The 60948-nt window shown below is 54.3% G+C and overlaps 5 protein-coding genes across 5 annotated transcripts; all 5 read right to left on the bottom strand.

Moving 5' to 3' along the window:
- Positions 1–625: 625 nt before the first annotated feature.
- On the bottom strand, positions 626–2461 carry HOXB2 (homeobox B2). Its single transcript, XM_056126664.1, has 2 exons — positions 2074–2461; positions 626–1319 (listed from the first exon to the last, which is right to left on the bottom strand). Exons 1-2 carry the CDS (start codon positions 2459–2461, stop codon positions 655–657), a joined length of 1053 nt encoding a protein of 350 aa, XP_055982639.1. The 3' UTR covers positions 626–654.
- A 5407-nt stretch (positions 2462–7868) lies between these two features.
- Positions 7869–10107, bottom strand: HOXB3 (homeobox B3). The gene is made up of 2 exons (XM_056126662.1): positions 9568–10107; positions 7869–8737 (listed from the first exon to the last, which is right to left on the bottom strand). The coding sequence occupies exons 1-2, from the start codon at positions 10013–10015 to the stop codon at positions 7869–7871; spliced, it is 1317 nt and encodes a 438-aa protein (XP_055982637.1). The 5' UTR covers positions 10016–10107.
- Positions 10108–33760: 23653 nt separating this feature from the next.
- Positions 33761–35367, bottom strand: HOXB4 (homeobox B4). The gene is made up of 2 exons (XM_056126669.1): positions 34920–35367; positions 33761–34059 (listed from the first exon to the last, which is right to left on the bottom strand). The coding sequence occupies exons 1-2, from the start codon at positions 35365–35367 to the stop codon at positions 33761–33763; spliced, it is 747 nt and encodes a 248-aa protein (XP_055982644.1).
- Positions 35368–48929: 13562 nt separating this feature from the next.
- On the bottom strand, positions 48930–50473 carry HOXB5 (homeobox B5). The gene is made up of 2 exons (XM_056126667.1): positions 49912–50473; positions 48930–49177 (listed from the first exon to the last, which is right to left on the bottom strand). Exons 1-2 carry the CDS (start codon positions 50471–50473, stop codon positions 48930–48932), a joined length of 810 nt encoding a protein of 269 aa, XP_055982642.1.
- Positions 50474–53144: 2671 nt separating this feature from the next.
- On the bottom strand, positions 53145–54899 carry HOXB6 (homeobox B6). Its single transcript, XM_056126672.1, has 2 exons — positions 54485–54899; positions 53145–53404 (listed from the first exon to the last, which is right to left on the bottom strand). Exons 1-2 carry the CDS (start codon positions 54897–54899, stop codon positions 53145–53147), a joined length of 675 nt encoding a protein of 224 aa, XP_055982647.1.
- Positions 54900–60948: the final 6049 nt, after the last annotated feature.

Raw genomic sequence — 60948 nt, 5'->3', positions numbered from 1 at the left:
ACGCCCACCTGATTTCTAAGCCCAGGCCCAGGAATCCCCGCGCGGGCCCAGAGGCCGTCTATTTCGGGGTGCGGAGGTGACCCTGCTTAGCAAACCTCGGCTGCAGGGTTCACTTTGTACCACCCGGGCCTCCCGCTCCAAATTTCCTGGACGCACACTGCCGGTGCAATGGACAAGCCTGGGGGTGGGGGGGCTTGCTGCCCAGGGGCGCGGCCGCTTCGGGGAGAGGGACTGGATGCCCACAAGAACACTCGTTTCCGTAGTATAAAGACATTTATTCAATCTATGAAAATAATGTACAATAAATACTCTCCCCCTTTTCCTATTAGAGAATTTTAATAAATAACCTACGGTCTAAAACTTAAAAAAAAAAAAAAAAAGGAAAATAGGTTCCTCTTATTCTTTTTAAGAAAGCAACCCCTGCCCCCGCAGTTTCTTATTCCTGAGATTTCGTTGGAAGAAGTCTATCAAACGGAATTTTTCTGTGTGATTTTTAAAAGGAGATGCCCGAGTGTCCAATATTTTAGACAAAGGTGGATTCCACGCTAACTCAATAGTACCTGAATTTTAGCAAAACACATAAAACAGTCTATGGGAACTGGGGCGGGGGGTCAGGGGCCGAGGGTCTACAAGACCAGCGCGGGAGGAAACGGGTTAGGGGAACTGCAGGTCGATGGCACAGAGGGTGCTGGTGAAGAAGTCCAGCTCTTCCTCCGAGAAGGGAACCGGGCTATCGAGCGAGCCCTGAAGGCTGGGGGAGAGGCCCCCGGACAGCTGGAGACAGGAGTCGGCCGCGAAGAAGTTGAGGTCGGGCAGGAACGGGGAATCGTGCCGCTCAGGGAAGGCGTCTTCCTGCACCGGCTCAGGCTCCAGCCCGCCTGCCCCGCGCGGGGCGCAGCCCGGGCTCGGCGCGCCCGCAGCCTCCACGCACGCGGCCGAAAGCCGGGCCCCGGGTGCCACCTGGGCCTCCAGAGAACAGGCTTCCCGCGGCGCGCGCGGCGGGGAGGGCCGGCCGGGGCTGGCCACCGGCTCCGGGGCGGGCTCGCCGCTGTCCTCCAAGACGCTGGCGCACGCGGGCTCTCCGTCGGGCGGCTCGCGGTGCTGCGTCTGGCGCTTGTGCTTCATGCGCCGGTTCTGGAACCAGACTTTGACCTGCCTCTCGGTGAGGTCCAGCAGGGCCGCGATCTCGACCCGGCGCGGCCGGCACAGGTACTTGTTGAAGTGGAACTCCTTCTCCAGTTCCAGCAGCTGCGTGTTGGTGTACGCCGTGCGCAGCCTGCGCGCCCCGCCGCCCGCCGCCTCCGCCAGCGCCGGGCCATCTGCGGAGAAAGCGGGCTAGGCGTGAATGCGGGCCGCGTGCTGAGCGCAGCCTCCTCTGGGCCCCCGGGATAAAGCCGAGCCCCACCGCCCTCCACATTCTCGGCATCCCTCCTCCCCCGCATCCGAGCCGCTGGCTCCCACGATTTTTTCACGCTCTCTCCTCCTCCTGTCGCCCGCAGACCCGGCACGGGTCGGGGCAAAGCATTCACAGAAACGCCCACGGGCCACGCAGGGGGTACGGAGGGAGCGGCTTCTCCTTGTCCCTAGAATCTCAGAGCCCCCTTCCCACGTCCTCCGAGTGCACCCCTTCATTCGGCAATTCCCAGCTCAACCCGGGGAGAACATTCCTGAAGGAAGATGGTTTCTCACCCTCCTTTCTTCCCTGGCGCTTAAATTCCCACTCTTGTCTTAGGGCTGGGGAGATGGGACCGAATCTTTTCTGGCCTCAAACTCAACCCCCGTAACTAGTCATCCCCCCCACACAGTTAATGGTGAAAACCTCCATCAAATAGGGGGAAAGACCTTCCCGGATCAGCTCCCAAAATCTGCTGCAGCAGCGGGGGGTGGGGGGAGGGCGGAGTGGGGGCAGCGGCCAGGCCTGAACCCCAGTGGTATATTCTGCTTCCTCTCGCCTGGAATCCTGCGGGCAAGGAACCCCAACAGGCTCACCGCCACCTTTCCGACCTCCCCCATCGCTCCTTCTCCCTCTCGATCCGAGCTGCCCCGCACCCCACCCCTACCTCGCTTACCCACCTGCGGGCGATCCGACCCCGGAGGCCGGAACCGAGGAGGCTGTCGGCGGAGACGCGGCGGATTGGCTGGGTTTCTTGGCGGATTTCTTCTCCTTCATCCAGGGGAACTCGGGGGCCAGGGGGGCGGCGGGGAGCGGCGGCGGCGGCGGCGGCGGCAGAGCGGGCCCATCTTCGGCTGGCTTTTGGCTCCCGGGTCTCTGAAGGGTGGAGGCGCTGGGCTGGAGGCTGGGGAAGGTTTGCTCGAAAGGAGGAGGAGGAGGAATTAATGTCGACTCCTTGATTGATGAAGTTTGAAATGTCTCCAAGACAGCGGGGAAGGAAGTCAGACACTCTGCAAGCGTTGGCTGGCTGTTTATAAACCCAATCTCCCTCTCAAATTCAAAATTCATGGCTTTCAATGGTGGGGGAGGGGGCCTGCTGGGGGGGGCCTCGGGAGGGAGGATCGGAAGGGACCCCCCCTCCTGCCCCCCCCAGGTTTATGTGATGGAGCGATTTTGGGAGGGGGTTTCCGTTGTCTCTCTCTCCCCCCACACTTTTTTAAAAAAAATTGGGGCCTTTATAATTGTATATTGCTGATAAATACAAGCGTATGGGGACTCTCTCTATTAAACCCAGGACTCCGGCGAAATTGCAGGGAATTCATGGTCACGGGACCGGCCTTGGCCAATCACTGGTCTGGGCCTGGTGGGAAACAGAGAGCATTATTTGCTTTAATTGATTCAAAAACTACAGAGAACCACGACCTGGACACTGTGAACCCCTAAGTCCTACACTCACTCTCCCCACACCTCTCTTCCTCCAAAGAAGCTAAAGGAACCTTTCTCTCACCTCCTTCAGAGAACTGGAGATTCTGTAAGCCTCAGGTGTATGAAACACTAAAAGAGATATCCCTCTCTTCTAGATCTTTAATAAATTCGTGCTTTCTTTATTTTTTCCAGACAGCTTTTTTTTTCTTCCCCTACCTCCCAAAGAGTGACGTTGAAGACTTAGTAGAAAGGGACTTCCACCCTTTGGGAAAGGTCAGTGCTGAGTTGCAATAAGGAAGAGAAGAGATTTACAATCATCAGCATCACTATTTCCATCCCTCTCATCCACCCCCCTCCAAAGCAAGAGATAAATCTTAGAAAATCGACTGGACTCCCAAGAAGATGAGGAGCCAGCTAGCTAGTGAGGGATCCTTTGAGGCCTCATGCCCGTAGTAGTAGGTTGCTGCCCTCATATCCCTTCTCTGTCTAATGTTTGCCACACTGCCTCTGCTCCTCTTCCTTGCTCCTGGAAGTATTTGTTCTCTTCTCTGCCCGGGTAGACAGAATCTGATGCATCCACCTAGCTTCCAGTCTCTATCTGCCTCTTTATCCAGGGATCTGAACAAAAAAAAGAACCAACGTGACTACTGATTTTCCTAATATCACTCTCAAAGCTCAGACCAATGCATGTGTGTGGTGGGAGGACTTTACCCTCGCGGACAAAGAGACTCTCCCTTCCATTTGTGCCATTGTGTTGCTAAAAAAAAAAAAAATCCCTAGTTCAAGAAAGAATTCCTTGAACCAGGAGAGAATGGGAATAATGACCACTGAAATGATATTCCATTTCTGGCCCCTGGGGGAAATGATTTTTTTGTTTGTTTGTTTTTTAAATTTATTTAGAGGAGATGTATAGTCTGAACTTTAATAAGTGCTGTAATTTACCAGAGGGAGGGGGTGCAAGATTCGGGGACCCCAAGCAATTGGTGGGAAACTAGATCTCAAAGCAGAAAATGAAAAGTCGATCTGGGGGAAGATTTTTAAATAACTGGGTCAGAGGGACGGAGAGGAGATGAGGCGATCAATCTTAGCCCCCTGACAGCTCCCTCCCATGGCATCAAAGAATTTGGCTCTTTGGGAAAGCTGAGGGAACAGCCTAAATTCCACATCCCTTTAAAAGGCCTGGGGGTTGGGGGGGGCAGCAAAGGAGAAAGGTGATTCTGGGAGAGCGAGGGAAACAGATGGGAAATGGGGACAGAAGGAAGGGCGCTAAGTTGGGTGGAAAGTTTGTCTGGAGAACTCCCACGGCTCTGGCCTTCCCCTCCCCCTCCTTGCTCACTGCAGCCCAGCCAAGAGCAGAAGACTGGTTAGCAGAGAAATGGCAACTCAGCCGGGAGCTGGAACTAGAAACTTTCTGTCAGTGTAACAGCTGCGTGGGTGGCGGTGAGTATTCATCCGCGTGGGTGATGGTGAGTATTTAGAAAGAAGAACCGAGAAGTCTGGGAAGGGTGGGGGCAGAGGAGAAACAGCATGGAAGGGGAATTGTAGGTGGGGGCTGCGCGGCTAGTGGGTAGCAGGTTGCGGGGAGGGGGTGGGGAGCCCAAGACCCAGAGCTCTGCTCCCCCAGCTGTGCGACTTAGCCCGAGGCGGTTGAGTTCAACTCGGCTTCCCCAAAAGCAAATATTGCCCTTTCGAGGTGGCGGCTGGCACAGAAGAACCCAAATGGTAGTTCGCTGAAAGTCATGCAGGGGATCTGGGAAAGCATTTCTCCCTCCGCTCCCCTACCCTGAAAGACTCCCTGAAAGTTTCTTTCCCAGCCCTTCCAGCTGGTTGCAGGGTCCCGCCTTCTCCCTTCTCCCTGCAACAACTGGGCTGAAGCTGATCCTGCAGAAAATATGGCCCTCTCTAACCCTGCTGACAGATTTTACGGCCAGATTAGAGAACAGCAGAAATCTTGGGTGTTAAAAGGGGCCAAGAGAGTCCTCCTTCCCGGAGACTCCGCTTCCCCGCCCCTCTGTTGTGTAGTATGAATCTTACAGCGCAGAAATTCTTTCCCCATAACTTTGGCTGCCTCACTAGCGCCTGGAAACTCTGGAAACTCACTCGTGGAGAGGAGAGTAGCGGACCCCAAGCCAAGGGGGGCCTCATTCTTCTTGTTTGGCATTCATGATTCAAGCCAAAGCCCTGTTTCTCAAATTGGAGCTAAACTCTCCATCTGACCCTTTCTTCATAGATAAATAATCCATTCCACCCCTAATGCCGAACATGGCGCTTCATCTACTTACACCATTCAAAGCCTGTTATTCAGGGAAAGGAAGAGAGGAGGATAGAAAGAGAAACCCTTGAGCGTTATTTGATCCCAATCAAACTTTGCACGCTCTTATGCCTTTAAATTATAGTCTGACCCAATGCGAAATTGCGTGCTGCTTGGATGAGCCCAGTCCAGTTAAAATCCTGCATGGTGGAGGTTGGGGGCTGGAGAATTCAGGTTGCTTTTTTATTGTTATTTATTGTTGCATAAAGACCGTAATTACTAACCTTGGACTGCCAGGATGCAACATAAAAATGAAAATCAGTCCTCGCTTTAAGGCTGAGGGCCCGGAACGATTCTCACAGATATTCCCCCACCCCAACTCTACCACCAAATATATGCTCCTAATTAAGCAATGCGGGTGCATCGCTTACAATTAGAATTATGCAACTCTTCAGCAAGCAGCCAGCGCTTCTCTTTCAACGAATTAGCTCCATATTTCAGCCGCCCTGTCTCCTCGCTCTTATCGGCTCCAGCGACGCGGCGGTGACATTTCATCTTTGACAGACCCTCTCTATCCTCGCTCCAATGTGATAAAACTTTTATGGAACCACGACTAAGAAATGAAGTTTTCCCAAGGATCGTGGAAAAAGAGCCGCGCTTTAGCCTGGGGACCATTTTATTTACGCCTGGATCCAACACACACACTCCTCCGCGTTCCCTGGCAGGGGAATCACACGCGCCTCCTCTCCCTCCTCCCTCGGTTTTTATTTAGTGATTTAATTTTACTCTAGTTATAAGGTGTGACCTGAGACGTCTAGGCCTTGAGTTTTCTTTCCATTTTATTTTTTTTTTTAAGATTAATCATTTTCCTTTGTTTTCATTTTAGACCCAATGGTGGTTGGGCTTCAGGTCACGTGACAACTTCTTTGTAGCTCCGGAAGAGAACTGTGAAGTTTAGGTTGCTTGGAAGAAGCAGGAATGGGCTAGATTTTTACTTTTTTCTTGCTTTTTCTTTGCTTCTGATTATGGTTGTGGGGAGAGGGCAAAGTGGAGGGAAGACAAAAAGGTCAATGAGTGAGCAAAACTGGGCTGACAAAGAAGTCAGGGACAGAGCATCCAAGAATCTTCCCTCCTCACCCTCCCCCTACCACCACCACCAACTTGTGACTTAAGCCTTTGCTAAAGAAGTTGGCAGAATGTTCCAGGCCTCGGTGAGGAAAACTCTGAACCTGAGCTAAAGCAAGGGGAAGGTGGGGGGGAACCAGGATAGGGTCTTCAGATGTCCTTCCTTGAGGGGGGGGGGGACATTTGGCTTGGCAGTCAGCAGGCCGGCTCTATCTAAATTGGACCACCAGGACAAGATAAAATTGATAACAGAAAGTTTATTCAAGAATTGTTTGACAGACAACCCTTTTAAGTAAGGAAAAAAGTAACTACGAAGAACAAAGAAAGTTCCAAGAGGGAATTAACTCTAACTCTACAAATTCAGACTATACAGTGACAATTAGGAGCTGAGTTCATGCCTTTTAGCACTAATTACAATTCCTCATAAGTACGAGTTTAACATAAATCTACAGCTCTTTTCTAGAGTACAATAATAACTAAAATAGCTGGTTTTACATGACAGGAAACACAACGTCCTTTATAACAATACTAAAAAAAAGTACAATTTTTTTCCTTTTTTTCCCTCATATAAATACATAAATGTAGGGGATAAATAATACCAAAAAAAGAAAATATTTTAACAGGCTATAACCAATAAATATATATGAAAATGTTCACTAGAACACACGCTTTTTGAGCGATGCTGGGCTCCTGCAGGCCCAGGCACCTCTCACAGTTGTTTTTATATCCATTAAAATGTAAACTCTAAGTGCAACAAAAGTGCCCTGTCAGAGGGTTGAGCAAGGCCCGCAGGCCCAGCCTTTGCCTCTGTCTGGGACAGACAGTTTGTTAAAATATACCCTGTTTTCACGTTAAGTCAAGAGAGCAACAGAAGAAAAGAAAAGTGTAGAACCTCGTGTCACCGATTGCTCTGCTCGCTGGGGAGAGAGGGGGGTGGCCCTGGAGCCAAGATGGGCGACAGCAGAAAGGGGGAACTTGCAGTCCTGACACCTTGCCTGTCCTGTCTCCCAGCTTTGCCATGAAAGAAAAATATATATATTTATAATATAGACAGCTCTCCCTTTCAGGATATCTCACCATCCCTGAGCCCTCTGGAAACTGTCATTGGCGGAGGTGGTTTTAGATATGTCCTAGAGCAGAAAAATATGGGTTGAGACATGGAGGGGTGCCCAATAGGCAGGCCTCAAATAGATGGAGGCAAGACTGAGGCTTCAGGGAGGTGGGAGGGGAGCCATGCTTTGTGCCCTTGGTTGTGAAATGCTTTCTTATTTTTCTTTTCAAGGGGGGAGGGAATCGAGATTTGAGGAAATCGCCCACAGAAATGGAAGGTAAGACAGTTGTGGGGTAGTGAGCAACGAGGGTTTCTAAATGTGCTTGTCTGCCTGGTCCTCCACCTCCAACCCCCTCTGTCGTGTGGGATTCCAGCTGGGAGCTGCTGGAGGCCTAGCTTGGACGAGGTCATCTCCAGTCTGCCGGGCATTCCTTTCCCAAGGGTTGGCAGGCAGATGGGACCAAGGGCTGGAGGACGGAACTGAAATAAGCAAACTCTTGGACCAGGGGGAGGGGAAGGAGGGCCAGGCCGGTTCATCCCAGGAAACCTGGCTACCACCCCCTTCCAGCTTCCTTTCAGACCTCCAGCCAGCCCCCCACCCCAGGATTTCACTTCCTCTCCCATCACAGGTGTGTTAATTTGGGCGCTTCTTGGATTCTACCCTGAGGAGGAGGCGCGTGGTGAGAGGAGAGGTCTGTGTAGGTGGGGTGGGGGTCGCAGGGTCCGTGGTGCTGGCTGGGGGCCATAGGGGGCGCCCCGTTGTAGTCCAGGTTCCCAGAGGGGTGGTGGGAAAGGTGGTTGAGGCCGTAGAGGGAGGGGCCGGCAGGGGGCGGCAGCGGATCCGCGTAGCCGCCCCCGCCCACGTACACGGGGCTGCCCTGCATGGTGGGCGTCCCATAGGCGCCCCCGTTGGCTTGCAGGACGTGAGGCTCGTACTCGGGCGCCGGGGTCGGGGCGTACTTCTGCGGGGCGCCGCAGCCTTTGAGAGGAGGCTGGTAGTTGGAGGGCAGCGCGTAGGCATTCTGGTGGGCTTTGCCGAAGGCGGGCGGGGATGGGCTCTCGTAGCTGGGGGTCATGGAGTGTAAGGCGTTCATGAAGCCGGCGGTGGACTGCATGGGCTGCGGGGGGCTGCCGGCGGGGGAGGGGCCCCCGGACGACGAGGCCAGCCCCTTGGCCTTCTGGTCCTTCTTGTACTTCATGCGCCGGTTCTGGAACCAGATCTTGATCTGCCGCTCGCTGAGGTTCAGCAGGTTGGCCATCTCCACGCGGCGCGGCCGGCACAGGTAGCGGTTGAAGTGGAACTCCTTCTCCAGCTCCACCAGCTGCGCGCTCGTGTACGCCGTCCGCGCCCGCTTGGACGCCGCCGATCCCGGGGGGCTCTTGTCCCCTCCCCCTCCGCCGCCGCCCCCACTGCCGCCGCCGCCTCCTCCTCCTCCACCTCCTCCTCCTCCTCCTCCACCTCCTCCTCCGCCGCCGCCGCCGCAGCCCTCCGCTGGATCCGAGGGGGGAGGGGTGGGATGGGGAGAAAATGAAATAAAAGATAATTACTGAACACGCCGAAATTGAATGCATCGTTTCTTAATAAATCCAGGCCTGGACTCGGAGCCCCCGCCGCCCTCCCCTTCCCGTCCCCGCCTCCTCCTCACCCCCCCCCCCGCCCGTCGTATTAGCGGACACTCTATAATAGTGGCATTTATTAAGAGACCTGCTCTCCTCTCACTGCCCCAGCTTATGAAAATTTGATCATGTCACGCAGACAGCCGCATGGCCATTTATTTAGGGCTGGATTTTCTCACGCACGCTTTCTCCCCCTTCTCCCCAATTCCAGGTCTGGGAAGACCCGACCTCCACCCCACCCTGCTCCCGTCCCGTGGACAGGGTAGATAGCCGAGGAGGACGCTTCGGGGAATATGGACAATCGTGGGCAGGGCCGAGAAGTGTAGAGCGAAGAGAAAGCCGTGCCTGGAGGCCGGGACAACGGGGCGCCCGAGCGATTGTGATTAATACCCACAGTAATCATACTTAATAATAATCAATCCACCGGCCGCGGCTCCTGGCGCGGAGGCCTTGCAAAAGGGCCGAGGCCCAACGCTGGTGCCTTTGGGAGCTCTCAGCAGCTCAGGTGGAGGGAGGGTGGCTGGAGGGAGAGGGTGTTGCGGGGTCAGAGGGCATCAGGTGGTGGGGGTCCAGGCAAATGCGCCACGGCCCGCCACCTGGTATTGTTCCCCGCCCGCCGCCTGGGCGCCTACAGGCTGGGTGCTAGAAAAACAGTGACATTCCTGCCCGGACAAAAGCTGACGACGACGAAGGCAGAGCTGGTACCTGTGCCGGGGGAGCTGTTTTTCAGCTTGGACGTTTGCCTCGACTCTTTCATCCAGGGGAATATCTGTTTGGTGAGGGTGGAGTTGGAGCCGGGACCGCACTTGGGGGGGCCGCTTTTGCTGGGCCCGCCCCCATTACTGCTGTTGCTAGTGGTACTGGTAGGTGCGGCGCTGGGCGGGGGTGAGCCGGGTGGGGCGGGCAGGGGCTCGGGGGCCAGGCCGGGCCTCATGCAGCTGCCGTTGAGCTCCTTGCTCTTGGCATGCGGGGCGGCGTTGCCCAGGGACTGCAGCGAGCACGCTGAGCGCTGGTAGTCGCCCTCCAGGTGCGTGGCGGCCTGGAAGGGGGGTTGGGAGGGCACGTCGTATCCGAAGCCATTGCTGCCCGGGTAAGAGGAGTAGCCTCCGAAGAGTGCAGCCGCGGCGTTGTCGTAGTAGGTGGCTTTCTGCATCGCTGGGCGAGGCCCGGGCAGTGGGTGGCAACGTGCAAGGGCCTGAGACCCTCACGACCGTACATTGGCACCCCTGGGGGTCACGTGGCACACCGGACCCCCCTCCCTGCTCTGCCCCCCTCCTCCCCGGGTCTGTTCGCAGAGGCTGACCTGCGGGGTGAGAGAAGAGACAAGGGGGAGAAGAGGACTAGGGCGCAAATCCATCTTCGGAACTGAAAAGGGAACTGACATCAATAGGGTTTTCTTCTTCTCCCCCACCCCAACATCTCCACAGCAGATGCCCAGGCCAGGTCCCAGACCTGAAAGGAATTTTTCCCCCCTAATTTCATCACTTTAATTTCAAAGAAAAAGAGCAGTATTTACTTCCTCTTTAAAAATAAGATCTGTACTTCTTTGCGGACAGCCTGGATAGGGAATCTTAGTGGGGTGGGAGTGGGTCATTGCATGTCTCCCACCTCCCAAGCTCGCCCCTGACCTTTCCTCCTCCCTCTCCCATCCTATTCCCTCCCCCCAACTCTGGGATAGGGTGACTCAAGGAAGGGTGGGGGGAAGACTAGGAGACACCAAAATAAATATGTCATCTACACCTCCCGCCAGCCTTTGCCTCCCTCCTCAGCCACCTGAGCTCTCACCCAGCCTAACCTGGAGCAGAAACAGGGTCCCGGGAGAAAGACTGGAGGTAGAAGCAAGAGGACCTGGGAGTGCTATGGAAATGAACCTCTCCCTACCTTCCCACCGCACTAAGACAGTGGCATGCCGACCTAGAAACTTTCAGAAGATTTTCTAATCTCCAGACCCAGACCCAGCAGACGGACATGAACCTTTTGCAGGTACCACCACCTCCAGCCCAAGACTCCACTCAGCCTAACCTGAACCCTGGCAGCCAGCAGTCCCCTTGGGAGCCCCAAATGGTGCAAGATTGTTTCCACTTTCCTGACCCGGCTGGTTGGTGCTCTGACCATTTGGCCCAGGTGCCTCCCCAAACCCCCATTTATTTTAAAAATCAGACCTAAGATTTCCCCACTTCCTTATATTTTTCACTGTTTCCTTTGATTTCTCCAGAAGAAGAAAAGAGGAAAGAAATTGGGTGGAATTTTCTATCAAGAAATGGGAGAGTGCTTTCTAAAAGAGAAAAGTATTTCCTACAAAAAAACAAAGTTAACAAAGCAGCATGAACAGTATTATTCGCTGGGCTGGCAGCACAGGCTACACCCCCCCCCCCCCCCCGCTTGCCAAAGTTCTCCGAGCACACAGGGGAAAAAAATCATTATTTTTAACTCAGCCTTTTTTTTTAATGTGTCCAAAAAAATAAAGGTTCAAACTATCATAGGATCGTGTATATTTCTTCTGAAACTTCAAACTGCACCCCCCTCCCTACCCCCTCATCATCACTTTTCATAACACCTCCAGAGTGACCCGCTGTCTGACATGAGTTTGAAATACTTCAATCTCATTCATACCGCTGGTCAACTCCAAAACTCCAAAGAAAACTCAAAAATAATAATAAAAGAGTGCAGGTGAAGGAAGTCCCTCCCACACATAAATCGCCTTCTTAATGGCATAGATTTATACTCAAAAGGGGGCTGGGGTAGCCCTGACTTCCGATTGGTTTCTGGGAAGAATTTGTTTCTGGGAAATCCACATGGGTCTGCAAAGCAGCAGGTCCTTCCAGGGAGGAGAACTGGAGTTCAATTGACCAGGCTGACCCAATCCCTTTATTATTATTACCATTAGCCTCTGATGATTTAACCAAAATTAACTTCGGAGCAGCCCTGGCTGAAGGGGGAATTAATTAACAGTCATCAGTGGAGTTTGTTATTAATAGATAGGAGAATGAAATAAAAACGTTGAAGGGGGTTGGCTGGCTGGGCCCTGGCTTTATTTAGTCTGAATGATTGTTACGGCAGTAATGATGATGAGGAGGAGGAGGATAATAATAATAAAACAATAATTTGACTAGACGCCTGGGGCCGAAATTCCTGTCGCTCCCCCTGCCATAAACCGGCAAACAGTCGCAGGACCCAGGCCAGGCGAGTGTGGGAAATGCAGAAGCCAGAGACGTGCTAGGAAAGAATGGAGACAGTGCCGGCGGCGGCGGCGAGCCGGGGCGCGGAGGGGTTGTGGCCGGGCGGGGTGCGCCCCCGGCCGCCGCCGCCGCCGCCGGCTGTCTCGGCCGCTGCCGCCGCCGCCGCCGCCGCCGCCGTAGCTGGCGACGGGCTCCGCGGGCCCGGGCACGCGAAGAGAAAGCGCTCCGGACGCCGGAACGGTTCGCGGCGGCAGGGTCCGAGCAGATCGGGCCAAGGGCTTGAGCCCCACCGGCGGCAGCAAGTTTGGGCGCTGGAGGTAACTGAATTAAAAGGCGCCCTGGCAACTCTGCTCCGGGACTTCGCGGCGCGGCCGGGCTGGAGGGCGCCCAGGCCTGGCTGATGGGGCGGTGGGAAGAAGGGCTGCAGAAGGGATCCGAGATCTGGGGATCCAGGCGAAGAGGGGGTGGGGAGCAGCTCTCCCAAGCCAAACATGTCTATTTCCCTTGCCTCCATGTTGGAAAAATCCAAGCTCCATATGGCTTCTCGGGAGAGAGGGAGGGAGATGGTGTCTCCAGGCTTCCCCCCAGGGTCTCGCTGGAGAAGGGCAGCGAGCCACCCCGGAGAACCCCACCTTGCCAGGCACACCCGGGAGAGGAGCCCGGAGAGTAACAATAGCTGGGACAGCCCCGGGAGAGGGGAGACAGAGCACCTTCCAGGACTTTAAAAAAAAAAATTAATGGAAGGAAGAAAAAAAGATTTTTTTTTTTAAAGAACAAGAAAGAAAGAAAAGGTTAGCATCTTCTTAGCAGGGGGAAGAATTGAACACTGGATCTGACTGCTGAAAGAAAAGAGGAGAAAAGGATAGAAACAGGAAGAGAGAGGGAGAGGGAGAGAGGGAGGGAGGGAGTGAGAGAGGGAGAGAGAGGGAGAGAGAGAGGGAGAGAGAGAGAGGGAGAGAGAGCGAGAGTCGCTGCGTGGAAGGAAGCTTAAAGCTTGTGAACTCTTCTTGAACCGAGATTGGAGTCATATGGGCCATAAATCATTGAGACATACTCTCCGCCATTCACAAACTGATAGCCTATTTCAGTCCAGCTTACCTTAGCCACCGACGAGGGGAGAACAGGCAGACATAATATATATTCACATCGAGCCCCAGCGCGAGCGGCAGGCGAGAAATCTCCCCTCCTTGAAGGCAAAGGAAAAAAAGACCACTGTTTAAAGCTGCGTCGCCCCCCCCCCCCCAATAGCCACCCCGGCTGGGGAGCCCGAGGGGCAGACCGGCCGGAGGAGCCGCCGCGGCGTCCGCTTCAATTCACTCGGCTTAGGAGCGGGGGTGCGCAGGAGGGAGGGGTTGGGGGAGAGGGAAAAAAAAGAGAAGAAGACCGAAAGGTGCTCGGGCGGCTCAGCTCCCCGAGAATCCAGCGCCGGGCTCCAGCACGGCCAAGCCGCCACAGTGTTGCCCTATAAGACTGGTACGCCCTACTCTCCGTAACAATGGCCTCTGCTTTTGCACAGGGAAAAAAAAAAACCACACAGACACACACACACACTCACACACTCACACACTCACAAGCTCACACCCCCCCACACCTCTCCCCCTTTAGCAAGCTTAGATGCCTGATAAGGAGGGAAGGTGATGGTGGTGATGGGGGAGGGGGGAATTTTTCAATGCCCCCCCCCCCAAAAAAAGATTGAGAAAAGGAAGAAGGTAGAGGTTTTGTTTTCTTTTCTTTTTTCTTCCCTAAGAACAGGTAAATGTTTTAATTGAGATTTTGGCAGGGCTGGGGTGGGGGGGAGTGTGGGGGGTGGTGGGAAGAGCAAAGCTGAGAAAAGCAACGGAGTTCACAGTGCCTCACACCCCACTACTAAGCCATTATGCTAATTGTAGAAGTGGCGAAGAGAGGCCTATGGCCTCTCCTGGGGGTGGGATGCTGGGTGCCCCTCAGCATTCATTCGCAGTGGGAACACTGGGCGTTCCCCCCCCCAGGACCTTATAAAAAAAGTAGTGACGTGATGCAAGTAGCCGTGTGTCTCCCGCCCTTCTGCTCTGCCTCCTTCCCTCAGCACACCCCAGTCTCCGCTGCTTCTCTCCTCACACTCTCTCTTCCTCTTCACTTTCCCCCAACCTCCGGGCCCAATTTTCCACCTGGTTCAAGGGGAAGGCCAGATCTTTCTAATTTTTTTAACCCTCTCCTATCTTATTTATTTTTGAGAACAGACAACAAGCGGTGAGTGATTATTTGAAAACCCAGAACATCTTGTGGGGTGGGGGGGCCGGCAGAAGGGGGGGGAGAGACTGGAGGAGGCAGAGAGGAGAGGGTGACAAAAGGAGGATTTAGTGTTTAGCGTGAGCTCCCAGAGACCCGCTGGCTATAAGAGAGTCTGGAAGAACTTCAGGGAGAAGTTTCTGTGAAGATTCTCACCTCCTCCGGATAGGCATAGGGACTAGGAGGTGAGAAGGACATTTGTACTTCTAAGAAGATCAGAAGAACTAGCAAAATGGCTTTATTTTCAGTGCAGTGGCAGAAGAGATGGGGGATAGTTATTATTGTTATTCAGAACAAACCTGTTTGTTTGTCTTAGCTTGGCAAGATTTACGAGTCTTGGCATAAATGTTAAGGACAAAAGTGAAACTTTTCTCGGGTGTGTTTGAGAAGGGCAGGGAAAGGCTGGGAGGCCTGTAGGAGGAAGACTGGAGCCAAGAATGTAGGTGTCTGCAGATTTGGGCCGGGGGGTGGGGAAGAGCAAAAGACAAAAAGCACACCAGGCCATTTCCAAAAGCAGGGGTGCTGCAGCTCTACTATCTGCTGACTCAGGGTATAGGGGATAAAACAGAAAGCAGCCCGGGTTCTTTTTTTACAAAAGCGGTATGGAAAATGTGTTCTCATGCATGCGAGGAATAGACAGCGCCAGCTACTACCCTCACTTCCTGGTTAGCCTGCCTGGTTCTGCCTTCTCCCATCTGGATGCGCCAGGACTAGGAGAACAAAGGTGAGGACGGTTTCAGCTGCCATCTCCCTCCTAGAAGAGGCTGGTGAAGTCTGGCCAAGCTCTCCCACCCTCCATTATTCGCCCCCCCCCCCCACACACACACACTTTGGGCTTACTCTCCAAGTAGTTCTCTGGCCCCTCCAGCCCTTACTTCTTGCAGGCCCTCTAAACCAAGCTCCTGGGATTCAGCAACCAACTTCATAGGACCCTCCTGAGACAAGGGGAGCAGGGGAGATCTTCCTACCTTCCAGCAAGAGGGATACCAAACACAGTGTCTCCTATAACTGCTCAAGGAACCTACCACCAGTCAGCCTGCCTGGAGTGTTGCTGACAGAAAAATGGAGGTGGGGGGGAGGCTGGGGGGAATGTTACTGGGAGTCACTTGTTCTGTTTATTTATTAGTGATAATAGATCCACTGTAGGGGTTTCAGACAGAACTCTCAAAGAGAACTAGAACTATTAGGGTTCTGAATATGTGGCTGCAAGAAGTCTGCCCTGAGATCTTAGGAGAGTGGGTAGAGGCCTACAGAGCTGAACCCCAGGTCTCCTTGGATGGAGGCAGCTCCTTGCAGAAGCATAAGGGGATCAGCACCTTTGGGTCTGTTCTCTCCTCTCTTCCCCAAACATAGCCAAGGTGCAATCCCACTCACCAGGGCACTCCCAGCTGGAGTTCCTCTCTGCTTCTGGAGAACACTACAAAATCCTGAGGAGAACCTGGTGGTTCCTGGGACACAGGGCTTTGCCTTAGGAACAGCTAGAGCTGAGGGTTCCCAGCAAGTTGCAGCTGGGAGGCTGCCCTGCAGGGGGCTTAGCTGTGGGTGAAGGTTTCCAGAGACAGTGATGGAACACCACCCCACCCCACCCAGTTCTGGGGACTCCTTGACTCCTAGTCCTGCTGGTGACAAGGGGTGGGGCACAGTTGGTGGAAATAAAAGGAAGAACTAGGGAACAAGAAAGCTTGTCTGAAGGAGACACTCAGAGGACATGCACCCCCAAATGCCAAATGCGGTAGGAAGTGGAGTTGGGGGGAGGGGTTTCTTAACTACTTCTGAACTGGGGGAGTACATTTGAGATTCTTAAGGCTCAGTTCCGTTTCAGTCTGGTTGCTTTCTTGCCTCTCCTTTTCTGGGGAGTTTTGGGCTGGCGAGCTGGCCCTGGTTGAGGTGGGGAAGAAGTTTGGGTGGTAGAAAAGGCAGGAGCCCCCATGGCTTTTGGGGTGCTGCTTCACGCTGGGGACTCTTCCGAACTTTAGGAGACAAAGATAGGGTAGTTAGAAGAATCAGCTGGAAGCCTGGGGTGGGAGATACTAGATAGGTCTGAGGGAAGACTTTAGGATCTGGACCAAAAACCTAGGGCAGGGGCTTGTCCTCCCTGAAGTCTGATTTAGGGGCAGACTAGAGAGAGAGAAGAGCAGGAGTAATTTCAGATTGGATTCCTGGAGGAAAATCTGAGCAGCTTGCTCTGTGTGTGCATGTAGGTGAGAGGGGAACTAAAAACGAAAAACCAAGAGAAAGATTAAGACACAAGAGACCAGCTAAGACCAGCTAGTGATCGAAGAAAGGAAGAAATCAATAGGAAAGGTAGAAAGGAGAGAAAATGCCCCCCACTTGGTGTAGACATTCCTTTCTCCAAGTTTGTTTTCATGCTGAGCTCTTGATGATGGGCAGTGCCCTTCTCCCTCCACACCTGTACCAAGTCTGTACCCAGCACCACCCTGAGCAGCCCTTTTCCTCTCCCTGGGCAATACCTGGGCAGCCACTCTTTAAGACTTGGGAAGGCAGTGCTAGTTTTCTCCCCATTCTCAATCCCATCCAAGAAAAAACGAAAATTCTCCTCTCTGGCAAAACAAACAGCCTGGCTATGTTAAAATCGATGTCTGATATCAGCCTTGAGGCCCCTAGCTCAGCCAGTCCCCCAAATTACCCCAGTTTTACAAAACCTGCCTGATCGCTGAGGAAGTAGGAACTGGACGCTGGGCCAGGCTTTTACCTATCCCACCCTCCTCCTCCCTGGTCCCCAACACTTCTCAAGTGTCACAGCCCAACTTTGGGGCTGCAACCTGTAAAAGTTCCCCCCCCTGCATTGAGTTTTCACCTCTTATTCACAACTAATAAAGATGTCAAAGCTGGAGGGTATAAAGTGGAATTGCTACCCACAGACTGGAGTTTGGGTGACCAGCTCCCTCCTCCTTTAAGGTGTTGGAGCCTGGAGGGAACAAAGGGCCAACATGAAGAGGACTGGGCATTCGACAGCCAGTCAGCCAGCCAGCTGGGTGGATAGTCTAGACCTGGCTCTCAGAAACAGGGATCAAAAGAAGAAAAGGGCCTCTAAGGTTGAAGAAGACCCAATGGAGCTGTACTCTCCCCCCCCCCGCCCCCAACCCCAGGCATCATTCTGAGGGCATCAGGGACGACCAAGGCAGACATGAAGGTTTGCTAAGGCTACGGGGACTGCGGGCATCCAGTCTAAAGGCCAACCCATCCTGGGCTGGTGGGCGGCAGCTTTGGTGGTGGCAGAGCTCACTCGGAATCAGGGGACCCACTTCCTCTAGGAGCAAGGCCTGGCAAATCCCACCCTGGATTTGAAGACAAAGGTGGGCAGGGTCGGGAAGGCAAGAGGCAGAAAAGTGAATCTTGGAGTGGGGCGGAGGAAAAAGGGGAGGGAGGCAGAAGGGCAAAAGAGAGGAGCTAGGGTCCAGCCCACATGAGCAACTACCGGATCCCTCCTGACAGATTGGATGTCTCTCTCCCAGTGACCTCTGTTTAGCAGACAATAAGTCACCATACTGATGACCAATCAGCAGCAGGCGTTTAAAATTGCCTCCAAATATAAAAATTCAGTGTCAGAATGGAATAGGGCCAGGGTCCCAGCCTGCTAGCCCTTTTGTTTTTTCTCTTTCCTTCAAAACAGTGTTTGGAATGAGACTTTAGGAAATGGACTATCAAGTCTGAGAATTTGATTTCCAGAACCCGAAGACAGTTATTTTCCATCTCTCATTCCACTTCCTCTACTAGAACTCATACTTCCAACCACACTTCCCAAGGAGTCTGGGAAGTGACCACACTGTCCCTCACCTCTCTGGCCTCCTCCTCTCTGCTCCTCAAAAAACTCTTCCTTCCCACAACTTCTGAGAAGCCCCCACCCACACTTAGTGAATTTTATCTTCTCCCCAGTTCAGGAAGGAGACAGAAAGTATGAGCAAAGTATGGGAAGGGGTCAGTAACCTACAGATTCCAGCCCTGGAAGCCCTGGCACAGCTGAGGTGCCCTTCCAGCAAGATGAAACCCACGGGCTCAGCTGAGGGTGGAGGATGGGGATCTTGGTCTGCCATCCTAGAATCTAACTTCCAAACCCACCATTCTGTCTCTCGCTTGGGGTTAAAAGGGGCGTCAACTGCCACATCATGAATTACAGCAACTCTACTTCAGCCTCTGCAGGGAACCTGGCAGGGAGCACCTGCTCTGTGAGACCCAACCCCTTCTTTCTAAGAAACCTCCAAATGCCCAGCCCAAATATTGCTCTCAGCCTGGGCTTGGCTGAATAGAATATGGGGAAAGAAGGAAAAGTCCAGATTACAAGGGATTTCCAGATCCAGTCTAAGCCGCCCACTGCTCTGAGCACATACAAACTTGCTGTAAGCCAAAAACCCTACAGTGACTCTAGGCCCAGGTAGGTACCCTGGAACACAGAAAGGCATTGCTGCCAAGTCCCAGAGACCTTCCTCAAGGCCAGAACCGGAGAGACTCTGGGAACATCCTACCCAATCCTGCCATTGCAACAGATAGGAAAACTGAGGCCAGAACCTTCAGGATTGCAATCATGGGTGTGGGGGCAGGGGGATGGTTTCTGGGCAGTGGGGGGTGGAGGAGGTTGGATTCAATTCTAGATGGTCTGGATTGGCTATGTGATCAGAGGCAAGACACTGCTGGGCCTCTGAATCCTCTTCTGTAAAGCATTTGAGAGGAAGGAAAGGGTTGGACTTTAGTGATCTCTATGGATCCCCTTTTTTTGGACTCCCAGTTCCTGATTCTCTATGATGTAAAATGAGCAACAATTAGGAATAAGAAACTGAGTTCAGACAATGATGGGCACCCTGACAGCCACATTTTGGGGATGTAAATATTTCCTTTTGGGATAGAAATAAAATACTGACACACCAGTCACTGACCCCAGTCTTGGTCTTTCTTGTCTCCCAGAGGCTTGCACACTCAGTTTTAACTGATCTACTGTGTGTGAGTGGGGGGTGAGGGGAAGTCCTGCCTTCATCAGCCAATCAAAAAAGCTACTTTTGGACAGCAACCTGCACAGTAAATAATTAATTTGTATAATTAGAAGAGAATGGCTTTAACCTGGCAATTTTTAACCAGGAGTCAATGCAACCATTGTGCCTGCCTGGCCTTCTCACCCGACCCCCCAACTCAGTCCAAAAACCAGCCTTCCTCACTGCCCCCCATTAGAGCCCAACATTCCCAGTATGGCCAGAGTTTAGTGGAGTCAGAAGGTTTCCTCCCCAACAAAGTTCCATTCTCTGCGTTAGTTCCCCATACCAAAAATAACCCGGTTTGCCTACAGCTGCCCCCAAAAGCTGTGCATACCCAGCCAGGTCCAGGCACTCCGCTCTTGGGACACATGTAATCCACCTCCCCAGCTCAAGATGCCCCAACAATACTGCGAGTTTGCATTTCAAGAAACTCCCATTAATATCAATTTACTTCACTGAAACCTCGGGTTCTTCATCAAGTTGATGATTTATGATAAAATCAATTAAATTACGGCCACTTAGGGCCCAGCCGCTTCCTCTCAGATTTCATTGGTGCGGGGCCCAAGTGTCTGGTGGAAAAATGCAAGTTTAGCTGGAGGCGAGGAAAGATAATTCTGCGGCTGAGAAAATTTAATGCAAAACAATTTCCAGGCAAAGCCAGGCGTCTGGACAGAAATGCAAGAGCCACCAGTTGGCCTGCGGAAATAACTATCTGGGGGCCAAAATATTTTTCTCCCACCCCCATCGGCAGCACCAGTTCTCTGACTTCGTTTCCTTTGTGCTCACTTGTCTTCCTCCCCAGCAGAGATGGGGGTGAAAGAGGAGTTGAGCTGTAATGATGGGACTCAAGTCTGCAGGGTCCAGCCTCAAGCCAAAGGACAGTTCCTACCATCTCGGGCCTTTGCTCCTCTTCTCTTCCCCGTCCCACACAGCCAGATTTAGTAATACAATCCGCAATCTCCCGAGACAAAGTTAAAGGTTCAAAGTGAAGACCAGGCTGCGTGGGCAGATGGCACTGAGAGGCCAAGAGCCAGAGACCAGGCCATGTGGGCGCTACAACGCGTGACTGTGGGAGGCAAGAAACCATAGGCAAGAGGGAAGGAGCACCGCTATGGAAGTAAGAGCAGGGGTAGCAAAGTGTGTCCAAAACTAGTGGGAACAAAAACTATCCCTCTGGGCTGGCACCCTGGGTGCCTATTTCCAAAGCAGTGTTGCACCCACACACCCCAACTTGGGCACACGTGCACAATTTCCCAACACACCTCTAAGAGGTGCAGACTGGTACACACCGCCTCCCACAGACTCACCACGTTCTGAGCCAGCTAACGGACAGTTCCCACCCTCTCCCCCACATCTGGGAAAATAAATCCCAGAGAATCAACCTGGCATCACTCCCTCTGGAAGGAGTAGGGCTTCTCCCGCCTCTACTCTGTTTGGTTTTTGGTTTCCAGAGCAGGCAGGGAGTAAACACAGCTTCTCCGAAGCCATAAATCACCCACTCTTCTACCTTCTCAGTTTAACACCCGGCCTCAGCGCAAGCCCTTGTAGTTTCGTCTTCAAATAACCCTCTAGGTGCTAAACGGCTTGGCCATGGTGGCAGCTGGACGGTGGGAGCGGGGCGCAGGAGGCCCCCGTCCACCAGCAGATGCCCCTCTCCTTTCCCACTGGAAGCACAGCCCCCGCCTCCCCTGGAAAGCTCTCCACCCTTCCTGAGCGGGTCTCCTACCCCCGATCGGTGCACACTGCCCTGCCCCGCATTCCCGTACGCTGCCCAGCGCGCCCGACTCCCGCTCCCCGCTCGGCCCCCCGGCCCACCTTCGGGACTGGCGCACCTTTGTCTTCTGGATCCAAACTCTCCAGGACCAGGAGACAGACCTGCGGGGCGGCCACCCCGGGCTCTCGCCCCAGCCAGGCGTCCCGGCTTACCTGTGCGCGTCTCCCGCTAGGGCCCGGGCAGCGGCGGGCGGCCGGGAGCCGGGAGCGCGCGGGAGCCGACTGCCAGGCCCGAGTCGGTGGGCCCCGGCTGGGGCTCCGCGGCCGGCCGCATCCCGCTCGCTCACCCCCAGCCGCCCGGGAGCACCCCGCCGAGCCCGGGGAGCCGCCCGGAAGCGCGCCCCCACCCCGCCCCCGCCCCCGCCCCCGGCTTTGTTCGCCCTTCGCGGCCGCGGGCCGGGCGAGGCGCGCGGATGCTGCACTCGGGGCGCGGGTGGCGCCCCTTTCCGGAGGAGCCGGGGCTCCCCGTCGGCCGGGGCCGGCGCGCGGCTGCGGGGAGCCGGGCGGGCTGGGCACGGAGCGCGGGGTTGGGGGCTTTGAGAACCGGCCAAGTGGCCCGGCGAGAGGCACAGCGACTGGCTGGGGCCCGCGAGGCGCGGGGGGTGCGGGGGCGCCATGGCGGAAGGCGGGCGCACCGGCGGCTCTTCAATGTCACTAGCGAAATGGGTTCCATATGTCCGGCCCGGCAGGGCGGGGAAGGGAGAGAGTTCTGGGCTGGACGGGACGGGGGTGAGGGGGGCGATGCGGGGCGCAGGGAGTAGGGCGAGGGGCGAGGGGGACAACGGGAGGGACGGGGAAGGCGAAGTGGTTTGCCTTTTCCATTTTTCCTGGAGTTTTCTAAAGCTGCTTAGGCTTGTAGCAACTTTCTTGCCCCTTTTCCTTTTCTTTCCTGAAAGATGGGGAAAGGAGGAGGTTAGTGAGGGTCGCATCCATTCCGAGGGGGTTAGGGGAGGGTGTGGATTGGAGGTGAAAGGGAAAGTTCTGAGCCCCCCCCCCCAGTTCCCTTCTTCCCATCCCCAACGGGAAAGACGACCAAACCCAGGAAGGGAAAGACAGGCCCTAAGGTTCAGGTGGGAGCAGACTCCAGCTAAGGCCATCTAGGCCTTAATTCTGTCTGGGGCGGTCCCAAATATAAGTTATTGAGGATGGCAGAGGAGAGTGGCATGCCCAGGACATCCTGGCCTTTCCTTGCCATCTCAGGTCCTCCCCAGTTGCCTCCTGGCTGCTTTTGGATCTCCCCATTCTGGGCCCTTAGAGCCACAGGGGCCTGTGGATTGGCATCAGCTTTGGGGCAGCTGCCATAGAAAAAAGGAGCTTCCAGAACCCCCAACCCTTTCCCCTCTGTGCCTGCCCCCACTCTTGATCCAATCCTCTTGCCTCTCCGTACCTTTCTCCCTTTGTCTTCTCACTCTGTCTCTCTGTGCCTCTGAATTGAGCCTGGCAGAGGGCTTGGGGGTGTGGGGGGAGGGTTGTCTCCAGAAAAACCTTTGGGCTCACTGACTGGCCTGCGTCTCTCCTCCTCGGGGGCACTACAGAGTCCCAAAGGATCTTGAGTCCTTTCTTGGAGAGGGAATCTACCCTTCTATCAGAAAGACACTCTTTTCTACAGAGAGCCCCCACCTTGAGCAATTTCCTTTCCATGTTCCTTCTCACTTAACTCGGTGCATGTGTATTTGCACACACGCCAAGTTCCAGAGCCCCTAGAAGAGTCTCTCATCTGCTCTGATTGCCTTTCATCTCCACTCACTCTCCCTGCTATCCTCTCCTTGGGCCTAGTCTTGATTCCACACTCCAGAGAGAGACCCCAGCACTGGCATTCTCACCAGTGATCTCTGTTTTCCTGCTCCCTGGCCCCTCACTTTCCTACCCACACTCTCTAACCATAACAGTGTTACAGTCCTCTTGGCAGCTACAAGGTCCGTTATTGAGGTTATGGCAAGAGAGTGGAGAAGAATTCGTGAAGACGGTCAGAAGCTTTCCTCAACCCCTTTCCATCAAATTGCAACCCATCCCCTGACCAACACAAAAACACATGGGTGAGGAGGGGGCTTGCCTGCCTGTGTGTGGAACTGGCAAGAGGCAGGGAACTTCATGGCTAAAAGAAACAAATGTCTAGTGTATCTAAAACAACACATGGTCTTCGCAAATTTACTGATTTGAGAAGTGGATCTATGTGTCTGATGGAGAGAATCAGGCCTCACAAGGGGCCAGCAAGCAAAGAAAAGCTAATGGTGGAGAGAGATGGTCTCAGGGCTTTTGTCTCCTGGGGAAGAGTCTGTGTGAGTTGGGGAAAGGAAGGGGAGGGGGTATCCACAGGGCTAGAGAGACAAAGACCTGAAGGGGGCTGAGAGAAAAGAGTAGAAAAGAGGGGGACTGGGCTTCCACATCACAGAGGCAGCAGGAGTGTAGGTAGAGAAGAGGGAGGAGTTAGATACACAGGGACAGGGGTGCAGCATCGACTCCCTCTTTTCTGGTCCCAAAGGGTAGGGTTTTCAGCTTCTTTTAGTCCCCCTGTCTCTTCTCCCCAATAAATGGGCTGAGGCAGAGGCAGAAAAGCCCCGTGCTTCTCTTTCCTAAGGAAAAAGTAATCCTTTCTTCCTTGAGGATTTCAGGACTTTGCCCTAAAAATTCCAGAGCAGTATTTGGAGGCCAGATTGCCCTCTCCAGGACATCACACACAGACCCCACTCTCCAGATAAGGGCACAGGAGCTACTTGCCTCCCCCACTTTGTGTGTATGGGGGTGTTCTCCAAAACTCAAGAAAGGGGCCTTGAGTAAGCTAATAGCTTACTCCTGGTTCAAATGCTCAGGGGTGACTCCTGGAACATTCAGGGGACCATCTTGGGTGCTATGGATTGAAACCCTGTCAGTCAAGTGCAAGGCAAGCACCTTGCCCACTGTACTATCTATATGGGGCCCCCTATTCTTCAAGTATCTTGCTGGCTTCCCCAGCCTTTCCCACACCCCCCTTACCTCCAGGCCCTGCAAAAATTGCCCCCAAATCCAGACTCTCCCCAGTTCCTTTGACCAAGCTAGAAAATGCTCCCCCTTCCCCAGACATACACACACAACCCAGTGTAGGATCTTGGCCTCCTTTTCTCCCTCAACCGTTTTCAACCCAGACTGCCCCACTGGAAGATTTTGCCCACCACCCACCACCTGCCCAGTCCAGTGGCCTGTTAGCAAGGACAGGAGTGCTCAGCGCCCTGTTGAGGAACTCCTGGGAGCCAATGCCCACCCCACTGCCAGGGCTGGGCCTAAGCTGCCACTCACACTGATGCCATGAATAATTAACACCTGGGCAAGGGCATCACTCTCACTTTCTTACTCAAAGGTTTACACTAGCAGACAGAGTTAAATATCACAGATAATAGTGGCAATAAAGTCAGTTGGCTGAGCTCCAGCCCGGGAAGGCAAAGCCAAGAGCCAGAGCAGGACTTGGCAAAGGTTCTGGCCCTCTGCTCTTCATCCATCACAACTTTGGGGTGCAGGGCAGAATGTTCCCAGAAGCCATCCTGACTTGCTCCACGCCAGCAGATTTTTTATAAAGGGGAAAGACTGAGACCTTCCCCACACCCCACAGGAAACCCAGAGACCCCGGGGAAAAGTTTTCAATTCTCCCCTCCTAGTAGTCTGTACCCCATGTGCTCTTTCTTGGGAAGGGAAACTTCAGGAAAATGCTCCAACTTTTTTGAAACACCTGATTCTCAAAACATTTCTTTTCTAGAAAAACTTAGAGAACTTTCCCCTGTATTCACCCCCAAACACAGAGTCCCCTACTGCTGAGGAAACTTTCTTTGTTTCAGGAGGTCGAAGGAAGGCTACTGGGGTGTGAATTCATTTCCTTGTTTTGTTAGCCAGGAGGGTGGGGAGCCAGAGTTTATTAGCTCTTCTCCCTGCCCTTCACCCTCTGTCTCCATTGCCTCCCCAATTTGGATAGCTCCTTCTCACCCCTCAGCATTGCTTTCCACAGAAGTCCCCATATACTAGACTGCCCCGCACTCAACGGAGTTTCTCCTTCCCGGTCCCAGTGCAGAGAACTCAGATTTGGTTTCCATCGATCACAAAAAATCTTTGCCTCCAACTGTGGGCATATGCCCCTCGCCTCCACCTCTCCTGGGCTCCCCCAGCTCTTGCTGCCTTCAGAGCTGGACTCCTGGCTCTAGGCTGGAGTAGAGTCAGAGAGAGCAGACTCCTGGAGGGAAAGCACTGAGAAATAGAGCTCAGTTCTGCTGCTGCTGCTGCAAGAATGTTGGCTCTCTCAGGCTCGCAAATATAATTTTTATATTAGGTCGTGGTCTTTGACTAGGTTTATATGCCAATGAGGCATTTCTGGTTTACCAAATTTATACAAATCTTGCCTTAATTGATAATCACAGATGCTGTAATTTAAGACCTCCAGCTATAGAGCTTTCATATTAACTGCTGATATATTACTGTAAATCGTCTGAAATAACCAACTCCTGGGAGCAGAGCAGCGAGGGAGGAAGTGCCTCTGAAAGCGACTCTCTCCCGGCCGCAGCAACAGCCCAGCTTCCACATCATTTTCCGTGAGAAATGATTTATCGAAGACATGGCCATAAACAACACAACTCACTCACAAACACACGCGGGCGCTCACATTCACACGTCCGTCCGCGCGCGCACACACACACACACAATGACTGGCACGCCGGCCGAGAAGCTGACACCCATATTGCTATAAATCAAGAAAAAGGTTGGAGGAGAGGGAGAGGGAGAGAGAAGAGGAATATTCCTAAAATCTCTATGCAATGCCTCAATGGGTATAAACACACAGAGCACCGTGTGAAGAGAAATGGCAGGAAATGAAGATGGCTATTTGTCACATTTTACGACAATAACATTAATAACAAACAATAAATTTACATGGACATAGAAGACGCGGTAGGTAGTGAGAAACCCCTTCTACTTACAATACCCCAGCCCGCGGTGTGGCTCCGGCTGCGGGGCTGTTTTATTGCTGCCTCCCTCTCTTTCTCTCTCTCTCTCTCTCCCTCTCTCTCTCCCCCTCTCTTTTTTTTCTCGGGGTACAGGCTTGTTTTTCAAAGGACAGTTGAATTGCTCGTCAGAAACAGGGAGACCGAGCCTGCGATTTTCCTGACGAATACATATCTATTCTGCAACCTCGGCATTAATTATTTAATGAATCACGTGACCAGGAGGGGGAAGGGGGTCTTTCGATTTCAGGCTCAAAGGACCACTATGACCTTCCCCTTCAAGAGGAGAAATTTTCCTGCAAAAGAGGTTCCCCCCCGACCCACCAATGGAATAGTAGCGAGTTCTCTCTCTCCCACACTCCTAGCTATACCTCCTGGATATACACACAGTTCTCTAACTCCCACTCCACCCCCAGATACACACTTACCCAGAGCCCACCTCTCCTCTCTCCCTTCTTCTCCTGCTTCTGCTTAGTTCATGGAGGTGCAGAAATAGTCTGCAGGGGCGTCTGGGGTTGGGGGTGGGGTGGGCGCGGAGCCCTTCTACAAGCCCCTGGTTTCCCAAGCTTCCCATTCTCTCTGCAGCCTTTAAGATGAAGATCCCCCCCACCCCCAGTCACCACATATACACACTCCTTTCTCTTCTTCACTCATGGGGGATTTATTTTAGTGGGACCCACTCCCCTTTTCCTAAATAGCCAACAACACTGCTAACGGGACCAGTTCCTAAGTCCCTGTCATATATGTGTGTAAGGACTAAGGTTTCTGGCTTTCTCTTTCGGATCTATTCTGACACATTTTGAAGGGGCAGAAGAGAAACAGAGTAAAGAAATGTCTCTGGCACTACCAGAGTTGAGAATAACCACAAGGGGGACTTTTATCCTTATGTTGTTACTATTTTAGGGAGCCCAATTCTACTGGCCGAGCAAATACACTGCAGGCAGCACTCAGGAAACAAAGACCCACACTAAGGGTTCTACACAAAAGAAGTGGGCACTCAGTCTCTCTTTACCTAGGTCAGACGCTGTCCCTCCATCCCCTCCAGAGACAACGGGAAATGCAAACTAGAGGAGGGGGGGAGCTTAAACGGAAGTTTTGAAGGCGACCCTGAGTCCCTATTTCCTAGGTGTTGGTCCCCTCTGCTTCCAATCTGCAGACAATGGAAACTGATCAATGGAGGAAAGATGGGGAGGGGTGCCTATTAAAAGATTTAAGGGAGAAATTCATCCCATGACCTAGAGAGAGAAATGTACACAAGATTCCCTCACCTCAACTATAAATAAATTCAAATAAAAAATGTCCTTAAGGCCTGCAAACAGCTTCCAGAAGGAGCCAACCGAGTTACAAGTTGAGTCAGTCTTGGGCCACAATGTGTGTGGGGGGATGCCCAGCAAAGCAGCAAGAAGCTGAAAAGAAATTCCTCAAGAAGCCCCAGCTGCTCCTCGCTCATTCCCTGCCTTATCTTCAGCAGCTCTGGGGCCTCCAGGCCAGACAGGGAAAATAGGGGGAAACAATTCTAACTTGGGATAGGGAGTTCATCCCTACCCCAGGGGCTAGGGGGGTGGGGCAAGGAGAGGATACCAGCAGATCAAGGCTTGGAGATTTAAAACCAAAAGCAATTCGGTGAGAAGAAGGTTCTGATCGAACTAGCTGCCTTAACAATCCAGGAAGAAATTTCAACACCCTTGAGTGGTGGTGGAGGGGGCAGCATGACCCCTGCCAGGGCACTGGGTCATCCTGGCCTCCCTCCTGACCTGTCACTGGGGCCAGACTCTGTAGGGGAGGGTGGAGGGGGGGGGACAGTCGGCTTTGATTGTCCAGATACAAAACACAGACTGGTATTGAATTCAGCCTGTTGCCGACATCGTTCTCCCTGAAACTCCATGGTCCCCAAAATCCACTAAAAATGTTCCCCCAAAGAAAAACACTCCATTAAAGGGGCAGGGAGGGAGGAAGGGAGGAGGGAGGGAGGGGGAGAGAGAGAGAGAGAGAGAGAGAGAGGGAGAGAGAGAGAGAGAGAGAGAGAGAGATGGGAAAGCAGCATCCTCTGAAAAGGAAAAAATATTTTTAAGGCCAAGAAAGAGAACAGCAAAATGACATGAAGGCACGCGGGCAGGTTCTGTTAAAATGCCCGCACTCTCTTAGGATCCTGGGAATGTCCATGTTCAAATAAACAAGCGCCCGCTCTGGAGCTGAGCGCTTTCTTGCTGCCGATAAAGCGAACGTTTATACTGTGAGAAAGGCGAGATTGATTTACGAATCTGAACGCGCCAGTTTTATGGCCGATCACAAATCCGTCAGCGCTCAACTCACGCTGGGAAACTTCCCAACTCCACTTTCCAACCAGACCCCCCTCCCAGCCTCTGCTTCCCGGGGACACCCTGCCCAGGGCATCGGGCTGCTTCTGGGAGTTCCAGAGGGACTGGATGTGCCAGAACCTGGGCAGGCAGGAAGGAGGAGGATCAAGGAAACTTCAGGGAAGAACAGTACAGAAGAAGGTACAGACTGGCCCAGCCGCTGAAATTGCAGGAGGGAGCCCAGCAGACTATGCGATTGTAGCAGCACACAGCTCTGGAGTTTTGGGGGTCTCGGAGCAAGGAAAAGAAGGCATTTTCCCATTCTCCCTGTGGGACTGAAACCCTTGAATGAACCCCAACCTTCCTTTTCCATTGTTTCACTTCTCTCTCCCTTTTTGTCGGACCCCAATCGTCACATTACAGACAGCAGCTTGTAAAGTCCCTCTGGCAAATCTTAATCAGTTGAGCCTATGGAGGGCCCACAATTGGTTGTCTGCCCTTAGGGAAAAGTGGGTGCACATTTCCCCAGAACCCCAAATATTTTCAACCCAGGAGCAGTGCAGCTTGCCTGTTCTGCTAGCATGCTTTCCTTTTCCTTACTGAGGCTCTAGCCCTTGACTTTATTATGCCACTGAGAAACAAAGGAGATGACACCAACCAATACCAGTTATTTCTTGCTTGGGACAATCCCCAGATGTCAGGAGACAATTTACAAAAAGCAAACCAACACTCCACACATATCCCAGCAAGATTTTGTCTCTCCTGGTCTGCATCCAAAAGAAGCATTTCCTCTTCCCAGCTGGAGCCTGTCTGTCTGTCTGTCTGTCTCTTTCCCCTTATTCACCCCTCCACCCTACCACCAAGCAGATGGCTGCTGGTGTAGATTTTAAAAATTCGGCAAGTAAAAAACAGTTGTAGAAAGGTTGTCTGTATATTTGGTATCCACTTCTGAACAAATTTTCCACTAATTTTATGAAAGAAAAAGTTGCTGTGAACTGGTTAATAGGGTGGAGCTGTCTCTGAAAGTGTCCAAACAGGGTCACATACTGACTCTCCTCCCAGATTTCTCTTTCCTCAGGAGGGAAGTAATGAGGCTCTGGTTTTGTGAGGATCTACACTGGGAGCAGGGATTGGAAGGGTATGAGAGTTACAGGAATAGCTCCCTAAACAAAGGAACTTCCAACCAGAAAATGGGCTGAAAGGCTATGGATATGGATAACCGACCTCACTGGACACTAGTCTCTGAGTATCTGGACCTGGAAGCAGAGGTCTCTCTCCTTAGGAGAGGTTCCTGATCCCCCTAACCTGATGCCCATCTCTCCTTTCGCTGTCTCTAGAGGTGGTGGGTGATAGCAGCTGGTCTAAGGAACCAGAACTGCACAGAGACACATCAGCCAGCGCCCCCACGTCCTTCCTCTGCTGCACTCAGGAGCTGAAAAGTCCATAACTTGTCTCCCTCCATAGAAAACAATAGGAAAACAATCCAGAAATTCCATGAGAGCAAATGAGGGGTTGTGTGTGTGGAGGGGGGTGCCTAGAAAGGAGTGGAGAAGAGGGACACACGGAACACCCCAAGGACCCTCCCTGCTGAGGTGTGGCCCTCCCTCCTGGGCAGGAGGCAAGAGCCCACACAATGTCCAGTCTCAGGGAGGTCAAGGGGCTTCCGAGGTCAGTTTGTGGTTCGAATACTGAGCTAATCGCCTAGAAAACGTGGCCTCTCCATGAACTCTTTCTGCTGCCAGGCCTCAAACCCTCAGTGAGCCCCAGGGAAAGGGGGCCAGCACATTTGGACCCCACTTTCCCTCCCCCTCAGAAGGAGAGCCCCAGAGGACGAACAGAGCCCCCCAATCCAGACAACCAAAGAAAACCAAATCAAACCCCCAGTCACCAGAAAGAAGAGAGGGGGGCAGAATGGAAAAAAAAGATGCAGTCGTCACAAAATCTTGTGCATGAAAGGAGCCGTTTTCTGCCCGGAGAGTTGCAAGTATTTGCATAGAATCCCAAGCAAGACACAAAAAGGAAAAAACACAACATCCACTGAGAAAGTCCACCCACAGCCCGCTTGCCCCAGGTTGGAGCACTGGGGGGCGGGATGTGGGGTACACTCTTCCAGGAGGCAGCAGTGGCTACATTTTACTGGTAAACAGACACAGGGGACACCAGTCCCGGTGCAGTTTCACACGGGATCTCAGATCACAGAGGCCACATGAGTTTCTCTCTGGCCGCATGCAGGCACACAGACACACCAGGCACACAGGCGCTGCATTCCCCAAACCAGAAAAACCTTCTGAGCTGCCTCACAAACACATTTCTTCTCTGGGGTGTTTCAGAGGCCCTGACACCTCAGTTCCAAGCAGTTCAAACACTCTCCAGGTGCGGCCCCTCGCTCCCTCTGAGCCAAGCATCAGTCATCATAAAAGGCAGCAAACCGGACCAAGCGTCCACCATAAAATCGCCGCAAGGATAGTTGAAAAAGAAAAAGAAGGAGGCGAGAGAATGTTTCTTCTTTCCCTTGTAAAAAGAGCTCATAAAACAATCAAAAAAAAAAAAAAAAGCCAGCCCAGGCGGGGGCTTTGTTACCTTTGCGCCTCTCGCCTCCTCTCGCCCTGGCTCCGAAGATCCCATTCATGATGAACAGCTTCTTCCAAACTGAGAGAAAAAAGTTTTCAACTTTATGGTTCCAAATTTTTTCCCCCTCGCAGATCCGGGAGAGACGGCTAACACTTTTTTCCCCCAACAGCCGGTCTGCAGAGATTTGCTGTTGAATAATAACAAAGGAGAGAGGATACGTATTTAAAGAAAAGAAGTGATTAATGGTTTTCTGTATAATTCTCACATTTTTCTTAGCTCTTGTCTACACAGAATGGCTGTGAACTTTAAGCTCCATAGAAATCTTTTTTTTATTCTATTCATACCTTCCAACTTGCAGCTTTGATTTGGTTCTATAGAGACATTGGGGGGGGGCATATGCTTTTTTAAGAACTATTTTCTCTCTCTACTACCCCCTCCCCACCATCCCCATCACACCGAGATTCGATTCCACCGAAACAAAGCTCCTCGCTCTCCCTTCCAGGTCCCGTCTCACGATTCTCCCGGCCTCATTGAACCAGCAGTTCCACCGCGCTACCTTTACTTGTGCTCTGGACCCCAGACCCCAGAGTTCCGGCCCTGCCCAAAGCTGCAACCCGAAGGAATACCCCCAAATTCACAATAAAACATGCAAAAGTGGAGTTGGCTACTTTTATTTTCTAAAGGGAGATAGGACAGGAAAGGGGGAAAAAAAGACTGAATGGCAGATTACAGAGTCCCCGAGCTTTTTGGAAGTGGGGTGACTGGACTCTGGGCCACCCTAGGACCAGAGACCTTAAGGTTGGACTTAGAACTTTTCATAGGGTGCTGCACAAAGGCAACCGAAGTCTGAGAGCGCTTCTGAGGGTCATTGTAACCCCTTTACCCCTTCCCCCACTTCATTCTAGGGGTGACTGGAACCTCAGAGACAGAAAGCTATTTGGTCCCCAGTCGTACTTTCGATACTTTCTATGAGAAAGAAAATGAAAATTAATACAGGAGCAGGGCTTCACAAAAGAGGCCATTTGTCTTCTTGATTATCTATTTGCTTGTCAGAGTTTGAGCTATGGCACCGGCTAGCTCCTTTGTAATATAAAAATACTCGGAAAACCTGCAAACACCCAGAAACATCTGTGCCAAAAATTAGACTCATTAAAGCCTTAAACACCTCAGAGGAACACGATACCTTCTTGCGCGGGAGGAAAGAGGCCGGACCGCGCGGAATCCTCTCGCTTGGAACTTTAATAAGCAAATAGCCGTCTGTCTAGAAAGAGACAGCTTAACCGCATTTTATTTGCTTATGACAAATAAATCACAATATGAAAGGCTTTGCCGTACTTAAACCTCCTGTGTCCTACAATGAAACATTCCCCCCTCCCCAATTAGGGATTGGAGTCAGCCCTTCCAGTTCTTTCGATCCATTTTTGGACTGGAGGGAAAAAAATTAAAAGGCCCCAACAAAACACATCCATCTGAGAAGGAAACTAAACCAGCTACCACAATTTGGAGTCCTGTGAGATAGAAATTCCCATAGGACCCTTTGAAAAGAAATCCTCCAGAACGGACAATGCCAGGCCCTGGGACTGGGGTGTTTCCCATAGATGCTGGGTGGCATCTATCTGGAGCGTCACACCAAGATTTCAACAAAAACCACGCCATGCTGGTCACAAGAAACCAAACATTTATTTCTATTGTCACTCTGTACAGGACACACATCTTCACACCAAAGGGTTCTAGACTCAGGCAGCCCCAGAACTAGGAAGAGGCCTGGTTTGGAATGTCAGAAAGAGAATAGGAGAGAGGACACACAGGACATAAAATTAATAATAAAATAATTATAATATAATAATAATCGATGCAACAATAATAAACTATGGGAAAGGTCTCCACAACACCGTTTCCGTGATGGGAGGGGCGCAACCTTTATGTCCTAGTTTCACATTCATTGGCAGAGGAGGAGAAGGCTGTCGGGCTCCAGATTGGCAAAGGGTTTACCCAGCTCTCCCAACTCGGTGGCCCCTCCTCCTGCCTGGCTTGACCTTCCAGAGGAAGGCCCTCCTGCTCTCTCTTTTGGTCTGGGACTCAGTTTCCCTGCCTGCTCCTAGAAGGCCAAAGCCTCTCCCACCCTTCCTCCTCCCTTCCTGCTGACAGCGCTTCTGAGGGTCATTGTAACCCCTTCACCCCTTCCAACCAACCAACCCCAGGGGCTGAGGGGGTGAGCAGTCAGTGGCCCCCACACAGTTACGGAGGGGGTTGAAAGGTGGTGTGCGTGTTTGTTACCGTGGCCAACACACTGCGCTACGTGGCAGTCAGAGGGTGCTGTCGCTGGGTGGCAGAAATGGGGGACAAAGAAAGAGAATCCAGGCCGGCTTCCAGCCGCGGCAGCAGCGGAGGCGGCGCGGCGCCGGCCTCATTTGTTAGCTGGGTGTCGAGGTAATGGTCGCCACCGAGGCCCGTCCTCTCCTCGGCAGAGTAAACAAGACAGATGGGCCCGGGCCCGGCGTGATTAAAGATGAAACGTGGATCCATCTTCGCCAAAGCTGAAACCGAGGAGTGTGGCCTCCTCCTATTGCTCTTTCTGTCTTTTTTTTTTCTTCCTTCTTCTTCTTTTTTTGCAAGGAAGAAAGCAAGAGGCTTGAACCTTGCTTAGGTGGGGGTGGGGGGAATCTCCCACGGCTTCTTACTGTCATTTCTATAAATAAAGCTTCCCCTCCCTCTCCTCTGCGTTTATTCGTGTAAATAGATCAAGTGAGGGGCGGGTAGGTTGGCTTTTTTTGGGGGGCCCAGGCCTCAAGGTCTCCTCCCACACCCCCTCCCGCCCGCCCCCCCAGCTCTCCACCCACCCCCACCCCAAGGTTCTGGACGCCCGGCTAGAGCGTGGGGGGGCCTCCGTTGGGCCGGCCCGGGGGCCCTCCTGCGGCGCCTGCGGTGCCGCCAGAACGGATCTTGGTGTTGGGCAGCTTGTGGTCTTTCTTCCACTTCATGCGCCGGTTCTGGAACCAGATCTTGATCTGGCGCTCGGACAGGCAGAGCGCGTGGGCGATCTCCACCCGTCGCCGCCGGGTCAGGTAGCGGTTGTAGTGGAACTCCTTCTCCAGCTCCAGGACCTGCTGGCGGGTGTAGGCGGTCCGCGAGCGCTTGGGCTCCCCGCCGGCGTAATTGGGGTTTACTGGACACACACAGAGACAGGGAGAAAGAGAAAGTTTTATTGCCCCAAAGGGAGGAGGCAGGGCCCTTTCTTCCACCCGAGTCTCCCTCCCTCCCTCCCTCTCCCTTAACCTCTCCTTCCACCAGAGGGGGTGGGGTGAAGAGGGGAGAAAGCGGGGACCCCAGGAAGCAAGGGAACCTCAAAGTTTTAGAGGGTTGCTTGATCCTGGTGTCACGTTTGAGGGGTGGGGTCGGGTGGGGAGAGAGGAAATTTTTAAGTGCCCCTTACTCCCCCCCACCCCACCCCTCCCCGTTCTGGGGCCGGGTGTGGGAGAAGTGGGCGAGCGAGATGGGGAGGGGGGCTTCCCAGAAACCTTCCTTCTGTGACTTTCCACCCTCGCTGCTCAGATTCTGAGCAGTGCCTGCCCCCAGGAAAAACTTTTGCCCACTTCTTGAGCCTAGGAGCCCAAGTAGAGGAAAGGAGGGGATTGGGGGGGGGGGGGGGGATAAATACTGGTAGTTGACTCAGCTTTCTGCTTAAATACAGATTACCTCCTCCTTCTCCTCCTCCCCCACCCCGCCCCAACTTCCAACTTCACTGAGACTGCAGCTCCCTAGCGAAAAAAGTCGCTGGTGAGAATGGCCGAGAGGATGGGGGACCGACTTCAAAGGCGCATGGCCCACCAGGCCATAAAAATTTATGGGGGATGTAATTATGTGGCTCTGAAAACAGGCGACCGTAAATCTCCCGCAATGGCGAGTTTATAGCGGGGACAATTGGCTTCCCCCAGCTTCTCCCCCGCGCCCCCCCCCCCCCAGCCTTCGCGGTCCCTTCGGTGTAAAGCGCCGGGGTGGGAGGGGGAAGGGTGCCCACGCACTCACCCGTGCTCACGTGAACTTTGCGCATCCAGGGGTAGACGACGGGCTCTTTGCACGCGGAGTGGGACGGGCTGGGGTGCAGGGGGTTCTGGGCGCAGGGAGGCGGCGGGGGGCTGCTGCTGACCGCCTCGCAGCGCTGGCCAGGTTCCGGGAGGAGGGCCCCGGAGGGCGGCGGCGCAGGAGCCCTAGGGGACAGCCCGGGCGGCGGCGGGGGCGGCGGGGGCGGCGGCGGGGGCCCCGGGTCCCGGCAGGCCGCGTAGCGCTGCACGGTGCACGCCGCGCGCCGCCCGAAGCCCGCCTCCGGCTGGAAGCTGCTCTCTCGCCTCTGGCCGCCGGCGTAGTACCCCGGCGAGTGGTCGCTGGGGAGGTAATCGCTCTGTGAATATTCCTCGCACGGAGGGAACTTGGGGTCGACATAGTTTGAGTTGATCAAAAAGGAACTCATAGCCATTAATTTCTGGGAATTGCCCACAAAATATACTAAAATTTATTCCGACCCCTGACTCGTTTTCCTGTTTCCGAAAGCCCTCCTACTTACTGTCAAGTGAACAAAGTTAGGGACCCACGTGATTCTCGGAGCCAATGGCCGCCCCGCCTGCGATTCCCGGATAAGGAAATCTGCTCACCCGGACCCTACTCCAGCCAAAGAGGTTTATTTCCCCGTTTCTTCCCCCTCCCCACCCACCCAAGACCAGGATTTACATAGGGCTCCTGCGGAGCAACCGCCTCCTACCCTGGTTCCCTCCGGGACCCGAGAAAGGGAGGTGTTGGGGGGGGGATTCTGGTCGCCACCCGAGGGCCTGTCGGGGTGCGGGGTAGAGCGCCATCCCCGCAATTCTTCAGAAGTTGGGGGTCCCAGCGTACCCCCTCCTGTGCTGCCTCTCACCTCTGCCCAGGATTCTGTCTTCCACAGCGCCCCCAACCTCAATGGGAGGGGAGCCTATGCACCCTGCATCTGTCGAGAGACCGAGTGGGGGTCTGACTGGGGGCTTCACTGGATGGGGGGAAGCCACTGGAGGTCGAGGGGCGCTGAGCAAGAGGCTTTTCTTTGCAGCCTGCATGGGGAGGGGTAGGGAGTGAGGGAGGAGGCGTTGAGAGCAAGCGGGCGGTGCGGGAGGGACTTGTCAGAGATGAATGGAACCGCGGGCGGATCGATAGGAAATTCATGCACTAATTCGGGGAGACCTCGCCTTCCAAATCGCATTTTGCTGCGCTATTAGTTTGGCTGTGTCAGTCGGTCCGTCTGTTCCCCTCTCCTATCCACTCATCCCCTTGCCCCGTAGAAATGACTTGATTTCTCACACTGAATGTGTGCGCTGAAGTAAAAACCTGCAACTTTTAAGAGCAAATTGAATAGCAATTTGCTAATTCCAGAACCACCCGAGCAATACTAACCAACGCATCCAGACATTCTAATTGCTGCTAATGCTGGTGCCTTGGCAGCAAACAAATCCAGAGCCTTGTCATGCGGGGTAGGAGCCCTAGATGTGACCCCCCGCCCCCACCAAACATAATCACACCCCTTGGTAATTGCGCATTTCCAGGGCATCTTGTTCTGAACCCAAACAGTAAGACGGCCTCCGCATCCGCTTGAAAAGCCAATTTCCTTTGCTTTTACTCACTGAAGACAGCAGTGATTTTTACAGGATTTCTAGGACCTCTCCCAGAATAGAGAATAGGTGGGCTGGAGGCAAGAGGAGACATGAAAAACCATCACCACAACAAGAACCTTTTCAGAGTAATGAAAAGAAATCCAGGATCCCAGGGGTGGACATGGGCAGATTTCAGGTAGATCATTCCTTGTTCTCCAACCCATTGAGGGAGGAAAAGATAGAGGAAGAAAGGAAAAGGAAGGAATCTTCGCATGGTCAGTCACTAGATTGCCCTCATTTAAGAGAAAAAAAAATTTTTTTCTTCAGGGGAAGAAAATGAGCGGAGTGTTTATGTCAACTACATATTCCCCTAGATACGAATTTGTGACCACAAAATTTCTTACACAAATTCGGATCTACAGGGTATATACAGAAGACAGACAGATCTTCGTGGCCCAGACATTTTCCAGTTCTCCTACTTTCCGTGCGCTCTTCGTTTGGGGTGTGGTTTGAGGGCTTTGGTTTTATTTCGTTTTGCTCTAGTTTTTAGCTCTGGAAAAAGCAAAGCGGGTCCATTCTCAGGATTACAGTGTTTCCCATTCTTGCTCTTCTATGATGGAGAAGCAGAAGCGGCCGATCTGTCCAAGGACGCGAACCTCCCGGCTGCCTTGCGACTCTGGGCGGCGCATGAATTATGAGATGTAAACATTAGCTAAGCACAAAAGGAGGACGGGTCATCCTGAGGCTGCCGCCGAGTCAGAATCGGGCCCTTCTGGGTGCCCTCCTGCCCCTCCCATCCCCCCAGGACTTTTTTTTTTTTAAGAAAAACAAAACCCCGATCGGCTCTTCTATGCCCCTGCCATCCTTTAGTCTACGATCAAACGAATATCTAGATATTTTCCTAGGCGTTTCTCAGCAAAGGGAGGAGGGAGAGGCGGGTGTGAAGGGGGTATCATAAAAGCCCTTTTGGAAAAATTCAATGGTAAAAAGAGAAAGAACAGCTGTAAAGAAAAATGCTGGGAGGCCAAGCAGATGGGGCCCCCGATATTTAATGACGGGCAATTCCGTTTACAACCTGAGAAAAAGATCAAAGGCGTTTCATTTCCGAATGAAGGGCAATGAGGAACCATAAAAGTTACAGCCTGATATTCTGGCCCCTCCCAACCTCCCCTACCTTGTGGGGCCAGCAAAGGGGAGAAACCCCTGTTTCAGGATATAACCCCATTTCCCCCAACCTCTCTAGCCCCCAAGCAGGTTATCCCTTGCTAGTTCTTCCACCTGCCAGTGGGGCCAAAGTGGGGACCTGGACTTTCCCAAGGAACTTCCTGAGGCTCCCAGTCACCACTGAATTTCTTAACTGCAGGGACTGGGAACTGGGCTGGACGGTGGTGACAACTAGACAGTGAGACTAAGGGCCTTCACAGGCAGGCGAGGCAAGACACCCCACACATACACCCCAGACTCCCCAGCTATCTCACTGGGTTTGAGAAACATTTGCATCCCTGGTAAGCAAGCCAGAATAATGTGCATCTGATAAATACAATACCCACAAAAAACAACAACTCTCAAATCCCACTAAACCTAGAGGTCTCTGCCATCCCCATTCCCAGCCCTTGCAGGTGGATAGGAGAAATGGTCTCACCTGCCATCAACTAGGTCCAAGCTCCCTTTTCTGTTTCAAATCTAATGGCCAGTTTTAGTCTCTCGTCTGATTTCTGACACCAGACTCCCAGCCAGGCTGAACTCACGCATATTTGAAAACACACACACAGGATTACACTGTAGTTATTACCTGTGCCCAGAGTGTGTCCAGTACTTAAACTCTGACACTCATCTGGACGCTCAGGGAGCTTGGAGTCTGGCCCCGGGCCCACAGATAAAAATGCTCCAACAGGACCCAAATCTTTCCAAATCTTGTCACAGGCAGCTCGGTCGGAGCTCCAGGACCCAGTCCAGCAGACCAGGCCCCTCCTCCACCCCATACCTCCAAGTCCTTCTCAACTTGCCCGCTCTCCCAAACCCGTTCGACTCGTCGGTTTCAGAATTCTGGGGTGCCGCTGGGCCCTCTGCCGCTCTACACTTCACAAGGAATGCGGCCCAGGTGGTTCAAGCCCCCCAAGACACGTACTTGAGAGGCAGAGCCTCTTGCTTTTGGCTGATCGTGGGGACCAAGCGAGGGGGGTTTTCTTCTCTGCGCGCTGGGAGCCGCCACCTGCCCATCCCTGGGAGGCACCGCACCCCACCCCCAGCCGCGTCCAGCCTCCGTGGGCGGAAGACCGGGTTGATCAGCGATTCCCAAGACGGGTTTTGCCGAGCTAGGTCTGCCTCTCCCGTCAGCCCCGGAGGAGTATTAACATTCACTGGCGAAAAATATGAAAGACGGGGGCGAGCTGGGGCTCAGTGCGCGGCCGGGGCCTCGGCCCCTGAGCTCCGGTTCGTCCGCCCGCTCGCGGCCGCTTCTCCGTCCGGCAGCCACAGGTTGCTCGCGTGACCCCTCGCTGCTCACCCCACTTGGCGTCCCGGGCGTGCCCAGCCTGCGCGAATTGTCCACCTTTGGCCGGCGGGAAGGGAGGGCACGCCAGAGCCCGGGAGGCAGCCCCCGGCAGGGAGTGGAAGGACCAGAGGTCGCGGGCAGGAGTACTCACCGCGGCTCCCCGCGCCCTCGGACCGCCGCCCGCCCGCGCACCCGCTCCGCCCCGGCGCAGCTTCTTGTCCACTATTGTGTGTCGGGAAAACCGAACCGCGGCTGCGGGCAGAGCAGCTCCGGGCCCCCTTGGAGGCCGGAACAAGACTTTTTTTTTTTTTAGTGTTTTTGTTTTGTTTTGTTTTGTTTTTGAAGCGCAAGTTTTCGTATTAATCTCATACTTTGGCAGTCTTTGTTAAACAGCTAGGCGCGTCACGAGGGCTCTCGAACATTTTAATAATTTTTAGACGCCGTGACCTGCGGTTCACCCCTCTCCAGGCCTGCCCCACGAGCAGCCAGTTACTATAATACGCTCGCGCGGTTCTCTCGGTCATATTGAATTTACGCAGGTCATTACTTGGGAGAAAAATGACAGAGCAGGAGTTTGACGCAGTTCATCCTCTCTGGCTCTACGTTGGTCCAGAACCTTCTCTTCCTTTTACACCCCCCTCCCCAAAAGCCCACCCGGTCCCTGCTTTGATAGTCTGGTCATGCCTATATTTTTTGCCAGCTCTGGTTCCTGGGGCAAAGAGCGAGAAGGAGGGTATCATGGGGGTTGCTTTGGCAGCCTTTGAGGGAAGCTGGCATCTGGGGGAGTGAAAATGTGGCCTGGGGGGTCTGAGACAGAGCCCCTTCCTCCCCTGCCTTCCCTCTGACAGCCAGTCTGACAGGTTGTCTATGTTCAACCCAGCTGCTTTGTGCCCTCCTCATGCCAGAGGTACCCCCACTTCCACCCAAAGTGTATGGTTCCAGGGCCTCAGAATTGTTCCTCCCCTTTCTGATGCTCAGATATGACTCCAGGTTAGCAAGACAGAGAGGACTCAGAATGGGTCTAGAATGCCTGGTCTTGGCTTTCAACTGCTTTAATATTATTCTTTTAAATTAAAAACAAAACAATATCTTCCTTTCTCCCCCAACCCTCTACCTCCAAAAAAGCCAGCTGTTACCCATAGAGCAACTGCTTTGCCTCCCTCACCCCCAAGATGCCACAAGCAGGTTTGTTCAGGGTGAGTTATTAAAGACACTCAGAGATTTTCTTTGCTTTGTCCCTGCAGGGTTAGATTTGGTGAGATTGGAGTGCCAATTAGTTGAGGTAGATAGGTGACTTCCACTCAGATAAAGTGTGTGTGTGTGTGGGGGGGGAGCGTTGGCATTGTGGCAAGCCCCTAGAATGGGGTGGTTCAGTGTGGCTGTTCCAGGGCACCCTGCTATGCCTGGAGGTCAGAGGACTCCCTTTCCTCATCCTGGGGCTCCTCCAGTCCAGGATTGTGGGTTCTTCTTATTTATCACCCAGAATTTGCTAACATTCTGTCTTGAATGGATAGGGCAGGACAGGGAACTGAAGAAGATGGATTCTGCAGTTCAGGCTTTGCCTCTGAACCCTAGGAATTACTCCCTGGACTCACTCCCCCCCCAAATTTTACTAAAAGACTGAGTAGAAATGGGGTTTCAGCCCAGTTGGTTTAGTTAAAAACTGGAATCATATCAATTTGAAATTTGACATTAAGACAGTTTTTTCTGGCCATATTTCAAAAGGCATCTTTATGAAAACCCTCAGGTTATCTCTGCTCTGCAGGACACATCCCCACAGCGCACTCTGATATTGAGTGCTTGGAAGAGAATATGATGACGTCCCATACTGCAACAAACAGTCATTTAAAGACGCAAAATAGGCATCTGCCTGGGTGTTATAATTACAGAGTCTCTTAAGCATTTTACTGATGAGCTAAACTTAATGCACAGATTCCAGGTTCATTTCAGGTCGCCTGCTTCAACTGCAGTTAAAATGATCTCTCTGAGGCCATTCGGTATTTTTCCTTCTGTCCCCTCCCTCCTCCAAATAGGAAGAGAGGGATTCTGGATGGATGTACAAGTGGAAGGCTGGGAGAGACTGAGATAATTAACAAGGCAACCTTTCCATATCCAAATTCCATATTATCTGGAAAGAGGGATGGACACCACCCCCACCAACCCCAATCCACGGTCATGATCTCCTGCTGCCAGGACCCAGCAGAGAAGGGATTAGATGCCTAAAAAACAGGCCTGGGGATGGAGGAGTAGGTGGGGGAATTGAGCAGACCAGTTGTTTACCCCTTTAGAGAAAGCAGAATACATCTGAATGGGTGAGCAAGGCCTTCACCTTATAAGGCCTTCACCCTCTTTGGCCTCAACCAAACGTCCTGCAAAAACATGTGGGTAATTGGATTTTTTTTTAATGTGTGCGGCTGGGTAGGTTTCAATTAAATTTTATATGGTGACTCAAAGGTTATCTTTGGGAGAGAAAATTTCGTAGAGGTTTGGCAGGCCAGAGCACTCTCCTTCGTGCGGCCTCCTACCCTACCAACGCCGGGTTTTTGTTTTGTTGTTGTTGTTGTTTGCTTTTGTTTTCCGAAAAAGAATCTTTTCCCCCCCTTCCCTCAGTTTCTCCTTCCTTAGATCTGCCTGCTCCTCCGCCCCTGCGCCCCCGCCCCCGCAGTCCCCCAGTCGGCCTTACCTCGGGCATCCCCCGCCGGCGCTCACTTCTCGCCGCACAAACTCCTCCCCTCGCCCACCCTGCCCCCGCCCCCGACGCCGCAGCCGGCTCACGCACGCGGTAAACTTTTGACCCTCCAACTTTGCGACCCCTCCAGCAATAACACTGGCCTCGCCGCCCAGGGTTTCATTCCACTGTGCCGGCTGCAGAAACCTCCGCGCAACACTGCCCCTCCCCAGCCCCCTCCACACCCACCCCTCCTGCAGGCCTTCGACCTGGGTGAGAGAAGGCTTGGATTGGCACCTAACTCCGTGGGAAAAGACGCCACGCCGCTGACCCCCGTCCCGCCTTCCCAGCGGTCCCTCGTATTCGGGTGCCTGGAGGAGGTTTTGATGACGCACCCCACCCCCCTTCGCTCTTGTCTCCCAGGACGGGCCGCATTACGGGACTGGGGGGGCCTCAGGGGAGCGGTAGAACGGGCTGACCTGGAGAAGGGTCTTTCGGGGGTGAAGAGGTGCAGTGAAGCTTGGAGCAAGGGTTCCTGGGGAGCCGAGGGGGCCACCGTTCCCACCGGACTGGAGGGAGCGCGCAGTGGCCATGCAGCGCGTGGCCCAGCGCGGCCGGGGCCACCTTGCGCCTCCGCTCGCGGGCGCCTCGGAGGCCCTTGCCTGGCTGTGAACTTGGTCTAAGGCGGACTCTACTGGCAGCTCAGGGACGTTACAGCCTCTGCTTCGCGGCCAGCGCCACCGGGCTGCCCGGCGACCTGCGCCCTTTCGCTTTCTCTTTGCGGCCAAATTTCACCTCCCAGGCCCCCACTTCTCAGCAGGAAGGGTTTCGTGCTTCCTTCCCCGGGATCCTCTGGAGTCGGAGAACAGAAACAGAGCAGGACACATCGAAAACGAATAAAACAGGCCGGCAGAGCTGCCATAGAAAGGGGTTTCTTCCACCGTGTCTCTAAACTCTAGCGGAGATGCTCACATTCCGGGGCTCCCCTCCACGCCTCCCCAGTTCTTCCCAGGCGGAGTTCCCCCCACCCCACCTCTTCCCATCTGGCCTGGGTCCTCTCCTGTCGAGACGTTCCAGACTGGGGCCTGCGAGGTGCACTGCGGCCCTAGATGCCCTCCTCCCTTTCCAGGGCGCGCTCGCTCACAGGTCTGAGGTGTCGGGACCCCCATAGTCGGCGGCCCGGGGAGTCCGCAGCGATGTGGATTCAGGCCCCCAAGGAGCCTTGCCCGCTGACTGAGAAGGGTGGACGCATTTCTAGGGGAGTAGGGGGACCAGCGGATGCTGCAAAGATTGCATTTTCCGCTACAAAAGGAAATTTGGGCGAAAGAAGAGACCTGTCAGAGACGCCTGAATCACAGAAAAGGGGCAAAGAAGGAGGGGCAGAGATTAAAACTTGGAAGGTCGTAAGATGTAAGATGCCGACCCACAGATAAATTGTTCCAAACCCAGTTTACTCCGGCTTCCTAAACGTCCCCAACCCCAACCCCGCCACTTCCTCTTGCAACCTACACTCTTATGTAAATTAGCCAAAAGTTTAAAAAAAAAAAACACGAAAATTCGCCCTCAACCTGTGGGCGGCCCCCCGCCCGGGAGCCGCGGAGGTGGCTGCGGCGTCGCGGCTCGCGGCGCGTAATGTATGCGGCAGTGGCTGGAGCCCCGGGTAGGCCGGCGCTGCGGCCCCCGTCTGCTGACCTCTGCGTGATCCCAGACTCTATGAATTATTGATGAGATATGAGCGTTGATTTCCCCTTTCAGGATGCAAACTCCATTATATTGTTAAAATGGCGATTTAATCGTTGAGAATAGCTTTGGTGTGGGTTTTTTCCCCCAACTCATTTGCGCCTCCTTCCTTTTCATTTAACTCTCTTAATTAAATCCTTTAACAGATTTTAATCACTTTTTGGATGGAGAGGAAGGCCGTCACTATCGCCACCAATAAAAACAAAAATAAAACAAGCTCCCCCAAACCATAAAATGCTTCTACCTTTGAAAAAGTTGAAAGGAAGGTGGGAAGGAGGGGTTCTGCTCTCTAGAAAGGTCGCACAGGGGACATCTGCCTGGGCTCCAACCTTGCAACCTTCCGAAGCCTGGGGAAACGCAACTGACCAGAACCCTTTCGGCCTAGGAGTTTAATTCCGCTCCCAGGAAACTTAGATTTGGGGTGCAACTGAGGAGTTATTTATCCCCTGCTAGGAATATGAGGGACACCACGCTTGGGAAGGGTGGTGTCCAATCTGGCCACTGGAGTACTTAAGGAGAAAAGTTCATTCTCCTCAAGGGACCCCCCCCCCACACACACACTTTTCCCTTTCTCTCCCCTCCCCCAACAACTGGGTTTCCAGGCTTCGTCCGGGTTAATTAATATGGATGTGTAACAGTGCCGCAACAATCGATAAATCCTGCCCTGGGCAGAGCCCAGCCTCCAAATCCGATTAGTTTGAAAAACTTCAAAAATGAAGAGGATGACCAGTGGTCTCACCCTAAGAAGGGAGCTGTTCTGGCTAACTCTGACCAAGGTAGCCAGCTTGGTCCCCAAGCGCCACACAGGCAGAAGGAGAAGCCCTCAGTTTTCTGTAAGAAACTGAGTTGAGGGTGGGGGGATGGGGGATGCCTTCTCCCTGGCCCTGAACCCTGCCTTCTGCCCAGCCTCCACACTCCAGAATAAAAGAAGTAGACATAGAGGAGCTTGCACTTGGATCTGGGCCCCACACCCTATCCCACCACCCGGGTGAATAGGTTCTCACAGCCAGGGAAGGGTTAAGTGTCCTCGCTGCAGTTATGGAAAGGAAGCCGATGAAATATAGGCCCAGCTGCTTTTCCTGTTTACACTTCTTTATACTTCCTCCCACCCCACAGTCGGGTGCTGAGAAACAAACCAAAACAAACAAAAAAATTCACCAAATAAAACAACCCTATATGTACCCCCAAATCAAAACCAAATTGCTCACTGAGGTGGTCATGCGGGCCTCCGATGGGGGAAAGGAAATGGGGAGCCTTAATCTCTGGCTACCACTTCCAGGGCCCTGCCCCAGGCAAGAGGTTAGAGGGATAGCTGAGGCACTGCCGGCCAGAGGGTGCAGGCCTGGAGCTCAGAGGTTTAACCCGCCACGGAGGGGAAGTGGGTGGGAGAGGACAGAGAGCCACGTCCTGGAGAAGGAAGTAGCTTCCTGAGAATAAAAGCTTCTTGGAAAATCAGGAGGTAGAGGGGAGTGCAGGGGGCTGGAATCCTTTCTATCAGAACCCCCTTTCTTCTCACCTCTACTCAGTCTCCCTCCCCCATTGCGTGCTTCCTGGGATTCGGGGGACCCTGCTGTCCAGCGAGCCTGATGTGTGAGAAAGAGGAAAGCCCAGCTTGGGCGAAGTCTCCAGGAGTCCCCAAGAACAGGAGACCATTGACAGTGGTTTTGGCCTTGCCTTCGGAAGTGGGCACCCCGCCCCAGGGCTGCTCTTCTCCATTCCGGAAAATCTGTCTAGATATGCCCGGCAGATGTCCCTGGGCAGCAGGTCCCACAGGCTCTTTATCAGAGTTTGCAGAACACACATGAGAGAGGGGGGGCCCCCACAAAAAAAATCTTGAGGCTCAGGCCTGGTGGCCTAGGCTTTTGGAAGGTGGCCAGGGGCACATAGAATTGGGGTTTCCCTGGAGGCCCTGGGTTAGATTGGTGTGGCTGCACTCTTCCTCTACTCCCCATTCAACGTCCAGACTGAGATCTTGGAGAGGCTCGCCCTCAAAATTGTATTAGGGAGTTCACTGGGGCCCAAGGAATGCTGCAAATGCTCCATCCAGCTCTTGGAGAAATGTGTCCTCCTCTGAGGAAAAGGACCCCAAACTCTCTGCCTTCTTTGGTCTCAAAACCAAAGAAGGGCCTCTTGCAGCCCAGGCCGGGGCTGAGCTGCCAGTGGAGCCCTGGAGCCTCTTAAAGGGAAGCGCAGGGATTCCTGGAACCCCGCTCAGCCCCAAAGATCACAGGTCCCTTCTGGTATCATCTGTCCAATGCCAGGGACTAACCACAGGAACTGGGGAGCTGAACCAAGAGATGGAGTATTGGAGAAACGGGAATGAGAGGGCGGTAAAACCTTAACATTTAAAAATTGGGGTTGGTATGGAAGAGGCCTTTGACTTTCAGAAGAAGCTTATATATTCTTAGAAAATAATGGAGGGGCAAAGCATGGAATCCCTTTGGTTTTGTGAGGTTTTAAAACAGAGGCTTTCAAGGGTCCCCTCTGGGTGTGAGAAGGAAGAGGGAGATAAAAGAGGGTGCTTTTCTGATTCTCCCTTCCAGCTCCTGACCTCCGGTTTTCCTCCTCTCTATAGTTGGATATGGGTTTCTGAGCAAGTATCATTTAAAGGTTAGTCAGGGGGGACCTGAAGCCCCCACCTCCTCTGGGTGAAGGAAGCAGCTCTCCTAATCTCCTCACTTCTGGCCACAAACAAGCTTTGGAATTGAGGATCATCTGCCTCTGTCCGCTCCTGACTCTGACCTCAGCACCCCTCAGCACCCATCTTTGAGCCAAGCAAGAAGGGAGGCTTGGAACAAGTTGGGTGCAAAAGCACCTTCTTCCTGAGCTGAATAAGCCTCATAAGGCTGTGGAGAAGTAGAACCAGAGGTCCCCCTTTTTCTAGCCGAAAGTTAGAGAGTCTCAGTGCCAGGCAGCCCCAGCAGCAGCCTCAGCCTTCCCTTCCTCGGTGCTTTTCCTCAGCTCAAATGTATCCAGATAAAAGTGCTCAGCGTCTCACCCCACACATCCCTGACAAATGAATGCCATAAAGTTTCCTTCCTGGGGGTGGGGAGAAGTCCCTCTGAAGATGCCCGGCAGCCAATACCCCCCCCAACAAGGGGCCCTTCTTTCACAGTCCCTGAATTTCCTAGGGGCCCACCGAAGGAACCCACACAAGTCTTCTTCCCCACCAAAAGAAATGAGCTCAGCTCGCTCCTGCAAACAGAAACCAGTCACCCCTGCAACAGAGGCCTCAGTCAACCGAGCACCCCCATTTCATGACACCCAGCTTGTCAGAACTTGGTATTCAAAAGCAGACTAAATTTCTCCCCCACTCACTACTTTACAGCCCTGCCAGAAGCAAAATTTCCCCTCCACATGCACACACCCCCAGTTCCAAGCCCCCATATCGCAGGAGGGGAAAGCGGAAGGTGGAAGCAACTTACTGTGGGTGCCGAGAGCCGGGCCTGGGCTGCAGCCACCGCCTTCTGGGCTGGGAGAGCGCTCACCTACCTCTGCCCTTCCCCACCACAGCGAGCAGTTAAAGTGTCACTTAACATTCTGGAGAATGTGAAATATACCGCGCGGTGTCAACTCCCCAAAACCATAAAACTAACTTTATGGACCTCACGTGACTTTCTCGAGCCAGTGAGGGGTATCTGTCTGACTTCTCGGCGATTTTTACGATCTAACTTCGAGATAAAACCCCTATCCATTTGACATCTAAATGTCATAGCGACTTTTGGGATAGTTTGCTATGGACAAAGGGGGACAAAGTCAAGGGGTGAAGGGGAAGGAGGGCCCAGGAGAGCCTCCAGGACCCTCGGCTGCCTCCTCACCAGCTTCCCCTCCCCCCCAGTCCTGTAAGAAGTTGGGCCGAGCTGGAAGGGAATGACCTGGTAAGTGTCCAGACCTGAGTGACTGGAGCTCTGGGTGGAGGCTGGCTTGGATGGAGAAGGACTGGGTCCTGGCCCTGAGCCAGTCTGGCTGGAGGGGGGATCAGGATGTCTTTCAGGAGGGTCCTGAAACTCCTCACTGAGAGGAAAGATCAGTTGGGCCCTTGGAGAGAGGGATCTCTGGAGAAGTGTAGAGAAGGCTAAGAGTGAAAGGAAATCTTTGAAATAGAGTTGATTTTCCTTTTATTTCTCTTTTTTGGCTTTAATGGGTGGCTGAACTAAGTTGAGATTTGGAGCAGGGGACAGGCTTGCTGGCCAGGCCTGTACCACTCCTCCAAAGGCCAGGAGTCTCCTGCTTAAGAATTAGGCTCCAACTACCTGCCCTGAGGTTTCCAGAGGCTTCTCTGGGCATCTGGTGGCAGGTCAGGATGAAGGTCAGTCTTTCCCTTGCCCCAGCCCCACCTGGGGTTTCTGGGCCTCTCAGTCCCACAGGCACAGAAGGTGTCCCCTGGTCCAGGCGCTGCTGGCCTGACCAGGGACTGAGAAGACTGAGAGGGGCTGTACCCCTGTCTTCCTTACCCCAGAATTACTAGGCAGGGTGGAGGGTGGGCCCAGGCATGGGTGATGGAGGCCCCCATAGAAAAGACAAGTGGAAGGGCAGTGGAGTAGGGGAAACATTTATTTGACTCCAAGGAAAGCTACAAACAAATACCACAAGCGAATCACTGAGACAGGCCCGGCAAAGACAGATTTTACAGGGAGCACAGCACCCACTCGCTCACTACAAATGGTCTCCAGGCGCAATGGGCAGGGGGAGGGGGGTGGGTCTGACCCAGCCTGTCCCCATATTTACAAGCTTTGTGGGGGCCCTCCACACCAGACCCCTGGATTCACAGAGAAATACACAAGACGTTTTACACTGAGAATTATTTTTGTTTCTGTCCATCCTCACCCCAGGCCTCATGGGGCCTACCCAACAGCAAACTTAAATCTCTCTCGTCTCCTCCCCTCTTCTCCACATCGCCCCTTTGGTGCATCCTGGCCCCTTCCCACCCCAGGACCCACTGGAGGACTTGGGCCTGGGGAGTGGGGAGAGAGGCAGAAAGGAGGACAGACAGTCAGGCCTGTATCTCCAGGCCAGCTCAGCTGGGCCCTGAGACTGTGCCTCTGCTACCCCACTTTCGCAACTGCCCTCAGACAAGTTTCAAGTTGAAACTCAAAATACAGCGATCTGTCCTTTATAAATAAGTTAGAATAACACAGATTGGGAGGGGGGGTCACATTAAACATGCGAGTTTCTTTTTTTTTTTCTTTTTTTTTTCCTGGGGGTAGGAGTGCAACCACGAACATTCAGAAACACTGGCGGGGGTGGGGAGTGAGCGCAGGGACTGGGGGATCATGGGGGGAATAATAATTATTATCATTATTAACAATTAATAACAAGATAACCAGTCCGGGAGAGAGGGAGCCACAGGAAGACCTAAGACCAAACGAAAAATCATAACACAAGGCCTGGGTGAGGCCGGCTCTTGGGAACCGGTCCCCAGCGGGCGGCTGCAGCGCAGGGAGGCGTTGGAAAGGCCTGGGTGGGGGTTGAGGGGCGGCACGGGGGACTGGGGCCGCCCCGGCTCCTCCCGGCAGGGCTCAGGGCTGGAAGGCGCTGCCGGCTGTCGCCAGGCTCATACTTTTCAGTTTGTTGTCTTTCTTCCACTTCATGCGCCGGTTCTGGAACCAGATCTTGATCTGGCGCTCGGACAGGCAGAGCGCGTGGGCGATCTCGATGCGCCGCCGCCGCGTCAGGTAGCGGTTGAAGTGGAACTCCTTCTCCAGCTCCAGCGTCTGGTAGCGCGTGTACGCGGTCCGGGCCCGCTTCCCGTCCGGCCCGGTCATATCTGGAGCAGGCAGAGCAGAGCCGCAAAAGGCAACGTTATTCCGGTTCAGGGAGGAGACCCTGGGGGTGGGGGGGGAGGGGGGCGTGGAGCTGGACCCAGGCGTCCCCGGCGCCCAGCTCTCCGCCGCTCCCGTCCTTCCCCTAGCCCCGCAGCCAAAGCTCTTTTTCTGCACCCCCTTCTCCTGCAGCCCCCACTTCTGCCGCGGGCGAAGGCGCCCGGCTTTGTCTCCTGCTCCCTCTCTGAGCCTCACCCTAGGCTGGGCTCGGGCGGCTGCCCGCCCCAGGAGGGAGGCGAAGCACGCTGCACTTTTGCCCTGGAAAGCAGCTCCTTAGACTGCTCCTCCTCGTCCCTCCAGGGCTGGCAGCCATCTCCACCTGGGGGGGTGAGGGACGGCTAAGCAGGACCCTTACCCACGTTATAGAACCCCCATCCTTCATCCTAAAGCTCCAGCAGCTGAGCGGATAAAACCTAAGCCGCCTCTGCGAACAGGGGAGTAAAAATACTCCTCCCCAACACCCCCACCCCAGCTCCAAAGACCTTCTCTGACTCTGTCCCCAGAGCAGCGAGGACCCTTTTTTGAGCGTTCCCCCCCCTCTTTGGAAAAAATACAAATCTATATTTGAGGGAAAGCCAAGCTCCCCTGTCCCCCTCCCCACCTCACCCCAGCCCAAACGCAGAGAAGAAAAGCAAAGCAGAGGAGAAAAAAAAAGAGAGAGAGAGAGAAAGAGAATTACCATGGCTGATATGCAGCTTTCTCATCCAGGGGAATATCTGCGGAGTCTGTCCCTCGGGCGCGGCGGTGGAGGTGGCCATGGGTTCTGGCTGCGCCCGAGCCAGGCTCGGGCTGCTGAGCTGGCTCGCCGCTTCCTCCGGCTCCGAGGACGCGCTGGCCTCGTCTATTTCGGTGAAATTGGCGCTGGAGCTGGCCGGGGTCGCCTGGTCGGAAGGGGACGAAGCAGAGGGCTTGGCGCCGTGGCTGTCGCCGTTGGTGCAGGGCAGGGACTCAGGCGAGGACAGGGAGCAGCTCGACGCCGCTTGCCTGAAGCGGGGCTCCTGGGCGGGCGCGGGGAAGGCGCGCGAGCTCTCGCCCACCGCCCCAAAGTGGCTGGAGGAGGCCGAGGAGCGGTTGACGCTGAGGTCCATCCCATTGTAATTGTAGCCGTAAGAGCCGGTGTGCATGGCAGCGGGATCCCTGTAAGAGCCGCTCAGAGAGCTGCCACTGCCATAATTTAGCAACTGATAGTCCGGGCCATTTGGATAACGCCCCGAGAAGGAGTTTACAAAGTACGAGCTCATTTGGGTGATTTTGGAGGGCTTGATTTGTGGATCGTGGTCGTTATAACCCTGTGCTTCACGATTTATGATGTATTAATGAATTATAGCGATGCACTGTACTTCGTTTTGCTATGTATGCGGCCAAATATGGGGGGGGGTTGGAAGGGGGATGGGGGGGCGTTAGGGAATCACGTGCTTTTGTTGACCAGTCGTAAATTCTCGCTGATGACCTCAAGAGGTAATTCATGCTCTATGGTTACAAATAATGACGATCCGAGAATCGTTAGGGCCGATTCAATGCGAGCCTCCGAGAGAGGGGGGGAAAGAAGGGGGAGAAACAGGAGAAGGTTGGCGGCAGCCTCTGAGCAGAGCGCGCCACCTCCCGGCGATCGGCGGGAGCGCGGGCCACACACCGCCATGGCGGCGTCGGCTGCCTCCCTGCTGGCTCCTAGCAGCGCTGGGCGAGAAAGGAACCCGGCCTAGGCTCCCCATGGGGTTGAATCTTTTATTGGAGGGACCTGGTTGAGTCTTTACTCACTCGGGGTGAGGGGATGGAGTTAATCTCTATTTGTGTTCTTCCCCCAAACCCCGTTGTTATTCTTATTTTAACTCTGGATGGATGATCAAAGATTGACTTGCCTTTTTTCCCTTTCTTGGGCAAAGTAGGTCGGCGACTTGGGGACGGAAATGAGGGGGGAGGGTTGGAAGATGTGTGTGAAAAACAATTATTTCAATGGATTTCCCCCTGAGCTGGGCCTGGCCTGCTTCCTGACCTGATACTCTGGCCCATCCTCAGCATCTTGGATCGGCAGAGTCCAGGCCAAGCTAGCTGGTGAGAGAGCTGGGTCCAGCACTCGCAGGAAAAGCTTTTACTTTTCCCATGCTCCCTGCAAGTTTTGAGCTGTCCCCCTGGCCTTGTCTCGAACCACAGCCAGGCCGCGGGGACAGCAGAGCAGGACAAGGACCCCAGAGGAGGAGCGCAGCTGGTTCAGGCATAAGCAACCTCCTTGCTAGGACGGGAGACACAGCTGTGCCTGGGGCTGAGGATCCAACATGGTTCCGAGAGTTTGAGATCAAGGCAAGGCCCGTTTGCCTTCTCACCAGATGCTGGCTATTGTCCCCCTACCCAGGCCCCCCGGCAGTGGCAGGGGGGCCTGGCTGGCGGCTGGGTAGTTTCCGAATTTCCCGGCAGCAGCCCACACCTTCCCAGGGAAGAGCTTCCGAGCACCAGCAGTGCCCTGCTGAGCGCGCTGGGCGGCCGGGAGTCAGCCGCAGCTGGGCCCCTTCAGCTGGGCGGCTATTTTCTTTAAAAATAAAAAAAAAATTAAAAAGGAGAGGGAGGAGAAAGCAAGGAAAACAGCGTCTGCAGCTTGCTGTCTGGATGAGGGCAAGAGTGGGGAGAAGACTGGTCGCTTCGGTTTGAGGAGATGAGACCAAATTGCCCGTCACCTGGCCCCCCCTGTCCTGTAAGCTCCAAGGAGCTTGGAGAACACAGCACTGGCCCAGGCACCCTTGCAAGCAGCTCACATTCCCCTACTTGCCTCTAAACTCCCGCTAAAGCAGAAAGGCCTCTTGGGGCCCTCAGCTGCAGGCCCATCTTACCCAGTAGCCCCAATTTACTCTCCTGAGCCACAGGTCAGGGACCCCAGGTCCAGAACAACGTAGACCAGGCCAAAGGCCATGGGCTTTAGCCAGCATGAGGTCAGACAAGCCCAGCAGAGTCTGGAAACCCGCCTGGTTCAGCTTTGGAGGGGCTTCGATTTAGGGGGACTCAGAGGTGTCCCCAGTGTCAATAACCAATGAGGATAAGGTGGAGAACAAGAGGAGAATGATCCTTCTCTGCCCCCCAAGTCAGCCAGGATCCAGGCCTCAGAGGCACAGCTACGACGCAGCTTTTATCTCAACTGTAACTTCCGAGCTGGCAGACCCGCAGGGGCCAACCAGGGCTCCAGCTTTTGCTGTGGAGTTTCCGGCACCAGGAAGATGGGGTGACGGTGAGGGGTGGGGGGTAGAGTGACAGGGGAGGAGCAGAGGTGACAGAGCGGCGAGTTTTTACATCTTTATTATTATTATCATTATTAATAATATTAATATTATTACCGAAGTATTTCACGTCCAGAGCTAAGACAAGACTACAAACACAACACATAGAAAATTAATAAAATAGAACTTTGTTTTCTTCTGAGGCTCCTCTTCTTACTTCTAGGTAGTATGTGCTCCTTCCAGTGGCTTTGGGAGGGGATGGGAGCGAGGTCTGGGGTCAGGGAGTCTTCGAGGCCCTTGCCGAGGGGCCTGCGAATCTACCATTGAACCGTGCACAGGGGACATGGACGAAATGAGACGGGACACGGCAAGAGCGTTTCGCTCTGTTTCCGGGAAACATCAAGTGAGTCCAGTCCTCAGTTCTCACGAGGGAGCCTCGATGGGGCCGAGGCGGGCTCTGCGGAGATGGAGGGGGTCGCGAGGGGTGCTGGGTGGGCTCAAGCGGCTTCCGAACCCCCAAGAGGCTCTGCAGGCGGGAGGCGTGCGAAAGAGCGCTGGGCCCGGCCTGTCGCACACTGGACAGCGGCTCCCGGGGCTCCCCCCGCCCCCCGCCCGCAAAGCCATCTCAGGGGGCTCGCCCATGCCCTTGGCTCGCCACCGGCCTCTCCTTTCGCGTCCCCCATCCCGCCCCCTCCACTTTGCAGCGCCTTCACTCGGCGGGTTTCTCTTCTTCCTCCTCCGCGCTGAGCTGAGACGCGCTGAGCAGTTTGCTCTCCTTTTTCCACTTCATGCGCCGGTTCTGGAACCAGATCTTGATCTGCCGCTCGGTCAGGCACAGGGCGTGCGCGATCTCGATGCGCCGCCGCCGGGTCAGGTAGCGGTTGTAGTGGAACTCCTTCTCCAGCTCCAGCGTCTGGTAGCGCGTGTAGGTCTGGCGGCCCCGGCGGCCGCTGGGCCCAAAGGAGGAACCTGTTACGCAGAGAGGAGATGCTGAGGCCTGGGGTCACCGGGGCTCGAGTCCCCCCCCCCCCGCGCCGCCCCCGCGCCCCCTCCCCCCACCCGCAGTCCGGGACTCTAGCTTATCCTGGGATGCCCTCCGCTGGGGGCCCGTCCCCAGTGCCCCCTTTCTCACTCCTCCAGCGCCCCCTCCAGCTTTACTCCGGGTCTCCCAGGCCTGCGCCTCGGGTGGGGGAGGGGAGGCGCCGTGGAAAATCCCACCTGAGCCGAGGGGGAGGGGCCGGGGAAGGAGCGGTCAGGTGTGGGTCTCCCAGCCGCAGCTTTTCTACCCATCCATCTCGCTCCCCCCCACCCCACCCCGTGATAGATTCCGGCCCCTAATCCGTAATGACGTGGATCGATCCCGAGTCGGCATTAACGGCTCCTCACTTTGGTGTCCCGCTAATGGACATCAATTGGGGATTTAAGGCCGACTGCTAATCCTGCCTGAGACCCGGCGCCCGCCGCCCCCTCTGCCCGCCTCCGCCCGCTCCCTGGCGCTTTCTTCCCCCTTCGTGTCCCTCCCTCCTCTGCCTACACCCCTTTCCGGGTGCCTCATCTATCCCCAGCCCCCGACCTCCAGGGAAACACGGTCCGGGACAGCCTCGGCTCGCCCTCGCCAGCGTCACGCCGCCCCCTTCCCATGACGCACTCCGTTTTTAATGGAATCGTCTCGGGGTGGGGGGCCTGCCCAGGACTGGGGAGGGGGGACGACACCCGGGGGAGCGAAGCCAGTGCCTGCGGGAGGTGGGGGGCGCCCCATCCCCGACTCGAAATACGGCCTCTGGCCTGGCGTTTCCAAAGCGCCCCCGCGCTCTCCCTGACTCCCAGGGCAGCTGGGACTTTGCAAACTTTGAAACTCTTGGTGGGCGAGGACGCAGGGCAGAAGACCCCCGGCAGACGCCCCTCACAACTCCGGGCGCCTCCAGAGATGCCCACCCAGCCGCCTGCGGGGAAGGACGGGCGGTGGGGAGGAGGTGGGGGGAGGGAGCCTGGCTAGTTGGGGAGGGGGCGGGGGCCCAGGGGTCGGGGTCCGCGAGCAGGCTCACTCACTGTTGCAGGAGTTCATCCGCTGCATCCAAGGGTAGACCGGGGTGGAGCACTTCTGCTCCTCGGTCTCGCCGAACACGCTCTTGTCCTGGGCGCAGTCCGATTTGCGCGGCTCGGGGTGGAACGGGGGCGGCTCGTCGGCGCCCGCCAGCGCGCAGGCCGACTCCTTCTCGCGGTAGAAGGCCGGCGCCGGCCCGTAGTCGCAGGGCGCCGCTCGGCCGTAGCCGCCGCCCGCCGGCGGGTAATAGGAGGAAGCGGCAAAGCCCTTGTCCTGGCCCGGTCCGGGCCCGTAGGGCGCGGGGTAGTGCCTCAGCGGGTCCGCATAGCCCGACGAGTAGAGCGGCAGCTGGCCCAGGAAGGACTCCTGCCCGCTGGCCAGAGTGACGGGGAAGGTGGAGTTCACGAAATAGGAACTCATTGGGAGGGGAGGCGCGCACGGCCGCTGCTGCTCCGCCGGGTTTATGATTTGTTGTGTTTTATAGTCCGAGCGCCGCGCCTATTAGTAGTATATCTGAGATTGGGTTTTAGCTGAGGGGGGATGGCGAGGTGCCAGTGAGGGCCAGAAGGAAATACAACCATCTGATCCAACACTGACCAATGGCAGAGGCAGGAATTGTCAAATAGCACCCAGGAGGAGCGCAGCCCGCACGAGGGACCCGCGCACAAACCTATCAACCTTTTTTTTTTCTTCCCCTCCTCTCCTTGCTCTCGCGCTCTCGCTCTAGCTCTCTCTCTCTCTCTCTCTCCTCTCTCTCGCTCTCGCTCTTCCCCCGACAACACAACTGCTCCTGTTCCACCTACGTAGGATTTGCTAGTGGCGTCTGTGCCTCAGAGGGAGGAGGGAGCATTTGCACTGAGACCACCCTACCCCCCACACACACCCTGAGATGAAATAAATATAGCCCCCCCCCTTCCACACAGAATAGAAAAAAGTTAATTGTGTTTTCAGAAAAGTTAACCCCTGCGTGCCTTGAGCCCCCACAGCCTCAAGGGGAAGGTGTGTCAGTGTCCCCAGATCTCTCACACCCTCTCCTTCAGGGCTCTCGAAAGGAGAAGATTTCATTCCGTGGGTTTGTGTGGGTACAGATCCTGAAGAGTTCTCTGCTCACTAACATCGTTTTCCGAAAGAAAGAGGCAAAGAAGCAGCAGCCAGCTTCTTGGGTTCTGAAAACCGTTTTCCACTCCGGTTTCCTCCAAGTCTGGACTGCTTCTCCCCACCACTCTAGGGTCTGAGGGTCAGGCCAGAGTCTCCTGCCCAGAGGACCCCAGGGCCAGGAAGGTCTGTGCCTGGGCTTCTCCCATGGCTCTCCGGCTAGACCACGAGCTCCTTGGAAGGGGATGGCTGCTGAGGATTCTCCAGGCATCCCCCAGCCCTGGTTCTAGCTTGTACCACTTACTCTTGGCAAGGGAGAAGGTACAGGGAAAAAGGGCTACCCACTCCTTTCTCTGAAACATAGGCAGGAGGGTGGGGTGACTCTAGCCTGATTGTCGGTACCCCTTTCCTGCCTGCAGCCCTCACTTGACTCCCGCCTTCTATCCCCAAAAGCTTGTGCATAGCCTTTACTACAATCTCTCCCGGATGAAGAATTTCTGAGTATGGGAAATTCTTCCTCCTCCAAAGTGGGATTCCCAAGTCCCCCCCCCATATTGGAGATAATCAGAGGCCATTGGCAAGGGGGAGGCCTCTTGATACTCCTCCAGGTCACATGAGAAGCTGGCAATTCTTTTTCAAATGAATTGCTTCTTAATACTTGGTTTGAGTTTATAGTTTTATAGGGAGGGAAGCTTGAGGGTCCTCCTGGGGACTCATCAGACACCCTATAACCATCAACCCACCCCATCTCCAGATGCTCACAGCCCTTAGTTCTGTCTCTGCTGCTTCTGCACAATCCCCTCCCACACTTTGTGTTTGTGTGGCCACCTTTACTTCATTTCCTTCAGGCAAGCTTAGGCACAATTCTCCGTCTTTTTCTCTGTCTCTTCTCTATCTCTCTCTCCCTCATAAGAATTGAGACCAGCTTGGAAGACCTAATAATAGTGTTTTCAATATTCTAATATGTATATAAAGACCAGACTGTACAGGTGGACCATCTTTGGGCCTGAAGCCAGGTCGTGGGGCAAAGTTTTCTGATGACCAAGGGCCCAGGCTGCCCTCCTCTGTCATATCCTTCGGGTTTCCTTTTGTGGGAAAATTTGCCCACTGAAATGGCATAGGAAATATTCAGAAATGTGATGCAGGAAAAGTGACACAGGGCTGAGGTTTGTTGACCAAAGGAGAAACCTGGTTGGTTGCAAAGTGGCCAGCAATGCTGCCTAAGCTCAGGACAAATTCTTGATTGCACCTTCATGGCCAAGGGACCATCCCCAGGATTCCCTCCAGACCACCACCCAGCTAGACACTATGAGGGTTAAGGAAGATTTAAGACAATGACTTGGAGGTTCCTTAAGATGGAGTCCTAAGGGACCAATCTAACTGGGATTGAGCTCACTCCTCCAAGGAGGGTCCGGGCAGGGAAAAAAGGTGGAGAGAATGCACCCCCTCTTTCACATGCCTGGGGCTGGGCCTTGGGTCTTAGCTCCCTGCTACCTCACTGGCCCTCATCCTGGGACAAGATGGTGTGGGCTTTGCCCTGTGTTGTCCAGATTCTGTGAGGGAGGGAGCCTTCCCCTGTGGATGCAGGAAAAGAATCCTCTTATTCTTAGAGTCTTAGACCCCAAATTAACCTCACCTCTGCAGGTTGCCTGTCCGAGAGTTGGAGCCGCAAAGGCATGGCCTGGGCGCCTGGCGTCGGCATGAAAGGAAATAGCGCCTCATCGCTCTTATCTAAGCCCAGAGGTATTTATGAGCGTTTATTCGTCTGATGCGTTTGTTTGGGAGAAAGAACAGGCAGGCAGGCCTCCCGCCTGCTGGTTTCTATAGCCAGATCTCAACAAATGTGTCTGTGGGTCCCTCTGTCCATTGCCGTCTGTCTGTCTGTCTCCAAGGAAGAATATATAAATATACAGCAGCAGGCACAGTGGTCTGCTGGTTTGAGGGGCCTGTACCTGCCTCCATGAGGAAGTGTCTGGAGAGAGGTGGGTGGAGCTGTGTACCAAGGATGGGGTACACAACAGAAGACTTGCTCAGGAGTCCCTGGGGCAGAACTGGTGATAATTTTCTGTGCAGGGTCTGAGGCCCTGTGGATGCACACCCAGCTTCCAGGGTTGTATGTCTAGGTTGTATTGAGTTCAGGAGTATATGTCTCCTGCACCCAACCTTGAAAAAGGGCGGGGGTGCTAGCCTGGGGAGGGGGGAGAAGTAGTGAGGAAGGGAGTGAGACATTGTCTGGTTTCCCATTTCCTCTCAGCTACAAAACTCACACCCCTCCTCCCCCTTCAGCTCTTTGGACTGTGGGCACTTGCCTTCACCCCTCACCCAACTCTGGCTGGGCTGACCCTGAAACCATCCCAACCTAGTTCCTTCCTGGACTCTGAACCTCTGACTTTGGGGCACACAGAGCGGACGTCGCCTTCAAATCAGCGGGTCGAAGCCAGCTACAAAGAACCTCATTTCCATTATGCAAATGACCAGTCTCTCGCGGGGTGGGGGGGGGGGGGGCGTCTGCGGTAGCGCTCAGCTCGCAGATTCCCTAAAAACTCTCCCAGGGCCGTGGGCACCCTAAGAAGTCCGAAAGCATTCCTTGGTACCAGCCCACTTTGCCCTCGCCACCCTCCCAGCTGTGTACTGGCAACACCTCCGAGGAGTCCCAGACTTTCGGAGCGCGCTGCACCGGGGCCTCAGTTCTGGGACCGGCCGTCCAGACGCCAGAAACTCTCGCGCCTCCGCGCCGCTGAGGCTGTACCCCCGGCCCAGATTCGAGAGGCGCCGAGGCGCGGGCACGCAGCCACCGCCTTGCAGCCCGGCACCTCCCCGGGCTCCAGGTCGGCGCACCAGGCGCACCCCCCTCCCCACCCCCAGCTCCCGGGCCAGACCCTAGTAACACCTCGGCCTACCCGCACCGCAGGCGATTTCCTGCAGTTCCCGCCAGGAGCCGGGGCCCCAGCACCTTGAAAGGGTCGAGCTTGCTCCTGCGGCTTGAAAGCCCGAGCTAATCAGTAACCGGTGAGACAAGGGCCAATATTGCACCGCGGCGGCGGACGCTCGGCCCCCCCGCCCTCGCCACCCCCTTCTGCGCGAGCGGACGGGTTAAGCGGGTGTGAGAGGGTCTGGCAGGAACGGAAATGGCAGTGGTTTGCTTCCTTGATGATTGATCCCCACTCCACTCCCACCTTTCCGCCTCTCTCCACGCTCATTCATGTCGATTTCGCTCCAAACGATCGAGAATGGGGGCGGGAACCCGCACTCACTGGCAGACACCAACACTTTCCAGAAAACCCGATTCAGTTCCTTCTCCACCGACTCGCCCGCCAAGGAACTGGCAAGACCCAGCAGCCAACAGGGAAAACACAGACGCGGCCTGTCTTTTGACAACCAAGTGGAACTGGCCCCCTCCCTTGGCCGAAAAGAAAACCAAATAAACCTCCGACAGCCTTGGCCTCGATCTTCCGATCTCCCGAACGGCCCCGGAGGATCCCCTGGCGCGGCGGGAGGTGGAGAGCTCGGTGACTCGGACGCCCCCACCCTCCGGTCCAGGATCCCCTGCCCGCGGCCCATAGTATTAGTCCTTTTTGAATATGCCCTTTTAAAAAAAGTCTCTTCCCCAGCCAGCCACCAGGCTTGGGGCTGGGATGGGACTGGAGAGTAGGAGGGACACTGTCCTCTCAGTCACACGCACGCGGTCTAGAACCGAAATCCAGCGCCAAGAGAACCATGTGGGCCCGAAATCCCCGTGGATCGCGCCGAACCTGCGCGCCGGGGCTCGGCTCAGGCAGTTAAGGCAAGCGGCACCGAAAACGCATGTCTCCGAACGGACGGTAGATGGCAGCAAACCGCATAATTTGGGCCAGAGCAAACTGTCTAAAGGCATGATTTATACTCCGCCAAGACTACAGGAGAGAACAATCTTTAGTCTGGGTGAGTTGGGGAAATTTTTCCGTTGAGAATATGCTCCGAGTGATGTGGGTGTCGTAGAGAACTTCTCCAGCTAGGCAACTGCTGGGGATTCTCCCTGCCCTCAGTCCTGGCCTGCTTGGAGGCACCTACCTGTGCCTTCTGGGCCCCCTCTCCTGCGCCACAAGTGGCTTCATCCATGGCTTCTCCAGCACCAGGGTGAGACGGCTCATCCCTCACGCAAATATCTAAACCCTGGCAATTCTAGGCAACCACTGGTCCCAAGGTGGATGCTCTTTATCTGTCTTTAAGAGAAGCGATCACCTATTTGAGATTTGAGCAAGGTTCTCAAACAGCCCCGCCTGCCCTCCACGCCCAAAGTATCTTTGGCAGAAAGCCTCCCCAGAAACCTTCTTGTTCTATTTTTAAATCCTCACCTGCCTCTTCTAGCACCAGCCGGCTGTTCCGAACTGCCCAAAGACCCCCTGCTCCTCCCCAGGAATCCTGGCTGGAAATGGAATGGGGTGTCAGGACAGGTAGCTGAGCTTAGCACCAGGCCAGACAGCTTTCCATTTCAGACCCTATCCTGCCCCTAATTGGGTTTTCTTTTTCTTTTTCTCTGTGCTCTTTTTAATTTTGTTTACAAGCCTAACACAATAACAACACAGGAGGAGAAAAAGAGAGAGAAATAAAGAAAGGGGAAAAAAAAGAAAGAAACAGCTGCTTTCACATCGCCACATTTTGATCCAGGAAAGTTGGAAATGTTTCCACATCACACACACCTGATTCCCCTTCCATCCAAATCCACATGCCCCACCCCAACGAAAACACAAGAAATATAATCAATATGACAACAGGAACCAACATGCTGTGACCTACCGCGTTCAAACCACAAAACTGTGTCCCTGCAGAGCGAGGCTTCCTCCAGCGGGAATGGCCAGAGACCTGGGCATTTCCAGGCAGGCTTCCTGGGGGGTATGCCTTGATCTGGGCTCCTCCACCCACAGCCCTTCCATTTCAGGAAGGTCTCCGAAGAGAGCTAATGAGCTTTTCTCTGTGAATTGTTCTTTCTGTGTCTCTCTAGCCGCCGCCTCGCCCCCGATGGCCTCTGCGGAGATTCCAGGCCCTCCGGAGACCAGGACGCCCCTCAGCGCCACCGCCCCGCGTGCCAATGCTGCCGGGAAACCGCCCATCAGCCAGCGTTACGCACTGGGCAAGAGAACTGCGCAGGGGCACTTGGGGAGGCCGGGACTAGGGAGGCTGGGGGGAGGGGTGGGGTTGAAACCCCCTGAGGCTGTAGTAACCAGCTTCTGAGGGGCCCTGCAGCCCACTCGCCCCCATCCTCGGAAGCTTCTGCTACCACTGTTCAAAGAGCGACTTGGAGCTCGTCTCCGTGGCCCTTCCGTTCTTCCTCCCGTCTTCCCTGCCCTGGCTCCCCCTCCAGGATGCAGTCACCCCTCTCTCGGCCACTATATTT

The sequence above is a fragment of the Sorex fumeus genome, unplaced genomic scaffold (genome assembly GCF_029834395.1).
Source record: "Sorex fumeus unplaced genomic scaffold, SorFum_2.1 ptg000063l, whole genome shotgun sequence".
In the NCBI taxonomy this organism is placed as follows: Eukaryota; Metazoa; Chordata; class Mammalia; order Eulipotyphla; family Soricidae; genus Sorex; species Sorex fumeus.
The sequence above is the reverse complement of the archived record's forward strand: the minus strand, read 5'-3'. Positions and strand labels throughout refer to the sequence as shown.

What these genes read in the sequence shown, in the direction of transcription:
- HOXB2 (XM_056126664.1), bottom strand. Translation starts at nt 2,461, where the DNA reads ATGAATTTTGAATTTGAGAGGGAGATTGGGTTTATAAACAGCCAGCCA. An exon ending in CGGGGTCGGATCGCCCGCAG is followed by an intron (nt 1,320 to 2,073) that starts GTGGGTAAGCGA and finishes CTTTCTCCGCAG; the next exon opens with ATGGCCCGGCGCTGGCGGAG.
- HOXB3 (XM_056126662.1), bottom strand. Translation starts at nt 10,015, where the DNA reads ATGCAGAAAGCCACCTACTACGACAACGCCGCGGCTGCACTCTTCGGA. An exon ending in AAACAGCTCCCCCGGCACAG is followed by an intron (nt 8,738 to 9,567) that starts GTACCAGCTCTG and finishes CCTCGGATCCAG; the next exon opens with CGGAGGGCTGCGGCGGCGGC.
- HOXB6 (XM_056126672.1), bottom strand. Translation starts at nt 54,899, where the DNA reads ATGAGTTCCTATTTCGTGAACTCCACCTTCCCCGTCACTCTGGCCAGC. An exon ending in GCGGATGAACTCCTGCAACA is followed by an intron (nt 53,405 to 54,484) that starts GTGAGTGAGCCT and finishes TCTGCGTAACAG; the next exon opens with GTTCCTCCTTTGGGCCCAGC.
- HOXB4 (XM_056126669.1), bottom strand. Translation starts at nt 35,367, where the DNA reads ATGGCTATGAGTTCCTTTTTGATCAACTCAAACTATGTCGACCCCAAG. An exon ending in CAAAGTTCACGTGAGCACGG is followed by an intron (nt 34,060 to 34,919) that starts GTGAGTGCGTGG and finishes GTGTGTGTCCAG; the next exon opens with TAAACCCCAATTACGCCGGC.
- HOXB5 (XM_056126667.1), bottom strand. Translation starts at nt 50,473, where the DNA reads ATGAGCTCGTACTTTGTAAACTCCTTCTCGGGGCGTTATCCAAATGGC. An exon ending in AAAGCTGCATATCAGCCATG is followed by an intron (nt 49,178 to 49,911) that starts GTAATTCTCTTT and finishes TGCCTGCTCCAG; the next exon opens with ATATGACCGGGCCGGACGGG.